General features: G+C 34.0%; 2 protein-coding genes and 2 long non-coding RNA genes across 5 annotated transcripts in view; 1 reads left to right on the top strand and 3 right to left on the bottom strand.

Annotated features, from left to right (window-relative positions):
• Positions 1-7,305, bottom strand: part of LOC119638149 (ras-like protein family member 10B) — an 11,057-nt gene extending 3,752 nt beyond the window's left edge. The window contains 3 exon segments of the mRNA XM_038034810.1: positions 533-646; positions 2,927-3,049; positions 6,784-7,305. Of these exon segments, the coding sequence (XP_037890738.1) occupies positions 533-646; positions 2,927-3,049; positions 6,784-7,038 (492 nt within the window). The 5' untranslated portion in view covers positions 7,039-7,305.
• A 32,032-nt stretch (positions 7,306-39,337) lies between these two features.
• On the bottom strand, positions 39,338-44,303 carry LOC119638151. The gene is made up of 2 exons (XR_005247383.1): positions 44,226-44,303; positions 39,338-39,412 (listed from the first exon to the last, which is right to left on the bottom strand). It is a non-coding gene; the product is annotated as an uncharacterized LOC119638151 (long non-coding RNA).
• On the bottom strand, positions 39,869-44,013 carry LOC119638152. Its single transcript, XR_005247384.1, has 2 exons — positions 43,668-44,013; positions 39,869-39,949 (listed from the first exon to the last, which is right to left on the bottom strand). It is a non-coding gene; the product is annotated as an uncharacterized LOC119638152 (long non-coding RNA).
• Positions 44,304-55,764: 11,461 nt separating the features above from the next.
• LOC119638102 (odorant receptor coreceptor) lies at positions 55,765-70,509 on the top strand. Of its 2 annotated transcripts, XM_038034727.1 has the most exons (8): positions 55,765-55,938; positions 61,425-61,734; positions 61,849-61,985; positions 62,051-62,428; positions 62,536-62,734; positions 67,047-67,251; positions 69,908-70,063; positions 70,340-70,509. In XM_038034727.1, exons 2-8 carry the CDS (start codon positions 61,427-61,429, stop codon positions 70,388-70,390), a joined length of 1,434 nt encoding a protein of 477 aa, XP_037890655.1. In that variant the 5' UTR covers positions 55,765-55,938; positions 61,425-61,426; the 3' UTR covers positions 70,391-70,509. The 2 variants fall into 2 exon arrangements, 1 of the variants encoding a protein (XP_037890655.1); XR_005247379.1 differs by lacking the exon at positions 70,340-70,509 and having other exon boundaries at positions 67,047-69,257; positions 69,908-69,996.
• Positions 70,510-72,089: the final 1,580 nt, after the last annotated feature.

Here is a 72,089-nt window from a genome sequence, read left to right as displayed (position 1 = left end):
TCTTGTTCTAATATTTCTTATTTTTATTCTTTCTTCTGTTCTTGGCATTATTCATATTCTTGGTTTTATTCAGATTCTTATATTTGCTCTTTCTCTTATCATTATTATCATTCTTATCCTTATCTTATATTTACTCTTACTCTTGTTCTTGCTCTTATTATTATTCTTGTCTTGCGTTCAATCTTATTCTTACTTTTACATTTATGCTGTTTCTTCTCTCTCATTCATATTTTTATTCGTACTCTTATCCTTATTCGTATCTTACATTTACTCCAACGCTTACCTTTATTATTACCTAACTCTCCTTCTTTGTCTTGCTGTTTTTCTTCTTTTTTTTTTGTCTTACACTACTTCCTTTTGCACTTACTTTCACTGTTATTCTTATTTGTCTTATTCTTATTCTGACTCTTACTCTTATTATTTATATGATTATTTTTTGTCTTATTTTTCGTATTATTATTATATTCGTACTTCTATATATATATATATATCCTTATGTTTATGTATGTTCATATATGATTCTGCGAATTACCCGAAATGTTTCCAAATTTCCCATATCGAATACTAAAACGTAGGCATGGACAGTTCTCAGTCCAAGTGGATGACCGTTATTCCATTCGGCAAAATTATCTTCAGGAAACCGTTTCTGTAATTGCCATTGCCAAAAGAAAAAGAAAAATTTCATAATTGCTTGTCTTCCCGATTCTTAACTTTTCATGTTTAATTTTCTTATCACTGACATTTCTTAAACTTTTACTAGGGCAAATTTTCATAAAGGAAATTTAATTGCACTTTTCCTCTTATTTTTATAACTCTTTTCTTTTGTAAAAACATAATTGCAAACACGTCTAATACCCTGCACAGAATAACTTTGAAAAGTAATTTTCACCAACAAAATGTAAAGCAAGGATGATGCAAAGGTGACATGATAAGTGAAGAGAAAGTATAGTCTTTTTTTTCGCGAATTTTTTTTACACGACTTGATATGTGAGAAATAATGTTTATATGCAAATTTTGATTAACTGTTAGACAACCAACTTAAACTTGTTTAAAAATTATTCGAAGGATTTTGTAAAATATTTTTCTTTTTTCTATCTTACACCCTTTGCGGTACAAGGTGTACTAACTTAGTGTGGTCGAATGTAACAGGCTGAAGCGCTTAAGATAGACCCACCTTTTATTATACCGATCGATTCAGAATTATAATCTGAATTGATCTAAGCCTATTTGTCCGTCTGTCCCTCTGATGTCTGTCTGTCCATGTAAATTTGTGTTCAAACGACGAACAGCGACGTGTTTTAATTGGATCGGTCGACTTTTTCGACCACTCTCCAGAGAAGACCCTATTCTAAAAAGTCGTTATATGGAAAAAAAATTGTAATTTTCAAAATATCTCCGCAAAATTGACTAAATTGTAAGTAATACTTCGGCATTCAAACTTGGTATGAAAACTTTGGACGGCTGTGGCAATTTTTGAATCCCCTCTCATATAACGAAAACGGAAGTTCATACGACAAAATGGTATAATTTTCAATATAACATAAAAAAATGAACTGTTGAAATTTGGCCCATCTCGGTCTATTTTTAAATCCGACCCTATGCAAAGACTAAACATGTACTGCATTAGATTGCGTTTTGGACTCTCTTCCCGATAAATACGCACTTGAAAAATATGTCTTTATATAGAAACAAGTTATAATTTTTGTTTTCTATAATAAAAATAAGAAATGTGTTAGACAATGCGGTGTAGGGTATTTAAGGTTGACATTACCCGACTATAATGTTCTTACTCGTTGTTTTTTTATCTAAAACAAGCGTATTGCGCGAACAAACACGCAGACTTGAGTTTACAAATATTTTTTTTGCTCTATGGCGTGTCATCGTAAATTTTTAATTATAAAGATTATCGCAAGTGGATTAAAACGAACTTTGGCTTAGTTTAAGTGTAAGATAAGAAGTTAGAGAAATTTTCACTTTACGCTGAGAATTTTATAAAAGTGACACAACATTGTCTTGAACTTTCAACGCTTCGTTCGCATTCATTCGTTTATCGATTTGTTTTAACTTTCATCTAATAAAATCAGTTCTTGTAGACAAATATGACAAATTCCAAAATCATGTCCTGACTAGCTAGTTAGGGATTTTCTAAGTGAACTTATCAACCGTAAACTAATAAACGCAGTTAAGCAAGAAAGTAAAAAAGTTTAATTATCACTGTAAATTTTATAAGCTCAACAAACAAAGTTCCAAAGTACTTTATAAATTGCGGGCGTGTGACAGAAACTTATTTACTTAGACCTTTAAAATAGTAGGAGAAAATATTTCTATAGAGAATTTTAGTTCAACACGTTTTCATTGAATTTTTATTTATTCTAATGATACTTGTGGATGGATCAGATCCATCCAGTTTAAGAGAAATTTTGAAATTTTAGATATTTTCTTCGATTTTTAGATTGTCAGAACAAACACCTGGACATAGTCTTGAGTTGTATCTCTGCCTTCAATCATCATTGCAAGTTTAATAATTGTTTTGCCTGGGGCAGATCACACCCATTTGCGTTCTTGAAATGTGAACGTCTTCCGAAACTGTACATCTACCGTTCACGCCTTGTACGTCAGTTTTACGATTTGAATTTTCGACGAACAGATAGGCATGTAAACAGGTGTTCGCACAGACAGATACGCAATCGGGGGCAGAAAGCTAAGTTAACTTAAATTGGTTTACAGTGTACGTAGTTGCTGATTTTGGGCACCTTACATGTTACAAATAAAAGGAGAAATCTTGCAGACTTCCATCTTCGATTTGTGAATAAAAAAATGCAGAATTTTTCTCTTGTTGAATTGATATCAATACAAATATGTTTCATTACATTTGGCTTAATTTTGGAAAAAGAATTCTGAGCATGAAATGTTTTCAACTACTTACCTGCGGTGGCACATCGACAACCATCAGCTCCCGTATGCAAGTATCGCATACCAAACAGCTTTTATACACCTTACGTTTTGTTGTTGTTTGATGTGTTCTCGGAAAGTCATGATAGAAGAATTGCTAAAATTAAATGAAAATTAAAGGTTTGCTTCTTTTTTTTTTTTTAACATCGTTATTAGACATATCACATTACAGCGGTTGGATGATAAGTGCCAGTAGCGAGAAAGATTTCAACTACACGTCCCATTGGGCAATATTAGGTAATATCCAGAATGTATTTCAAGCCCATATCGATCGATTCAAAGTCATGAGCTGAAACGATTTAAGCTTATATGTCTATCTGTCCCTTTAATGTCTATCATTGTATTTGCATCTTCAACCTACCCGTCGTGACACCGACGTGGTATAAGGAGGAATGCTACTGAGAATGAATTAGATAGGATCGATTCTACGATTACTTCCAAGAAATATTTGAATGAAGCCTTACTGAGAAGACAAAAATTTTGGAATACTAAAGAAATAGACAAGGTTTGCATCAGATGGGAATCTCTTTTGCTCTCAAATTGATCTTTATATGGCAAGTATGTTGTATTTTTAGAATTTTGTGAAAAGATTTTAAACCAGAATAGATATTTGACGTACAAACTTGTTGTGGTATGTGTGGGCCTCGTGAAATTAAGTGAATTGTAATATCAAGCGAAGAGGTGTAGGATATTTGAGGGTCGGCTCTATCGGACAAGAGTACTTTTGCTTGTGCAAGTTTGCAAGTAAATAAAACTTTTATCCGAAGATGTACAGTTTTGCAAATAGTTTACGGCAAGGAAAGCTTATAGTAAAATAGTGACCTGTAAGCGACGGCTCGTGGAGGACAATAAAGTGTTCCCTGCTTTCTGAAAAGCTTGACGAGTCAAAAAGAGACCTACAACGGAGATCAGGAAAGTCTTAACAGTCTATTTGATGCTTACAGAAAAAAAGGGAATTGATGATCGTCGGCGATTTCCTTGACAATCCATTAAATGTCAATGAAACGTAGCTTTTTTAAGAATCACCACTGGGTGAAATTCGTATCAAAATGATTGCCTGGCAGATTATGATTGCTGTTTTCTGCAATAAAGAAGGGATCGTGTGTCAAAAATACTAGATGAACCTTCTTGATACTGTGCGGTTTGTATAACGGGCAAAAGCGAGCTTCAAAAACCCTAAAAAGTATGTAAATTCTTGGCCAGTTTCAAATTTGTCCCTCTGTTCGTCCGTCCATCTGTTCGTGTGTGCAACTGCGAGGTAGTTTTGGTTAACACGCTCCCTTTCGCAAATATGAAGATATCGCCTATAAACCAGCAAAAGAATTTGAAAATTATCCACAGTGTTCAAAGAATACTCTCACAATGCCCACACGCGTATGCATTTTATATTTGCTACTCATAAAGTAAAGCACATAAATCATATAAACTCCCACTTTTATTCCGAAAGTAATAGAAAACAGTCACGCCCATCCAATACTAAAGAGTGTGACAACTTAGACCTTTTCCAATTTTTGTAGTCTTTTTTTTTGGGACAACAGTGCTGGGTATAAAAGATTCGCAAAAAGGTCGCAACCGAATGTAATTTTCTTACTTGTTCCCCTTTCAGATGTGCTTATACAAATGTTCAGGCCCGTTGCGGCCTGAAAACCTTTTCAGAATGACCAATTATGACGATATTTTAAAATCTGAAGAACTGCCAGCTAACTGCGATCGATGTCGTTGAGGTCTTCGTTGTATTAAATAGATTAGATAATAAAAAAGCTATTGAATATTTGAGCTAATTATCCTAAATAATTTAAAAGAAATTTTCTAATGTAAATTTGCCTTCCTTTAGAATCAGAGATTCCTAGTTCGATAACAAATCACAGATTGGCTTGACCTTAGTTGTTCTTCTGGTTGAAATGAGCATAAATAATAACAAACCTACTTAGCTTCTAAACCGTCAAAATAACATAAGAATAATTTTTGCATGTTTTTCCATTAACTTGTCATACAAGTTTTGCAAAAAAATAATTTCTCATCGTGTCAGTATATTAGTCAGCTAACAGCACTCTTTTGAAATTGTCCAGAAAAAAATTTAGAATAAGAAAAAAATTTAAGATAAGAATTTATTGGAAGAACCTTTCTGCTCTTTCACTATATCCACAGTCTTTTGATTTTCATATGACATTTTTTTCCGTTTTCAAGTACAAACACTATACCGTTTTTCCAGCTTCTTTATCTATAATCTCACCTGATCGTCACACCAGTTTTAAAGGTGGCATTATCTGACACACATGCTTGGACACGCATATGCACACACATATATATGAACGTATATATAATGTGTCTATTCATTGTGCATATATTTGCATTTGCATCCAGACGACATAAAGCACATTTTAAAGGTCGTAAGACCTTTCCTCTTCTCATTTGTCCCCCAGCTGTGAGAGGCAAAATTGTTGCTCTTATGATACGCCTAAGAGACGAGAAAACACTAAGGAATCAACATATTTTGTGTCACTTATGACTAAGGCCCCTTATTAGCTTACAGTGTTTCAAAAAATTCTGGGCAGATGGAAATAAACACATTTTGTAAGCAACAAGTAACGAAAGCAAATGCACTACGTACTAGCCGCTAAAGTGATACATCCTATAAATTTTCGGATTTATTTTATAGCTGAATAATCTGTAAAATATTTACATTCTTGATCAGGGTAGCATCTCAAATCAATTTAGTTATGTTCTAACAATAAACGATTTTTCAATATTGACAACAAAGTCGAAAATTCGCGGCTCCAAGTCAAGCATTAGGAACGCTATGCTGTATATCGAAATTATCATTTAAAGATTTTACCGACATCATGCAATAAAAGAAAAACACGTCAAAAAATTATAGTCAGGCTAGGCCGACTATTAAATGCCATACGCCGTATTATCTAACACAATTCCTATTTTTGCTATAGAACACAAAAATTATATCCTTTTTTTATATGAACTTCTTATTATGGAACGCTATACTAAAACTCAAACCTCTTTAATCTAAAAAATATAAATTTTCCTGAAAATCCTTATATAGGGTAGGATCTAGAAATTAGGCCAAGATGATTCCAATTTGATTTTGTCTTAAACTACTACTATGATCTGATTTTCATCATCAAGATTTGAAAATTAGACCTGTTTGTCATATGGGTGGGTTAAAAAATTGTCCCTGCCGCCCAAAAATTTTTATACCAACTTAGAATGTTAAAATACTGCTCCTTAGCCACTTTTGTCGAGAAAATTTGATAATTGCAATTTTTTCAGAGTAAGCCGTCGAACCATTTTCAATACCGTTCATCCTTGGGTCAAAACAAGTCACTGTACTGAATTTTGCTTGAACACAAACTTACATGGACAGAATTCAGACGGACTGACAAGCTTAGAACAACTCAAATTATGATTCTGTATCGATCGGTATAATAAAAAGTGGGTCTATCCTTCCTTGCGCGTGTTACATATGTCCGCACTAACTTAATATGCCCCATAGCACGAGTAGTGTAGGATATAACGATCGTAAAGCGTCAAAAGGATTAAAATGCTATACAAACTCTATCGACAAAATTGTTTCGGATATATCGAACTGAAAGGTCTTACAACACTAGTTAACAGCTGACGAAGAATGGGGTCTTACAAAAAGGTACTTTTCTCCGTGCCCCAAGAAAAGTATAAAGAATAACGGGCCGATGAAAGATAACACTTTTCGTGATTATTTTGCAATGATTTTTGATAATAAAGTTAATTGGCGGCTTAAGATCCACAGTTTCCTTAAAAATCAACCCTTCAACGGTGTTTAATTGTTATTGTTCTTACCTGTAAAATACTGGTTTTTCCGACGCCAGAAGCCCCCAAAAATGCCGCTTTAAGGGGGCCCTGTAGCCATGGGGGCTCTGCACCACCCTCCAGAGTGATACGCTATGCTGAAATGCACTTATTCTGTATATGGATTTCCATTGCAATTGAGATCTTGGTCGACTTAGTAGAATTATCACCGACATAGTCAACGCTGCGTGTACTGCCTATTAAGAGCTTGTTTGAATTTGTCGGCGATATCGTGCTCCACATCATATATATATATATATATATATATATATGTATAAAAACAATGACGGCTTTAAAAGCAGCTTTCACTTTTAATTGGATTTATTGTGGCGTAGTTAACACCCTTTGTATTTTCGTAATTATTTTCAAATTTGTTTGCTATGATTATCTGTTCAGGATTTGTGTTTTTGGTTGTGTTCGCCTGCTATAGAAAAAAGGTTTTTGCTTTCATGTCTTCTTCTGTTAATTGTTTTTGAATATTTTGTTATTGCTTTTAGATGTTGATTGTTTTCGTTTTTTCCGTTTGTTTTTTTTTTTTTTTTTTGTTTTTCGTTTATTTTGTTTTTTTTTTTTTTTTTTTTTGTTCTGTTTTGCTTTTGTTTTTCTTTGGGAAAATAATGCAAAATAACGCAATAAATAAGGTCAGTTTTCTTTATGTATGTGGGAATGTGTGTGGCTGTGTTTATTTTTATTTTTTTTGTTATTATTTAAATAATGGTTTATGTATTCAGTATGCAGTTGATCGTTGTTACTGTTGTAGCATTTATATAAGGCTAAGCGACAACGTTGGCCTAAAAATAAAATTCAAAATAAATGCTTTAATAAAATTTAAGTAAAAATCTTCAATGTTTTTTGTACTAATTCCTATGTTTTTAGAAGAATCGAAGCAATCATTGTTGTCTGTTCGTTAGGGCGAAGACCATAGAAAGTATGTTGTTTAAACAATTTTAGTATTGACCTTTTATTCCTACCATCGAAGGGTGAGGGGTTTATTCATTTTGTGAAAATTCATGTCCGTCTGTCCGTCTGACCGTCTGAGTAACGTCTTTTGCAAACATTCTCCTGGCCGCAAAAATGAAGCTATCGACATTAAATTTGGCAGAGGGATTGGAAGTTCTTGCACGCAGGTTAATATTTAAAATGAGCCAAAACGATCGAAGTACACCCCCGCCCGCAACGACACGTAAACTGAGAATATCTCTATTTTTCAAAAGGAATGGAAAATTTGGTTAATTGCTTGTTACTCATAAACTATAGCAATTTCAATTTTTATTCTTGAAATAGAAAAGAAACGACCGCGTCCATCCAATATTATTCGACTATGAAAATTTAACTCATTCCGTTAATTTTAAGAATCACGATTATGGGTATAAACGATTCGGTCACTGCCGAATTTTCTTACTTGTTTTGTATTCACATTGTTTTCAAACATTATTTCATTATTTCAACTCCAATGTAGAATGAAAAATGTTAATGAAGCTGAAAATTATATGAAACTTTTAAGAGAGGAGACTAAAAATGGCTTCGTCGTAACTTAAAAATGAAAAGAAATAATTGTCTACCAGAATACTTACATTTATTTCATTAAAAGGCCACTAGAAGTAACACCAACAACTAATGGCACAATCACTATTATTATATATACATATATATATATATATATATATATATATATATACAGAATTTCTTTACGGTAGAGTAGAGAAAAGTAGTTTGCCAACAAGTATATGTGTGTGCATGCATGCATGCATGTATTTATGTGAAGAAAGCGTCGCAGCATATATATATATCTACACCGACCAACATGGCGGCAAGAAAATAAAGTTTTGATTTTACAAATTCACTTTTACCCAAAGCCTTTTACACTAAAATTTTATGATTTATAAGCATAGAAAATAGGAAATGCTGCGAAATGTAAGTAAACAACAATTAATTTGCTTGCTTGGCAGCGAAAGTTAAAAAAAAGAGGAAGAAGAGAATGCCATTTTAATTGAAAAAAGTGTAAAAATATTGTTGCCCTTAAGCCGACAGCCAAGTCATCATTTCTTAAGATAATATTTTTACTTCTGGACTAATCAGTTAATCGATATAAATGATTTGTGTGTAGACCCACCTTTTGTTATACTCGTCTTTCATCTTTTGTTGTTAGAGTCATTTTCTGATTCGAGTTAACCCTATCTATCCGTGTATTGATAGTCAAAGTATTTTTATCTTCTACTTTCAGTTCACAATTTCCAAGAGATTTTCATGAAATTTGGTATACCAACGTGCATTGATCAAACCTATTTAAAATGATTCGGGGTGGATCACTTTTACGACTACTCCCCATATAACGCTTTAAATCGTTAGAAAAAAATTATTGTGTAAAATTTCGCGGATAGACATCAAACGGACGTATGGACGCACGGACAGAGAAGCTCGGACCGACGCAGAAATTGATTTTGAATTGATCGTGAATCTAAGCGCTTCTAGTTGTTACATGCATCCTTACAAACTTAGTGTGCCCTGTACCTCAAATAGAGGATAGAATATAGAAATCGATTATAGGTCGGTTTATGTAAATAGAAATCACTACAAAAAGATCTTTGAATTTTGTATACTTTCCAATCATTTGATATTGAAAAGTTGGAGAATGTAAAACTAACCCACCGCGTCGTTCCAGTGTTAAGGATTTGAAATATATTTTGCCTTTAAAGAACGTGTGATATACAAAGTGGTTCACGTTGGAAGAATTCTTCTTCTTTTTATTTTAAGAAATATTACCAATAAAGAATAAAAAAATAAATACATATTTTGGTGTGTAACAGTTTCGTCCTGAAGATAAAAAATAATTCTGGTGTGTTAACGGACAAACAATTAAAAGGAAAGAAAAAAATTCTAATTGCATCCGACCATTATTGTAAAGTTTTTTGTATCAGATTTTTACTCTTTTCATTTGACTCTGACTGTTTATTTACTCACCTCCTTCCGCTTGCAAAGAAAAACTTTTTATCAATAATCTCGGTGGATTCGAAGCGGAAAAACTTTTGGTAGATTAACATAAAAAATGAAGAAGAAAATTATTAACAAAATTAAAGCGGAAAAGTAAGAAAGAAGGGTAATTGTCATAAGATTATTAAATATACCGCACTATTTGGGACGTAATTTTTAATGATTGATTTCCGCTTTAGGTAATAACATAGCGCTTTTTTCTACCCCTAAGTGATAAAAATAATAACAAGTAAGAGAATTAAGATCGTTCGGGAGGAAATCTTTTATACCCATCATCGTTTTCCCCCCAAAAAAAAGACAAAAGAAGTGAAACAATAAAATTCTCATGCTCTATAATATGGAGTGGGCTTAGCTGATTTCTTCTATTTTCGAAATAAAACCTTTTTTTGGACAGGCATGTGGGGTTTTAGGCGTGCCCTTTGAAAAGTTTAAGTCACTTCCAACATCATTTTCAAAATTTTTAGGTGATATCTACATTTTTATTCATGGGAGAATGTTTACCATAAGTGCTACACCGATGCGCAAACAGGAAGATTGACAGACGAACAGGCAGACATGTTTAGGTGCATCCAAGATTTAAGACTGGCCAAGACTTTATATAATTGATAGGGTTTTTCAAGCTTGTTTCTGCTTGTTATAAAGGCATTGAAAATATGATTTAATTTTGACACAGGTAGGCGGGGTCAATTTTTTTTCCTTTTTGTACACAAATGCTACAGAATCATTCGGAGAATATGCTTTCAAATTTTTGTACATATATTTGCTATAGTTTATGAGTAATGAGCAATAAACACATTTTTCATTCCCTTTGAAAAACATAGGTGCTCTCAGTTTACGTGGTGCTGTTGGCATGTTATTCGACCGATTTGGGTCATTTTCGATATCAGCCCGCATGCAAGAACTTCCAATCCCTCTGCCAAATTTAAAGCCGATAGCTTTATTTTTGCGGCCAGGAGAATGTTTTCAAAACACTTTACGTAGACGATCAGACGGACAGACGGACATGCTTAAATCAATTTAGAATTTCATATTTATCAAGAATCATACTTTGTGGGGTCTCTGATGCTTCCTTCTGGACCTTGCAAACGTTTCAACAACACGAATATACCCCTCATCTTTGGTGATGGATATAAAAAAGGAAAGGTTCAAGACGAAGCTGTAATTGAAAGTACAACTGACAGAATTAAAAGTAATTTTCAATGTAATTTTCAATATAATAAAACCCTTTGGATTGTTAAGGGCTCTTTCCTTAGGAGCGATTATAAGTTTTTGCTTCAAATATATTTGTTTGGATACTTCCATATGTTAAAATATTCAGCCACTCACGTTTGGTGAATGACTTGGAATCAGCAAAAAGTACAAGATCGCTTGGAAGTGCTTCTCGTTTGTTCACGAGAGAACTGGTTTCCCATCACCGTGTCGCTACACAGGCCGCCGCGCCTAGTTAGTTAATACGCATCGATTTTTATCTTTAGAGCTACATCCAAGTCCAGCTCTAGGCTGGCAGCCTGTAAACTTTACAAGATTTGGAAATGACCATTCGCCAGGCTATCGCAGATATAACGCAACAAATTTGGATGGATTGATTAACATTTGGAGCGGGCGTGTGCATCAGTGTGTTCAAAGTCGCGGTGGCCATTCGAACTATATTTTGCTCAGACCATAACTGCAGTGCTTCTAAATAAAACACAATTTAGTTTGATTCGTTGAATTGTTTTTATTTTTTTCAGTTTTCAAAAACTACCTTTCTACCCTTTATTATCTACAGCACTTGTAGTACAGGGTATATTAAACTAGGGTGGACGTATGTAATACCTAGAATAGTTCAGGACTCATAATTCATTATACCGATCTATTCAGAATCATTTTCTAAATCGTTATAAGTCTCCCCATCCTTCTCACGTTAGTGCAGACCTATTTAACACCCACAAGGGCTTCAGATAGACCTCACTTTTATTATACCAATCGATTAAAAATCATTTTCTAAATCGATCTGTCCGTCTGTCCAGGTGATATCTTTCAGTTCAAAAGTAGTAAGTTCATCTAAAGGCAGGGTATAATTTTTGTAGTCTACGGCGCAAAAAAGGATTGTGTTAGACAATGTGATGTATGGTATTTAATAGTCGGCTTATCCCAACTATAATGTTTCCACTTCGTTTAGTTTAATTTGCTTATTAATAGTAATAATTATTAATGACAATTTGATTATAGAATAATAATCATTACTTTAATAATTAATTACAATTCCATTATAGAATAATAATCATTACTATAATTAATAATTAATTGGCGAATAAGGTAATAAAATCTCTTTCGCCACAATCGTGAACAAGAGTAAAGATAGAGATATAAAAAGCATAACATAACAATATCGTACAATCGTATCGTACAATATAGGAAATAAAGCCAATATCCAGATATGATTAGAAATAACAAGAGGTCTTTATAGTTAGATTAAATACACTTTGGTTCACAATCATTTTGATACCGAGTTATAATGAGTTGCTTGACTTTAAAGCGTTAGTAAAGAATAGCACTGGTGTTGTTTAGCACTTACGATTAGGTCGTCATCCGCGCAGACTTCGCAAACTGTGATCATCTCAGGTAAATACATTGGCGTTTTGGTCCGCGTAACCTCCAGATTTCTAATATAAAAATGTATCGGAAGATGGGAACCCCATATCTGACGCACCTAGCGCACTTATTTATAGAAACTTGCAATTTCTTATTAAAAACATAGTCAAATTTACGAAACACATACGTTCCGTATAATATGACCGGCTCATCACGACATATAATTAATCTTAATTTAGCGAAAATTGGAACACGGGGCATGGGGAGCCATAGTTTTTCTTGAAACATTTTGAAGGAAGACTTGATACTAAAACCAAGACTCGTGACCCCATTAACAAACTCAATATCTTCGTCGAACATTTTAATACTTGGTAAGGAACAGTTTTTTAGTTTTGCTTGAAATTAACTTTAAATCGTTAAACCAGAGAGTAATACGCTCTAAGCCGTTATTCATTCGCAGGACGAAATCATCAATCAAAGAGGCAGCAAGGAGTAAATTATGAGCATATGAATCGAGGCAACAAGCAACTAAGAATTTCTTATAAAGGTACTCAATAAGAAAAATCGTTAGGACCCGCATATTGGTACTGATTTTCCAAAAAAGATTTATTTAAATTAATCGCAGACGAAATGAAACCATAATAAAATTCAATCCTTTGCAATGATAAGTTATAGGCAACAGGGCCTTGAAATGATCAATGGGAACAAGAATGGTAAAGTTCCCCTTATCTTACTTCGTATGAACGTCGTCCAGAACTTTGAACGCTGCTGTATTGCAACTGTGCCCAAACTTAAAACCCAAGTGATTAGCATGCGCATAAGAGATTTTTTTTGATCGCCCACATCAACTCACATGTACCTAGTCGCCTGAGTAGCCAATTAGGTGGGAATCGCGACTAGCAAGTCAGTGTTCGCATGATCAAATAACGATTGCGATAGAGTTTACTTTGATGGTAGCTGTAGCGACTGCTTAGTCGGCAAAGGCATAACTTTTACTGTTTACATACACATCGACTAGAGGCTGCAATCGTCACTTTCCTATCTTTTTCTCTTCCCTCACTTTTGTTTTGTCATCGGCATGTTAAACGTATAGAAGGCATGCCCTGAGCGATTGCTCATATTTAACGCAAAAAGCTTTTTCCTTCCTATTTTTTTTTCCTTCCTTCATTTTTTTTTTATCGTCAGCATATTTAAGGCATACCCTGAGTGATTACTCATTTAAACTCGTTCGGGATCGAATCTTTTACACCCATCACAGTTATTCTAAAAAGGACAAAAGAAGTAAAAGAACAAAATTTTCATCCTCCATAATATGGAGTGGACGCAGCTGATTTTTTCTATTTTTAAAATAAAAGCTTTTGTCTTATAAGCTTTTGTTCGTTGTAGATGTGTCCTTAAAAAAGTTTAAGTCACTTCCAAAATTAATTTGCAAATTTTTAGGCGATATGTTAATTTTCGCTTACGTGAGAACGTTTACGCGCAAAAACTACACAATTGCCCACACAGACAGATGGACATACGAACAAACGGACATGCTCAGATGCATTTCAAATTTGAAACTGGCCAAGAATTTATATACTATGTAGGGTTTTTAAAGTTCGTTTTTACACGTTGTAAAAGCATTGAAGAAAAAATTAAATTTTATTACCCTATAATATGGGTTAGGCGTGGTCAATTTTTTTTTCATTTTTATGCACAAATACTACAGCATCGCCCATAGTATATGTGATCAAATTTTGTATATTTATTAATGATGTGAAGTTAGCCCACTGTATCTAGCCCAAATTTTTGTCTTTGCTAACTTCACACATGGGATAGCGCCCCTGCTAAGGTAACTGATAATTGAACGCTACAAAATGATTAGAAAAACTAAGCAAAACTAGAAATGTAAGCATAAATGAAATAAGAAATTATACAGAAATGTTATAACAAATTAAAAAAAAAAAATTTCTTCTTGTATTTACCATACAGCGCATGTATAGCGTTGGCGAAAAGTTGCAATACATAAAGTGTGTATAAAAGATTTGACATGTACAGTTTTTTGATATGCCTTAAAGAACGCTAAAACATATCAGAAAAACCTAACTTCATTACTCTGGCATGGGTCCATCACCCCGAAATTCGCCAAAAACCAACTCTCTCCTTATAATCAAAACACTAAATTGATTATAACAAATTTTTACGAAATATGATATGTACAGTTTTTTGATATGCCTTAAAGAACGCTAAAACATATCAGAAAAACCTAACTTCATTACCTTGGTCCCGGTCCATCATCATTTCCGTCATCATTTCCATATTTATGGCTATCTTCACTTCACTTATTTACTATAGTTTATCAGTAAAGAGCGAAAAACCAATTTTTTTATTTCTTTTGAAAAATAGAGGAGTTCTCAGTTTACGTGGTGCTACGGATGGGTCCTTTGACCAAATTGACTCATTTTCAATACCAACTTGTGCGCAAGAGCTTCCACTGTTTTTGCCAAATTTGACGTCGATAGCTTCATTTTTGCGACCAGGAGAATGTTTAACTCAGACAAGTATCAAGATATACATATTGATCAAGAATATACATGTTTTCTGGGGTCTCCGATGCTGAATGAATATACCCCTCCTCTTTCGGTGATAGGTATAACAATAAGAAACTTTTTCCTAATTAATAATGGAAAAGGGCTTTCAGAGGCATTTGTGCCACGATGTGTTTAGCGTCCAAAGTCATGGAGAGTGCTACGATTAAACTTAAAACTGATATACTCCTTCTCCTGGGATTCTAAATCTTATACCCGTATTTATAAGGATCAGGTTTTTGATTTTCTCGATGATTTTAAATTCAATTTCATTTTATGTTATCTTAAATGAGTCTCAAGAAATTTTTGCAATCATTTCCCTTATCCTAATCGCTAAAGATCGTCATAGTAGAGTGACTAAGCATACACTATAGCTACCACCTAAGGAACTATACTAAATTGAGGTTTGAGTCCGGAAACATTGATTTCGTTACTAATCCCGATTCTTCTTTACCCGGCTACTTATGCGGATAGAAAGACTATATCAAAGTGAGCGGGCAAAATTTGTATTCGCAAGATACAGCGCGTGCTGATGATCTTCCCTTTTTTAAGGCGAAAATCGTGATTTCATGAGAGACATTTTAGGTCAACTGAAAGCATAAAAGAAAATTCTACTTAAGAACTGACGGCAACATCTTAATCCGTGGACGTAAAATGGCGATTAAAGAAGAGGGCACAATATTTTCTTTTCCTCTCTTTTTTTAGCTTTCGCAGAGGACGTCAATACTTGAAAAAAGAAAAGAAAAAAGAAAAATCTCTTGAGACTAAATTTTCAATACGTTGTAACTGTCTTTGTTCAGAATGAAAAGTTTTAACTCCTTCTAATTTTATCTTCGTTTAAGTTTTCTTACCAAAACTGATGATATATCAAAAATTTAATTTGATAAAAAACTTTTCATAGAACAGTGTAATGATCCAAACAAAGAAAAAAAAAAAAAAAAAAAAAAAAGAAAAGAATATTGTCTGTGCGTTCGCTCTGTTGTTTGTTGTACTATAAGATGAAGAGAAGTGATTTAATTGTTTTTGTTTTTTTTTTGTTTGTTTGTTTGTTTGTTTGTTTGTTGGCAACCAAGCCAAATCAACTTACGTACATAAATATGCACTTCAACGATCAAACAAAGAATGCGGTAACAAGGCAACGCTTGAATTATTTCTAAAGACTTATTGTCAGTTTTTCATATACTATATCTCTTTTATCCATACCGCCTACTCTAGCTGATATGCATACTAATTTCTTCATTTCATTCATAACACGTAAGAAAGTTCGCGCGTAATATACTAACTCACAAATTTACATCTATGATATATAAAGTGCGCCCATATGCCTAGACCCATTAAGAATTGAATTTAATCAACGTTTAATTTGTGAGTTCGTTTTCTCATCCATTGCAATGTTCTTCTAAGTCCGAATTTTTTAAAGTCGAAAAAGAAGTTAACATTTCAGATATTTGAGTCAACAGCTCGAGTCAAATTTGGATTTCAAAACCTATATCTATAAGTTTGCCATTGCCACGCAATATTTTTGTGAGAAGAATGTTCAAGAAAACCAAAAACTTTTGCGAATCCATTATTAATTATTCACGACCCTTCGGAAATATCGGGCATTTTTTTTTTTTTGTAAATAATTTGAAATAACAAAGAAAAACCTATAAAAGAAATAGCTTGCATTTGCGCCCGTAACTCGAGTAAAGATTAAAATTGTGGAATGTATTTATACTTGACTGGGATTGAAATAATTCATGATAGTTTAAAGGCTGGTGTTTTTTTATTTGTTAAAATCAAAACTGAAGAAAGAAAGTATAGTAGAATTTTTATGTCATTTACATTTAATTACGAGCGGTTCTTTTGAAGAGAGATTATTATTATTAACCCTCGCACACGCCTACAATTATTTTGAAAATAAATATGAATTTTTCCATCAATCACACTACCATTGAGTAAATATCCTATGCCTTTCTTAGTATACTTAATACTATTTTTACACGATAGATACCTTTCCACAAAATTCGTGTAAAAAAAGATAAATGAAAAAATTGTATATTGATTCCAGATTTAATAAAGCGTTTGAAAGGTACAATAAACAATGCAAAAAAATCCTCGTTAGAATTCACTTAAGAATTTATTTCGCGTTTAATTGATTATTTATATTATAAAAAATAACTAAAGTAAATTGAGTAAAAAACACATTACATCTTTTCTCTAGACATAACTCGGGAAAACCCATTCATGCACGCTCATAATCGACATAATCTAACTGATTAGTCAAAACTATAACGCGAACTTACAATGCATATTTATGAAGAAAGGGAGAATGAAAAAATATTCCTAGAAATATAAAAAAACAAAACACAAGAATCGTAAAAAATTTCATAGAATATTGATAATCGTGTTAAAATAAAACTGTTCGCGTAAAAAGTTAATTTGTTTCTTTTTAACTCAAATTTTGTGTAAAACAAATGGTGTAAAAAATTCGTGTAAAAAAAATCGTGTACCTACAAATACGTAATACTAGTTCCATTCTAAGTTAACTTAGTCCTATTTATCTACTTGCTTTGAGTTTTGAAATTTGAACGTTACATGTGCGAGTTACCTGGTAATATGACTTAAGTCTCAAAATGGTCACAACTTCTTTAAAGCCATGCCTATATTAGATAAAAAGCTATTAGTCATGGTTCACAACAGCTATCAAATCATGCTAGGGTCAAGCTTATTTACAACATACAAAATACGTATCGTATAGCCTTTGAGAGACATTATCCAATTTCCAGTAAGAATATCGTATTTCTCAGAGACACTTTTTCAACTGCCACATTCTTCTTTTGTGACTTATTTCATGTTTAATATTCATAAGCAATCGCTGCGTATCCAAAATCCTATGCAAAGTCTTCCTTTTTTTCAATTGCTTTTCCATCTATTTATATCGTGCTTACTTGAATACATTTTTTTAAAAAGTCTATATATATATATATATATATATATAGAAATACGTGTATACATGTGTTTATGTTACATTTTTGATATATTGCCAAGAGATGGGAAAAAGGAAAAAGAAAAAGTAATCAATTTTCTATGAATACGGCAAAATTAAATTCTTGTCGATGCGAAAATTTAATAAACCGCAATATGATTGAAAAAGAATTTCTTTTTTTTTGTTTTGAAATGGAAAGCAATTAATCTGATAGCAAATGGTATCAAGAGTTCGTAAGAAATATGCAATCTTGGGCGAAAGTTTTAGAGAACCTTATAAAGCAGTTGCAACTTATAAAGTATACGAACAAAAAAAACTTATCTATCAAATAATATTTCATGCCGGATATTCAAAAGTTAATTGAAAACAATAGATAGCACATTTTGACGATTTTGACGCGTGACTACCGAGCGCCGGGAAAAGAAATTAAATCGAGAGGGTTCCAAGAGCCGCAAAGAAATTTCTGCTGAATTTTCTGCAGTTCTATCGCAAGAATGGAATGCCGTGCAGTTTTCGAAGGCGGAAAAGATGGCTCGCAGAAGCTGGCTTAAAAGGCTGTAAAGCGTTATTGTGGACCGCTTCTAACCATTAGATAGCCTAAAACATTTCGCTTAATACAGTTATCCATACGACTTCTTAAGATAGGGTGTTATATGAAAAATGGCCGCAAAATTGTCCAATCCGAACCATTTTAATAGCGTTCGCCCTTGGGTTAAAACATGTCGTATATACCAAATCAAATTTTTTCAACACGTCCCAAATATTAAGACTCCTAGGCTGAGCACAAGAAACGAAGACAGACGGATGGACAAACATACTTTAAGTATAATCAGAAAGGGATTTTAAAGAATTGGAATAAAAAAATTGGATCTAATTCGGATCTTTCTGGATGCTGGCTACGTCCACCCAAACTGATTAAACGATTGTACTACAAGTAGTGTAGGGAATAAAAATATTTATACAAATTGTAAAGTTAGTGGAACCTAGAAACTAATGTATTATATATTGTACACAACTGTACCTACAGGAAAAAAAAAGAAGATATCTTATATGGATCAGAAACGTGTTCCTCACTTGGGTTCTATAAATAGATTAAGCGTTGGTTAAATTTTCATCAAGTGCGAGGGATATACATCACCGAAGTTGTATCGCGTTGCAGCTTATACATCTGAGCACAATAAGCAGTCGCGACGTCAACACAAAAATATTTTATCTAACAACCGATATGTCGAGTTGTATTCGTAATAGGGAGCAATCGTCACTTTTTCTTTTTCATCGTATCCTAATCGGGGATAAAAATTGCATTTAGTTTAAAAATTTCAGGCGCAAAAATTCGTAGGCTTATGCAGGAGCATCAGCGACAGTTATCGCACGATTGAATCGTTTTGGGTGAAAGTGCTGGTGAATAGACGCTGCTGAATCGGTTAATATCAAACCCTACTAACAACAATTAATCGACTTGAAAGGTTCGCTATTCAAATGACATGAGATCATTCGTCTATATGACATCCGTTAATCCATCCATAAAGCGAAACCTGTTCGCAATGAGTTGGCAGAACTCAATTGGAAAGTGCTAGACCATACGTTGGTTAATAAGACAACAAAGACGTGGTGAGCAGTGCTCCATCCTTTACGAAATTGTGCGAAAATGGTTCGATGACTCTCAACAAACCAATAGTTTCTTTTCGCAAAGCATTCAAATCTTATCAGACATGTGAAAAAAATATTAGATCGAGTCGGAAGTAATTTCGGTTTTTTTGTTATCAGACACTTATTTTGTTTTCATTGAATAACAAAATTATATTAATTTATTTTATTGATTGTGAGGTGTTCAATCTTTTCGCTATATCTCTTGTTGATTCGCGTGGATTTTGCCCAAATGTTGTCTTTGAAAGATTGTTGTCAAAGTCAGACGGACGTCTAGCCTTTTAAGGTCGCATCTCCAGACCGGAATTTTGCAAGCCAATTTCCAACTTCCAGATCTGTTATCAGTCTTTCACCGTATAAATTGCGCTATTGCCTTGTTCGAATTTCCGAACACGCACTCTTGGACTTTCCATTTCAGAGGTTAAGAGGTTAAACCGTGGAATGTAACCTGTACCGTGTAAAACAGTTGGCAGAGGTCTAACTGAATTCTCATCCATATAGCGAAAACAAAAACTCGTTTATTTCGGTGACTTATAGTGGTTAAACACTATGCGAACCATGGAATCTACCAACCTGCACCGGAAGTTACTTATGATTCCACATAATATATAGTAATGGATGACAACTGCCGTTTCATATAAGCAGATTACTTGTAAACAAATAGTAGAGCTAGCGTCTAAATTGATGTCGGGAATGTCGGGAACGACAAGGACGACAAGAATGAGGTAACGTAGCAGTTACCTTTTTTCAGTTTTCACAGCGTTAGTGTGAGAATTGTATTTGTGGGTTTGACTGCGGCAACGGCAATGAAGAGGAAAGCAGGTTTAAAGGAAAATAAAATTAGAAGTAAAAATGGACCGCCGAATACACTGGAGAACTATTGTAACCGAGAGACGATGTAAGGAAATAAATACGTAAAATACTAAATAGACATTAAAATGTTAAAACATAAGAACTATGCGATCCGCTTGTGAGTTGAATTATTCCTATTGAATACATTTTAGGAAAAAACAAATATTTTCTTGGCAGCCATTCATCCAAACAGCAATTTAAAGGGGAATGTTTATAAAATTCATCTTTCGAAAACATAAGCACCGAAAGAAGACGGAGGTAAATTCATTTTATGAAAACGTTTGCAACACCTAGAAGGTAGCATCAGAGACCGCACAAAATTAATATATATTCTTGATTAGCATCAAATTCTACATCGATTTAAGTATGTCCGTCTCTACGTTTGGCTGTCTGGCTGCGTGTCCGTTTGTGTAATGTCTGATGAAGCTATCAACTTCCAAGTTAGTAAAAACATTGAAAGTTTTTGCATGCACGTTAATGTTGAAAGTGGGCCAAATTGGTCGAAAGACACGCCCACAGCACCATGCAAACTGAGAACACCTCTGTTTTTCAAAAGAATTCAAAAATTTGTTTTTCTTTTTTAAACTCATAAACTGTAGTAATTAAATGTACAAAACTTGATCGCATATACAATGGGCGATGCTATAGCAATTGAGCATAAGAATGAAAAAAAAAAATTGACCACGCCTAACCAATATTATAGGGTAATAGAATTTAATTTTTTCTTCAATGCTTTTACAACGTGTAAAAACGAACTTCAAAAACCCCACATAGTATATAAATTCTAGGCCAGTTTCAAATTTGAAATGCACATGAACATGTCTGTCTGTTTGGCTATCCATCTGTCTGTGTGCCCAATTGTATAGTATTTGCGGTAAACATTCTCACGTTAACAAAAATGAAAATATCGCCTAAAAATGTGCAAAAAAGCTTGAAAGTGCCTTAAACTTTGACTTTTCCGAGAACACATCTACAACGAGCACACGCCTGTACGAGAAAAACTTTTTTTTTTGAATATAGAAGAGATCAGCCAATTTTTCTCCTTATTATAGAGCATGAAAATGGGGTTCTTGTACTTTTTTTTTCTTTGTCTTTTTTAGGATACCGGTGATGGATGTAAAAGATTCGCTCACGACCGAATATCATTTTCTTAGTTGTTTTGCTTGATTTGTACTTTTGTTAAAAACGAGTTCTTAACTTTAAAATAATCTTTTTCCTGCAAATACACCAGAGCATGGAAATTTGGCGAATGCTTGCAACGCGGTTTAAACCGCACAAAGTCCGTAAATTTTGAAAACTTTTGTATAAGCCGCGTAAACAAACAAACGCGCTCCGCAACTTTTACTTTGAAACATATTTCTTTTCAATTTTTGTGTTTTATACTCACCACCGAAGGATGAGCGGTATATTCATTTTGTAAAAACATTTGCATTACCCAGAAGAAGGCTTGAGAGAATAGATAAATAATAAATAGATATATCCTTGACCAGCATAAATTTTTTAATCCATGTAACTATGCCCGGCTGTCTGTCTGCTGGTCTGTGTAATCCCAGTAAGTAAACATTCCTAGCCCTGGTCGGCTTCAAATTTTGGCCGAAACTGTCTGACACACAGGCTTGTATTGAAAGTGGTCCCAATCGGACAAAGGATACGTCCTCATCAAAAACGATATCTCTTTTCATAAACAAAAAATATTTAAATTTTTTTGCTCCTTATATAGTAACATAAAAATTTGCACTTGTATTCTATAATTGGTCATCCAGTACATACGTAAAAGTGAATAAAATCCACTGTGCCCCACCAAAGTTGCACAGTCTCGAAATTTGGTCCTTTTGTGAAAACATTTGTTAGACCATTAAAAAATGGATTTTAAATGCTTTTAGGTACGCTTGTTGGTCCCTTCTGTTTATTTGCCGTTTCGATCAAAACTATGGAAAGTTGCTTGCAGCACTGATCAATGGCCGTATCGGCTACAGTATAATGTAAACTGACGAGATCTCGGTACTGTTACTCCGTTTCCATAAAGTAAGACCTTTTTTCTTATGTCCTTTTTTAAATCTGTTTATTATTCTAAATGTATTTCGTCGAATTCAATGTTTGATCCGGCAGAAGTAACATCACGGTAATCGGAAGAAAATTGTTAAGAACAATTTGATGTTTAGGTGACTTTAGCGTGGCTTTTGATCGGTCTTGGTTTACCTTTTACACAGTATTCACTCGATTCATCGATTGTTCGCATCGTTTCATACCCCGTAATAATGCACTTTACACAGAAACACTGATGACATTTATGATATGAAATTTGCCATAGATGTCTGTCACAGTATTACACAGTTTAGAAAAGACATATTTCTAATATCCGATACAGCGACGCAATTGGCCAATATTGGTCTTAGTTTTCGATCACAATACTAAACTGCAGCAATAAATATTTGCGCATTTTATTGCAGTGTAAAGAAGATTTGACCACAGCCCTTTGCTGTTTGCAGATACTTTTGACAATGAACTTGTATTTGGGTATTTTAATAGTTTTCGCTTCTTCTATAAGAAATCATTCGTTCAATGATGAAAAATGCCAAAATATTTCAAAAAATTATGCTTTATAAGCCGAAAGTCATCATTAGGCGAACGGTTGCTTAGGAGACATGCATTTCACTTTTTCTATTTCCCTTAATATAATCGTTTCCTGACATTAGGTCGCGTATAGGCACAGTGTCCGTCAGCAATAAGTGGTCAGAGGTAAATAAAATGTGACCGACGGACGTGAACAGTGAGCAACGATTTTTGAAAAAAATTTTTAAGTGCGGAAATAAATGATCCCGGTATGGGGTTCTTGAAGTGAAGTGCAACATCATAAGTAAGTTACATCCATATATAGAGATTTGTTCTTCTTCCCTTATAACCTAAAGATATTCTTAAAGAAGAACGACTTTTTCAGTCATAATTCAAGTAAAAGTCAAAAAATCTTAAACCAAATTTCACAACGAATCCTATAGAAATTTGTTATCAATACTTCACAAGTTAGGAACATCATTGCATCGTCATGATCATGGCGGGCTATTTTGCCGGAAATGGAATAAATGTATTAAGAAATTTTTTCAAAAAAAAAAAGAAAAACAAAAAAAAATTCTTGTTACATTTTGATCAAACTATTCATTCATTTACGACCCAAAGTAAAGAGTGTCCACTAACGTCAATAGTTCTTCTTAGAATCTTTGGGCATGAAAAAAACTTAATGTCAAAATTTCATTACATTAAGTTCAAGAGGTTCTAAAGGTCGGCCTTGCCCGAGTATAATCATTTTACTTATTGAAAATCAAATAAATTAACTTTTAGTTAAGAGTGTTTTGCTTGCTATGCTTTCCGTTTAAATTAAAAGACTAAAAATGACCATTAACATTTATAATGCAACAACAATACATAGTGAGTATTTTTAAATTACTTTAAATAAATTTCAATAACTTTTTAATTAATTTGCATGAGAATCAAACCAATCAAAAGAAATTTCCCATTAGAGTAAAAAAAAAAAAGAAAATGTATATGAAAAAAGAACCGTTATATGAAATGAATTAAATTAAACATTTTTTTTTTTTTTTAATTAAATGAGATTCTATTGCAGTGAACTAAAAGGCGGAAAATAGTTTTTATCTAGATCGTTTTCATATGACTATATAAATACATATTTGACAATATATATGGCTGTATACATACATGCGACTATACATATGTGATTATAAATAAAAGCGGCTCGGATAGAAATTATTTTCCACATTTTAGTTCACTGCAATAAAGGCGGGGGGATAAAAAATTTTTTTTATTTATATTATTTACTTTATACTTTTTAGCCCCTCACATCACGTCGTGGCCGTATATAATTTAGAATTTACATATTTAGGTTCTTGTATTCGGCTCGTCAAGCCCATTTCTTTAATAATCAGAAGGAAGAGATTATTAAGGAAATGATAGTCTGTCCCATTTTAAATGTGAAATGGGCTTTTCACTTTGCGCTGTCATCTGGAGGTGTTGGAAAATGGAGGTGTTCGCGAAATTTCGGCAAGATAAGCTGTGTGGTAGTGCCCGAAATGTCGATTAGAAATTTATATGTCAGAAACACAAGTTAAATGAAAGCTTATAATAATTCAATGTATACATATATACATTTTATATATATATATAATATATAATATTTTATAATACAATATATAAATATAATATATATATATATATGTATATATATATATACATTCAGCAGCGAAGATTTGCGCTGTGCAAGTCACCCAAAAAAAGAAAAAGACATCAAAGAGTCATGTCAATCAGCTTGTTTTAGTGCTTCCCTTTCTTCCATTCATCTCGGCTTTAGGCCATTCTCTGTGCATTCGTTTATTCCGCCTTGTATGTTAACCCAAAAACTTGGATAAAAACAACTAAGAACGTTTGATTCGGACAAAGCCACTTAAATTTTTTCACTTAGCACAGTTGTTCACTCATTTTGATAATAATACACCAATACTTACACATTATATCTATGTGAAGTTTTACTTCCCATTAAAGCTGAAAACGTCGCATGACGTGATCTTAATTTTGTAAACTTTCTAAAAATGTTATTATATGTCCAATTCCTCACAAAGTTTTGCGTTATGTTTGGTAGGGCCTAAAGAATAGACTTAGGTGATGCAAATTTTTTACCGTTCATTTTTTTGGTTAATTTATTGGATCAATTTTCATTATAAAATATTAATAAATTGAAGTTTTTTCTTAAGTGCTCACGATTCATAAGATATCTTGTAAGAAGCGGGGTCCATGTGATTCAAATTTGATCCATTCAACTTTTATGTGAAATTACTATCATGAACAAATTCTCATCGTTAACAACGTTAACAATTACGCATTTTTGGCTTAGAAAGGTTTACATTTCCTGAGAATCATTACATGTGATGGTATCAAAAAAATAGACCTACGTGATGCAAAATCGATAAGATTGACTTATTTATCAATTTACTATTATGAACCAATTTTCAATATTTAATATTGAAAATTATTTACTTTTACCATATAAAACTTTAGCTATCGTAGAAACGGCTATACCGGAGGTGATTCCAAAAGATTGTCCCAATCGAACTAAATTTTTCGTACCAATTGGGAATATTGAAAATTGTAATATTTTCCAAGTAATCAATTCAAAATAATGCTTTATACGAGGAGTAATCGGAAAAGTCGTCTAACCCATTTCGTCCTTGGATCAAAGCATCACAGTGCACCAAATTTCATCAAAATATCTCAAAAGTTGCAGCCTGTAAGTTGAACGTAAAAGCTGGACAAACGGACGAAGAAACTTAAGTATAATAAAAATTGGATGTATTTTAACTTCTTCTGGGTCTCGTATAAACTTAATAAACTCCTTACAATAATTGGCATAAGCTACAGTTAGACGTCATTCTATCCTGTCAAGGAAGAATTTCAAAAATATTTGGGTTGAAGCTTGATTTCAAATACTTCCCAAGTTGAACCTGGAAGTTCCCTACACCTAGCAAATCCCCGATAAGAAATGCTTTATCTTAATCGGTTGTTCTTCAGGAAAGCATGATAGTCTGGTAAGGACGACAATCCGACACCTGTTTGCAACGAATTTTTCCATATGCGGCATTTTACGTCGAATGATAATGATTATGCTCCGATAGAGTTTGTACATCGATCGAACCATATGAGTTAACTAAAATTTAATCAAACTATTTCACAATCTCTGAGCTCAAGATGAAGTATATGAACAGACATCTCACAGACATATGGGCAGATTGTCGAATAGAGAAGCTTAAAACACAAAGTGTTTCTGATTATTGTGTCCATTTTAGTTCGTTTTATTCTGCTAGACTATTGCTTAAATTCGCACAAACTTTACGTACATCCCATACATTAACCTGTAACTCAAGTTGATAGATACGAAGATTTGCCAGACGAAGTATTCTCCGTGTATTTGCATATGCTTAAATACTCCAAGTGTGTGCATATGTATGTATATATGTGCCACTTTTACTTTCCGCATGTTATGCTAAGGGACTGAAGAAGCATATTATCATTAATAATGCTGTCGTTTATGATAAGATTTATGTATATATATATATATATATATATATAAATATGCGCCTGTCAACGTAACATCTTACGTGAAAGATACACCAGAGATATTTCCTGTATCAATACCAATATCAATACAATATCTTCAATCGCTTGATGCTGTCGACTGGCCAGTGTATATATATATATATATATACATATATATTATATACATATATATAAATATACATACACATATATATTATGAGAGTTTATATCAAATTACTACTACGGACCAATTCTGCTTAAGATGTTTAAAAAATTAGACTATTTTATCATATAAAAGTTTGCTTTGTGTGAAGGCGACTTATATAGTCGAAAGACGGCTGAAATTTCCGCAGGCATTAAATATACGGAAATAAGATCCAAATTAATTATGAATGGATGTTCATCCCTGGATCAAGAAATTTCGGTATAGCAAACTTCGTTAAAATATCTTAAAATTTGCGAGCTATACATAGGCAAACATCAGGCAGACAGGTCGATAGACAAGCTTCGATCGATTTAGAAGATGATTGTGATACGATCGGTTTAAGAAAAGTTATATTTAAAGCTCTTCTGGATGTTACATAAATCGGCACAATCATAATATAACCTCGACGGCAATTGATTGAGGGTATAACAAGCAAAGGGTTTGATTAATTTCCAGAGAAATTTCCTTTCACGATTCTTTTTTGTTTTTTTTTTTTTTTTAGGTCAATAATAAAACAATCTTAACTTAATGCGATTTAATGACTATAATGAAGTATTTCCACACTCGCAAAGAATCACAATCAACTCAGCTTATATGCTACGTATGAGTGTTATTAAGTGAAAAGTACTCATACGCATTGTCGAACATTTCTGGTACGTAATTGTGATCTTACACGTGCATGCAATCGCTTGAGTTTAACATGAAAAAAAAAAAAAAAAAATTATATCTAGTTTCATATAAAAGCTTAAATAAATAGTGAAGTTATATAAAAATAAAAAGCAACTGGTTTTAAAAAATGAATTTAATGCGAAAAGTTTCGACCGTTATGCCAACAAAGTAAATAGCAAACATTAGCAGGCAACATATGAAACGTGTTTTTTAAACATTAAGATGTTTTTTTAACATGCAAGAGAAACGTTTAGAAAAGTAAAAAAAAGAGCGAAAAAACAGAAGCACAAACACATATTAATCTTGAACACACACACACACACACACACATCACACTGAATGATGTATAAAAATAACTAAATTGTGTGTTTTTCCATTAAACATCAGCCAACGCAAGAACGACAGAGTGTAATGTAATGTTTAAGATTGTGTGCATGTATGTTCATTCGTTTGTATACATAAGCAGAAATTAAACAAACCACTAGTGTATCCTTGGGCTAATTGGCATATAAATAAATAAATGCACAGTAGATGGATTCAAACATTATACCATAGAAAGTTGAAGGTACTGCCTTCACGGCATTTTTAGATCTTCCTATGAACGACGAAATGCTCTAAGAAGTGTGTGTTTACTTAAAAATAAAATATATATTACATTTTTCTATCATAGAGATTTGATTGAATTATTAATGCTAGGAAAAATGGCCGAGTCAAGTCGAAGCGCATCTGACTGCCTAAATCTGGATGGTATAAATATACTATGGTGCTAAAGGAAAAAAAAAAAAAACAACTAAAGTTAAACAACGTAGTAGCTTAAAAGACGACATACCCATATATGAATTTCCTTCGAATGGTCGTAATTACAAAAATTACTATCAGTAAAAAATGTATGATCGAGTAAACTAATAACGCTTTAGTTGAAATTTATTTTTCAAAAATATTTTGACCAAACTTTATATACTGACTTGCTTTCCTCCAAAGACGAATACTCATTGAAAACGGATTGGATAAAAACTTTTTATGAATCACTGCCCAAAGAATTGAAAAACTCGTGTATAAGAAAAACAAATTTCCCGACAAAAGCATTCGTTTTTCAGCATAGTAAATTTGGATTGAATCGTCGACTTTTTTGAGTCTTCTATCATTTAACGTTTCCTATGAAAATCTCTATTGATAGAAAAGAGTTGGAATTTTTAATACTTTGTAGTGATAATTTGACAAAAAATCAATTACAACAACCTTAAGCTACGTATGCGTATTTTTGAATCCTACCCAATATAAAGTTATGCATGCATTAGATATGGTATTTTAATTGCTATGATAATAGATATGGTATGGTATGGTAACAGAGTACCGACAGAATTTGTGAATTAATATTTTGCGCTGCAGTGTAAAATTTCCCATTTCCTATCATCTTACTATATAACTATATGTCTTAGCAAAAAATAATAAAAAAAATAGTTATATTAGTCATTTTGATCTCCTTATTATATGTAACGACAAAAGTGGCAAGTTCACCTCGATCCCGCACTTAGCTTGTCGTAATTTTTTTCATTTCAAGTTTGTTAAATACTGCGTTATCATTAAAGCTGACTTCGAATATGATTGGGATAAAGATCGACAGAATCAATCTATCAAAGAAAGTTTATATGCAAATCGCCATTTCTTCAATATCATTCTTCTCATTTAAGTCACAGAAGCGGCAACCTCAGACTCATTATTTCGATTCGTTCGAAAAAAAAAAATTAAAATAATAAATGACATCAATACGAAGGAAGGGCTTTAGACTGTCTTTGTGCGCTCCATGTTATGTCGGCACTGACGCGTAGACGTGTGGATAAAAGTGAGGACCATCAGGTCAGTGTTCGCGGATTTAAATCTCAACGCAGGTCGCAATTACAGTCTTGTGCTCCGTCAGTAAAAGCGTAACGCTTATCGATTGTGCATGTATCCACTAGGGTATCCCTATCTCTTTCTACTTTCCCAATTCAATCATCGTGTTGCTCACCTAAGTGTTTAGGCAAATTACAAAAACAATAAGTAAATAAATAAATAAAGTCTTGATTCCTATGATTCCTTGATTCTAATTGAAAATAGAAACCGCAAAGCCTGTTCGATTGTTAGTCACATCTTGGGTAAATTAAAGGAACTTTTATTATTATAATTAATAGGTGCTTGAATGTATTTTGATCATTTTTTATTGAGAAAAATTGGTAAAATATATATTAATCAAGATATTTTCTATTTTTCTGGCAACACGACTGTACCATGTCGGCAGAGCGATGTTGGATTCGAAGCGATACAATCATCGACACATTTTCGCACTTCTTCAGCATTTTGAAACCATGCAAGCCAGCCAAGCCTTGTTGTATCGATTTGAAAAAGGGGCAACCAAAAGGCGCTAAATATGATGAGAATGCTGAATACGGCAGAATTGCCCATTCCGCCTGCCATGATGTATCTTTGACAACTGTTGCAACGTGTGGCCGATCGTCGCCATGCAAGAAGTTGTTTTTGCGTTTGCTAACCGTTATTGCTGGTCTTTTTTGCAACAATGCATGGTTTAATTTGTTTAACTGACGTCGGAAGACATCTGTGCAGTAACAGTTTCATTCGGGTCTAGCAGCTGGTAAGACGCTACACCTTGCTAACCCATCCGTATCTGCAGGCATATGCTATGGCCGTGAATATTTCGCTTCGGTGTCGATGTCTATGACTCTCCTGGGTAAACATATGACATGAAAATTTCAATATTCATTATATCTCAACAACAACAAGTGAGCAAAAAGACTTTGACTTACTTAAATGTATGGGGATAAGTGGGAAGGAATGGACAACAACATCTAATAGTTAGTATTTGTTATGATAAATGCATACCGGAAATAGTGAACTGACTTTCTATTGTATCATTTTTAGGACTCCAACCCACATATGGATTGTCAGAAAGCTAACAGAAAGTGCAAAATTATTCATGTTCTATTATTTTTGATGTCTTTCAACAGTAATCTGATGTAAAGACTAACTATATCAGATTTGAACCACGCCCTCACTTTCCCTACACATATTTTCATAAAGCCACGTTTGCTTCAAGATTATAACCGTAGCAGACGAGCGGCCAGAACGGGCACCAAAGTTGTACGCTTTCAGCGTAGATTAAGTCCGTAGCTGGTAGGTCCGGAAATAAGAAATACCGGGTGTGGTAGGATTATCTCAATCCACCATTAGCAACGATAGGTTTCCAAAAGCGTGATTAAATTGCCGGTGGAATTATTAAGCAGAGACAGATCAATACCGTTTTTATCATATTCGACTTGAATATGCACAGGCTCTTGCCCGGTCAAACTAATTCTACGAGTTTTTAGGTAAGTTTTCCGTGGGATTTGTGGGAACTTGAATTATTATTGAAAATGACAAATTGACGAAGGCGTTTGAACCAAAAACTGCGCGATTCTTATTTTATTTGATGACATTGATATAAGGATTTGATCAGAAAAACCGTATAGATTATTCTAAAGAAAAGAAAACTAAGGCAATTGTATAGAAGCCGTAAAGATTTGTCAGTTTAAATTTTCTCCTGCTTCATAGAAAAACATTAGCATCGAAAAGTGTGAAACTGCAAGGCTTAGCTTGGATTGCACACTATGCGATTGTATAGGGTACTGACGGAAATCGAATATATTGTATTGCATAAGGTAGCACAGCGTACCTTATTGGTTAAAGGTATAAGGAGACTCAATGTATACATACATACTAAAGAACTATAGACCGTACAAGCCGTAAAGAAAGACACTTTGTGTTCGTTACCAGTGTTACAGCAAAAGATATGCAAAAAAAGATATGAAATAAACCGACAAAGCAACTCCAGCCATTGACTCGCACAATTAAAATCTCTCCAACAGACTTTGCCAAACTGATGAATATATATACTTTTGCCGATCTCTAATGTTTGCTTGCCTTAGTAATATTTAGCAAATCAAGTAAGCTAAGCAATCTCATAAGTATAATGTAATGAAGCGAGTGCGATATTTTTATTCCAAAATTTATTTTTTGCTTTTTTATTTTTTGCTTTAATCCGTTAAAACGATGATCATCATGGACCAATCTAATGTGCAAACATTTTTGTATATGTTTGCATAGAGCCAAACACTGCTAGTTAGTAAATACACGCTAGACTATGTGTTTTCATATTAATGAAGTCTGTGGTTAATTTAAACGAAATACCGAAAAAGAATTCTATTTGAATATTTTCACAAAGAGGACATTTTTTAAACGCATATAAAATTCTGATATTCTTTTGACTAGTGATGGCTGGTTAATCGTTTCTATATACACATATATATGTACATGTATATATATCTATATATATATATATATATATGCGCATATGTACATGTATATATATATATATGCGCATATGTACATGTATATATGTCTATATATATATATATATGCACATGAATACACATAGGTATACGTACATAGGTATACGTGTATACGTAAACATGTACGTATATAGGTATATGTGTATAGGCATATATATATACATGTATATATATGCACATGTATACGTACACACATGTATATACATGCGCTGGTTAGTTAATATATGCTGTGGACTGAGTTTAGCTGGGCTTTTATACACATATACATATATATTTTATGTTGCATGAGCGTATTAAGACTTTTTTAAAATTTTTTAAATTTTACGTAACAACATTGCATTAATTCGCGATTGTACAGTTTTCTTCAGCTAACAAATAAATGCTTATACTATACCATCATATGCCATCTAAAGTGTGCTTTATTCAGCTTAAAACTTTTAGCAATGATAATTTCCAATCTCGGATAAATTTTTATACCCACATACAAAATATATATATTCTTGATCAGCATAAGATACTCAAACGATTGAAGCATATTCACCTGTTCGTCTGCCTCTCCGTCTGTATAATATGTGGTTTAAACATTCTTCTGGCTGCAAAACTGAAGCTGTCGAATTTCAAATTTGGGTGAAATATTGGCTAAGGTCGAAGGGTACGCCTGCAGTGCAACGAAAACTGAGATCAGCTCTGCTTTTCAAAAAGAATAAAAAATTGGTTTTTTGCTCACTACTCATAATCTCTCACAGACATATAAATCTACAAAAAATTGAACGTTTATTCTATTGACTATGTACTCGTGCAAAAACGGAAAAAATTGACCACGCCTATCAAATATTACAGTGTATGAAAATTAGATTTTTTTTTTCACAACTAAATTCTTCGCCGGTTTCATATACGGAATGCACTTAGGCATGTCCGTCTCTCCGTGTGCGCACTTGCGCAGTAGTTGTGGTGAACATTCTTTCGTTCGCAAAAATGGAAATATCGCCTACATTTTGACCTAAACCGGTCAAAGAACACGGCTGCAACGCCCACGTGCCTTTTCAAGGAAAACTAAAAACCGTGGCAACGTATCGTTTGTTTGTCAGACCATAGGGCCGACATCACCGTTTCTCTACTTACGCAAACTTCTGTGGCCCGTACTTGAGACCGTCGATATATAAAAATATGTGATTCGAACAGGATCACGGTATATGCCACGCTCGATTTGTTGAGTGAGAAGTTTGTGGACTCGATTATTTCAAGACGTGAATTGGTGAATTGGCATCTATTGTCCTGTGACATAAACCCAAGGATATATTTCTTTGGTAATACATTGAATCGCAGGTTTACGCTGTAAAAAACCTACAAACTTTGGAACATTTGAAGGTTAGCCTTCGTGAGGTTATCGCAAGAATAAATAACGCAACTAGCATTGGACAGAGTGAGTAATAATTGAAGCATGATCTTGTACAGATATATAATATATTCAAGGCCGCTATGGAGATTTGAACGATATGTGGCTCATTACGATATGTGGTTCACTTTTATATGTATAGTTGTTTACTATTTTAAATGAAGGACGAATTACTTATGTGAGGCATGCCTGCGTAATTCTTCATTTATTGGTTGTTCTGTTGACTGGATAAAGTTGAAAGCTACCATTAGTGAAATTACGTTCAACGCCAGATATTTTAAGTAATTAGAACACATCCGTTTGGGTGCATGTCACCTACATACGAAAGCTATGCTTTATCCAACCTCTAGTGAACTGTATCTGTTTACCAGTGTAGTGTAATCGCATCCTTCAATCCAAGTGAATATTTTTAAGTTAGAGCAATAACGCAATATAATCTTAACATTTTAATGGTAATTTGAATATCTTTGTTTATAGTAAATAATGCGTTCGATTTTTCTAATTAATTGTAGAAATATTTTCACGCCTCATTTGATATGACTATAAAGTATTATAAAAACGAAAAGTTTGTTTGCATTCCCACGGATGGAAATGCAAAAGTTTTTCATTTTTCTCACAAATTCCTTCGTTAGTTAATTATTTAATTGCTTTCACTTTGTATTTTTCCAACGAAGCAAGTCGTTAAGAAATTACTAGAAAAGCAATGCAATCACTTTCTCGATTGCATTGTTTAAACAAAAAAAATAAAATAAATAAAAAAATAAAAAAAATAAAAAAACAAGCAAGAAAACTAAATTCGGTCGGAAGCGAATATTTTATACTCATCAGCGTTAACCCAAAAAAAGATAAACGAAGTAGAGGAACAAAATTTTCATCCTCTATAATATGAAGTGATGGTTGTTTCTATTTCCAAAATAAAAGTTTTTATCATATAGACATGTGGGCGTTATAGGTGTGCCCTGTGAAAAGTTTACGTCAATTCCAAACTGTTTTGCAAATTTTTAGACAATATCTTCCCGACGGGAGAAACCACAAATGCTACAAAGTTGCGCAAACGGACAGATGGGCAGACGAACAGACCGACAAGTTTAGGTGCATTCAAGATTTGACACTTGCCGAGAATTTGTATAGTTTATGTGGTTTTTGAAACTTGTTTCTTGGCGTTATAAAGGTATTGAAAAAACAATTTAATTTGGATATACTATAATATTGGGTAGGCATGGTCAATTTTTTTCAATTTTTGCACACAAATGCTACAACATGTGTTCAAATTTTTGTACGTTCATTGGCTACAGTTAATGAGTAATGAACAAGAAACCCATTTTTCATTCCTTTTGAAGGACAGAGTTGTTCTCAGTTTATGTAGTGCTATGGGTGTGTCTTTCAATTGATTTGATCCATTTTGAATATCAATCTGCGTGCAAGAATTTCCAATGTTTTCGCAAAAATTGAAGTCGACAGGTTCATTTTGACAGCAAGGACAACAGATAGCCGGACAGACGGAGAGAAGAAGATACTTAAATTAATTCCGAATTTGATGCCGATGAAGAACACATACACTTGAAGGAATCTCTGAAGATTTCTTCCGGACGCTACAAACGTCCAGACAGACGAATATTTGGTGATAAAAAGAAATAATAATAAATTTGCATTGTATACCATTGAATTTAATTATAATATTTTGCCTTATGCTGTAGATAGAAACTAAATTAACAAGAAGTACACAAAATATACATTCGCTTGCAGCCGAATCTTTTGAATCGCCTCTCATATAACCGTTCCTAAGGGAATTAAAGCTTTGTATGATAAAAAAGAATAATTTCCAATATTTCAGCTTGTAATAGTAAATTGACAAAGCAATCTACCTTATCAAATTTGCACCACATACGTCTATTTCTTGGATACCACCGCATGTAAAGCTTCTCATGGAATTTAAACCTTTGGATGTCAAAAAAAAATTTTTTTTATTAATTTTTTTACGATGGAAAATTGTGTACGATAGTAATTGAATAAAAAAATTAATTGGACTTAATTTAAACCAAATAGATCTATTTCTTACTTCCTCTCCATACAAGATATCTCCTGAATAGTAAGTCTTTTGGACAAAGGGTTAATTTTTAAGATTTCATGATGAAAATTAATGCAAAGAAGCATTTCAGCAAACAAATTGACTGTAGTGAGTTTGGATCACATAGGTCAATGTTTTTTGGACCCCAACGGCGCTATCACGAAACGCGAACACTTATATAAAAGAAAAATCCACACTTCCGATATGCGGACTTTTATGACAAAACGAACGAATAACTATACTCGGCGAAGGGGATATGCAATAGTCGGCTTTGTCCTATTATAATGCTCTTACTTCTTTTTCGGATATATTTACAATGGAAATTTGTATGCATGCTATGTTATTGATATTCAATAGGTTGCAGAGGCCGTAGAATATGAGGCGTATAATGAATGAAAGGGTAATTCGTATAGAGTTTTTAGTTATAAAATTATTTGCTTTGAATCAAATCTAATTTCTTCCTATTTTTTTTGTTTTTTTTATTTTTCTGCAAAATAAACTTTTTCCCCATTTAATAAAGAATATGTTGAAAAAAAGCTTATGTAACTGAAGAAATCTTTTTCAATATTTTTCTTCTTTCTACTTATCTTACAATTCAATTGCAGTACAAATGAATGAGAGATTTTGTCTGCGAGCAATGAATTCACACAGTATTTTTCCTTATGCATCTACAAGCCTCTTTATATACAAGTAGAAATATTTGCATATGCAAGAACTGGGGTAATAAAATTGGAACTTTTTTTTTTTTTTTTAAAATTGCTCATATAGGGAAGCTTTGCGTTGTTATGAGCAAACGTAAGTCACGATGGAAATAACGTACATATGTGATGTACTTTTAATTCTAATAACCATATATCCGAACGATAATTAGATTGAATTAAGCAGCGATTCATAAAAGGAATATTAAAGCAATCACTTGCCATGTTGTCTTTAATCAGGAATGCAGTAAATATAATAAATGGTTTTTTTTTCATCATAAGAGCAATTTTTTTTTTAAAACTTAACTAAGGCTACTTGTAACCGTGACTTCAAAATGTTAATAAAATATTTACATTGTATGTTATACAATAGCGTTATTAGAATTAATCAGTTTACGGATGCTCCTAAAAGATACCATAATTTATGCATCTATTATTGAGAAAGCAAGTACACTCAACTATGGTTTTACACGGTCTTTTTTTATGAGATTTTGAAATAACACGGTTCACCAAACGAATTTTTTGTTTTACCACGAATTTAAGAAAATATATAAAAATTTTTTTAATTCTAATTTCGACCATGTCTCATAGAAACTTATGTGTACAGCAACAAAACATTCAATTGAGGCACACCTGGGTGTCTGTGAGAAGTCAATCGGTTTATGCCCACACAAACGTTAGTAACGTTGCTCTACTACTACTTGGCCGTTAATAACGAACGAAATTCTTCATTTCAATCATTACGCTAGACATATCTAATATATTCAGGGATGATAGCATTTTTGATCGAATGCACGTTTGTTGATTAGTTGGGAAATTGATTTCTATTCCTAATTTCCATTTCTTATTTGACGTAACATAGATATCATTACTACCTTCTTTGTATAGTTTAATAGAAAAATATTTTGAGTTTCTTCATTTCATACGATTTTTTAAACTTGGCGAAAATATCCCCCAAATTTTCCATATGTTGCATATTGTTTTGCACTGATTTCTTAGGATCAAGCATCAACCGTGTAAAAAAAGTTGGGTGTACACTGTGTTTATTAGATATTGCACAAAGCATACTGTTTTTAAACCTATTTAAAGCTTGTTGTCCGTCCATCCGTCTCATCGTATTTTTCTATATATTTGGAAATTTGACGGGCCACAAATTTGGTACACCGCCAAGAGTCATACGTATATATATTTTTAAATCTATTTAATATTTTCCGTCCGCCCTTCCGTGTTCTTTCATGCTGTTGGAAAGATCACAATGGACCGGTTATATCCACTAAAGAGAAGTACGTTTACTTTCAGTGGAAATTTGAACGATTTCCACCTAAAAACGCGCGCAGATAGTTCGAAAAACTTATTCAAAAATAGCCTCTAAAAGGTGTGAATTTGAAAGCTGATACAAATATTATCGAGAGATAACTCCAAGACTAATCTGGAAATAGTCTCAATCGACATTTCGATACGCTTAAATTTAACGAACTATTTTGTAATTCCGATGAAGTTTTCGATCCACGTTGCGGCTGTTAGACGTCCGGATCGAAGCTTGCGTCATTGGGCCATTGTCAAGAACAACGTGACAACACTCAGCCTTGACACTTAAACTGAGGCAATTGATCTCATATCGTCTTCGTCAAGTTAAAGAATCAGGGATGGCGTTTAAATCGAGACAAACTGTTCAAGGCTTTTCTAAAAACCAAAAAATTAGGAAATAAACTGAGATATCCTTTTCGCAAAATTAAGAAGTCAGGAAATGAGACAATTAACACCATATCTTACATGTAGAGTGAAGCAGGCCGCAGGATCAGCGCCTACAACCAGAGTTGGCCTAGTCGAATGTTAGTCGTAAAGTGTAAATATGATGAATGGCTTCCAAGCTGAGAGAAGTAAAGTATCCAAGAATAGTGCATACAATGACGCAACCCACTCTTATACTCTTCCCCACGCCAAGAAGTCACGAATTGCTTGAAAACTGGGACGATTGACCCCATTTCCTCTCCTTAATATTAAGCAAATAATATCCTGTCCTTAAAGATTGTTGTTCAGCGTGTTCGTGACACTACTATTAGTTTAAGCTAAATTTTTTTTTCTCACTGAATTTAACAATAAAAAAAATAAGTTGATTAATGATTTTATTTTAAAGAACATATCGTAAATCGATTCGTCGGAAACGATTCAAGGAATTATTCGCGAATGCTTGACCATGTTGATGAAGACACAAATCAAAAGATTAAGAATAAAAACTAAGAAGTATTCAAAGAAGTCACGCCATCATCAGTTCTCAAGGGCTACGCACATGATAAGAAACGTTAATAAAACTAATGATCTTTATAAAATTGTTTAAAAGGGTGAAGCTGTCCTCTAACAACTATTTTAATCCTTCGTGCAATGGCAAAATAAAGAAACTGAGACTTCTAGCTTGTAAAATAAGTTTTTGAAATTTTCCTCGAGGAACGAACATATCTCTTAAGTGCGTTCATAATGTTGTAGCTGTAGGCTTGCAACTTCAATTTCGTTCCTCCTCATGCAAGAGATTTTAATCAAAACTCAGTTATTGTTTTCGAACCCATGTCCTTTTCAACTTTTATCTGCGTGCACTTGGCCTACCGTAGCTATACGTAAATTTATTAAAAGGGCTGAAGCTGTGCAAACAGTATCAAATAGGGGCAATGAAGACCAATATACAAATAAATTGTGAAAAACTCATTTTTTATACTCTACAGTACTTGTGATGTTGGATATATTAACTTTGTGCTCGTACGTATGTGTGTAACATACAGAAGGACTTAAGAGATAGACACACATTTCATTATATCGATCAAGTAACAATCATTTCCTAAAATGAATTAAACTTTTTTGTTTGCCTTTCTGGCTCTCTGCCCGTCTGTCTGTCCGATATCTGTTCATGTAGTTTTGCGTTTAAGTGAATTGTGCCGCACCAATACAATTGTACAATCACCTCCAGAAAATAAGACTCAATTGATTGGTATAATGAAAGCTGAGTCTATCACTTAACTCTTTAGTGATGCTGCGTGCACCCCCACAAAGTTAATATATTGTGCACCGCAAGTGAATAGTTCAGAACATAACTGGGGATACTTGTTTCCATAAAGTGCTTTTCCAAATTACTTTCTATTTTTATTTAAATAAGAATTTGTGTAAACGTTTTACTTATAAAAATATATATATATATATATATATATTTTTTTTTTTTTTTTAATCTTATTGTTAGTGTTAGTTATTATTAAATCTGTGAGAAAAATTTACTTAGAGTTTTTATTGCTGTTGATCAACATGGCAGTTAATTGTTATTGTTGTTGTTCTCTCCGCCTTCATCGTTATTTCCATTGTGTTTGTTTTTGCTCTTCAGTGAATTAAAATTCACTGGATTTTCTGTAGCTTACTTTTAGGCATTAACTTAACTGTTGCTATTTATTTTAAGTTGTGTAAACGTGCTGCGCTCTTGTTTAAACGCCATGCGGCGACGTTGTTTAATGTATTCAACATAATCTTTTTGAAATAAAATGTTTATTAAGCGACGCAATTTAAACAAAATTTTAAATTAGATAATAAAAACAATAAAAAAAATAAAAAAAATTAAAACACAACATTTACACTTATTTCTTAGTTCTTAGTTCATGGGCAGGATATTCAATAGTCAAACGCTTTATATGAGAATTTTTTTTTTTTTGTGGAATGGATGCAAACCAGTTCACATCATCATTCGGTGTATTGCGATCAACATTTCTTCACTGTTCATGTAATGCGATAGTGTCTGCATACCGTGAAATTTTGCGTTTTTTTATTATTACTTTCATCAGCTCACTCATTCACCCTTTGTATTACACTGTTTACCATTATTAAGCACTAAGGGTATAAGCACTTGGGTATAATAAAAAAAAAGTCGAATGTTATTTAAAAATCATATTCTTTGAAAATGTTTATTAATAATTTGCTTTTTTCTTGTTTTTTTTTTTTTTTTTTAATTTAATATCAAGTTATTTTTTCAGAGTTAGTTCATTAAAGTTTGAAGACTTTAACTGAATTCTGAACAGAAAAAAAAAAAGAAAATTGAAAAATTTATTAAGCCATTTTACCGTTGCACTCATTCAACATCCATTATATGCATTAGTAAACCGCATAATTAACTATCTTTTTAAGCTATCTATTTATAGAGAAAGTATTTTGCTTTGAGGAGATGAATTTTTTTATACAAAAACTTTTCACTTTTCATTGAAATTTAATTTGAAATCACTTAGAATGATCTTCAAACGTCAAATGATATTAAACAATATATTCTGCATTTCTAACTTACTGTATATACGCTCTATACATATATACATGACGGGTGAGATTCTCTTAATCCTTAACATTGTTTAGCGATATAAATGAAATAAAATTAATTACAGTACACATGGCTTGTTGCTGAGCATATTTGTTTGCGTGCGTTTGTCTATGTATTTGTGCAGAGTATAGATAGATGTAACAAGGTGAATTGCAACTAAGGTTAACATAAGGTGACATACTTTTGTACATTTTGTTGGATTATATCGCGTACTCATTACAAGTGCTTACATGACGTTGTACTAGAAATAGCAAAAACCACAGTAATGACAGTATTACGTTCGCATAGTCTATGCTCGCAACTAAATGAATGTTTTCAAATTTCAAGCAATTGACAATTAACCTTATAGTTCATAACGAATTTTTCATACCCGCCATCACTAAATATACTGAAATTTTTTTTCTTTTTAATGTAGAGAATGAAGAATAGTGAATAGGTTAAATTCTCAATTGTTTATACCCCATACCATATTTGATGCAAAAATACATTAAGTTTTTTATGGATGTGTGCAACATCAAGAAGGACTTGAGATAGACTCAGAATCACTTTCTAAATCGATCTAAACTTGTCTGTCCTTCTGTCCATCTTATCTTCTCTTGGATGCAATGCAACAAATCTGTACAAATGCAACCTTAAGTGTTTTAACAATAAATTTCTACATAAGCTGTCAATCAGTTAACGACTTTTTAGTTTTCTTTAACCGCATTCTATAGAAATGGATATTTTTTTGTTTAACTTGACTAAATATTTAAGTGTATAAGTAACGTAATGCTTGAAACGCAAAGATATTGAAGACTATAATGTTGAAATAAATTGTTTGAGTTTTATGTATCTTTTAAGAATGTGTATACATTTAGGTTAGGGGTTACAAATGCCATTAGTTGTTTAATATATGTAAGTAATAATCGATACAAAGCGAGAGGTAGAATTACACATGATTTCTTGTTGTCTTTTATTTAGATTAGTTGCTACGCGAGGATGAATGGAGGGCATTAGTGTTGTGTGTTAATGCTTTTCAACGCCATAAATGTGGGTAAGAACATTATTAAACTTATATGTCTCGGGGTCCATTCAGCTGTTTACAACTTTGCGTGTCTACTTGTGGATTTTGTCGATTTGCTTACGCAACTATTTGTTCTTGCATATGCTTTTATACCCATCATCGAAGGATGGGTGGGCATATTCGGTTTAGCAAAACGTTTGCAACGCTTCGAAGCGAGTATTAGATAGTTAACAAACTTTTGATTATTCTTGATTAGCATCAAATTCTAAATCGGCTTAAGCATGTTCGTTTGTCTGTCTGTGTAATGTCTGTTGTAAATGTTCTCCTGGCGACAAAAACGAAACTTTCGACTTCAAATTTGACAAAAACGCTTAAAATGCTTACCCGTTGGTTGATATTGAAAATGGACCAAATTGGTCGAGGGAGACGCTCACAGCAACAAATAAACTGAGATTACCTCCATTTTTCAAAAGGAAATGAAAAACTGTTTTTTTCTCATAAAGATATGGGCTACAATTGGCAAAAGAACTTGGCATTGACTTGAGATTTTCAAAGGACACGCCTACAACAAAAACTTGTATATTAAAAATAGAAGAAATCAACTGCGTCCTCTCCACATTATAGATGATTAGAATTTTGTTCTGTTACTTCCTTTGCATTTTTCTTCAAATTTTCTTACGTGATTTCTTCTTTTTATTATTTATTTACATGCCTATCGTTCCGCCTACTTAACCTCTGCGTTTTCTGCTAATCTATCTATTTAGGCTTTTTCTTTTTTTATATCTACGAAAGATTCTGTTCCTTCTTCCTTCTATGACCTTCGATCGTCCTAATAATTGGAAAGTTGTTCCAACGGTATCTACTTTTCCTTTCTCTACATTTTTGCCTGTCCTGGTTTTGTTCTCTTTGATCCCCTTTTTCGTTGTGCTGGCAGTTCATCTGTCTTGTATTTTTTAATTCCTTAATAATGCTTACTTTTTTTCTGCCTTTCTATTTTTTTAATTGGTAAACTGCCACTGCTCTCTTCCTTCTCCCCACCTCCCTCTTTGGCTGTTCATCGGTCTTCCCGTTTTTTATCCAGTCGCTTTTATAACTTTTTCTCGTCATTCGCCCTCATCACTGTCTGCACCGTGTTTCTTATTCCTTGAGTCTTCACATACGTCCATCGTTGCTTACTCTTCTGATGTTTGGTTGATGGGTGGAGTAATCGAATAACTATTCTTCTCATGATCTATTTCTTCAACTATTTCTCTTTGCTTTTCTCTATGCTCTGCCCGTTCATGTGTCTGCTACTTTTTTTTTTTTTTTTTGATCAGTTCCCTACGAACATCGATCTGTGCCCTTCTCTCTCCTAACTAATTTCCTGCTCGTTTTCTCTAACGTCTGTTCATTTCCTCGCTTCGCCTAATTTTCCATCGCTGTTTTGCGGATTTTTCCATGACTCAATGTGGCAGTCAGCTGTCTGACCGCCCGTCATTTTTGGCTTTCCATTATTTCACCCATATAAAGGTGCCTGCGTCAGTCTCTTTGTCACGTCGTCCGTTGATTGCGCCCTTCTTTTCATATATCTATGCGGTTTCTTGTTGAAATTTCCAACAAGGCAAAGATTGAGGTTAAAAGGCGAAATAAAGAAAATTCGACGAAGCGTTTGATCGTTCGCTTTTTTTATATACTTCAACTTGTCTGTTCACCAGCTGGTCTGTCTAAGCGTACCTGTCAGTTTGCGTCACTTTGATTTTTGTCCATCCGTCCGTCTAGGTAATCATCTATTTTTTTTTTTGTGCCGCTCCTATCACTACGAGTCTTTTGTATAAATTGTAAAAGAGAGCAACGCGAATCATTATGAAAAGTACAAGCTTGAATAGAATGAACAGAAGAATTTGATTCGATTCGGCGAATGTCTCTGAATTGATTATGAATAAAAGTCCCATATATCTTAAGTCACTTTTTTGTTACACATACGCATAAATTTAATATGCCTTGTACTACCAAGCGGCGTACCAAGAGTACCGAAAAGAAAAATTCGATCTATAATAGATAGCATTACATAAAAATATAATTTATAGGCAGGCATTGCAATGGGAGGTCGAACGTTTTAATAACGTAAAAGAACGTGGAATAAAATTTTAATTACTTCTAAATAGGATTTCATTTATTTATTTATTAATTTTTTTGTTTAATAATATCGATTAATTGACCTAATCTAAGCGATTTCGTTGTAATTAAAAAAAAAAAAAAAAAAAGGAAAAAAACAAACAAACAAAATTGTACAAATCAACGAATGCTGTTTATGATAATTACAAAGTATGTAGTGAGAAATAAAAAAAAGTCCAATGATAAATATCATAATGTTGCAAAATTGTTGTTCTAATTAATAGTTCTTGTTTATGTACAATACTGGGTATTAACACGCATACATTGAAAGATTTTTTTTATGTCTTCATTTACACCAACAAACAATTCTTTTTCAAATTCAAAAAATTTCAATGCTCGGTAGTTGTGTCTGCATACATGTTAAGCAGTTTTTTACATGCATGTGATATTGTCTGCTAATATCATAATCCGCTTTCTTTCTTATCATCATTGTTAATGCTTTCCTTTTTCCCTCTAATATTTTCCATTCACGTTACAAAGCACTTAAATGTATTTTTTCATGGCTTATGTAACTATTTGCCATATAACTCTTGATTCGTTCATGTTTCTTTATTAATTTCAGTTACATTTTATCTACTTGTTGTTTTTTTGCAAAAAACTTGATACATATATGTACATATACATATATATATATATATTTATTTTTTATTTTTTTTTTTGAACTCTTTTCAATTAATATCTTTTTAATATTTTTCCTTTATTTTTTGGCAAGGATATAAAAAAAAAAAGTAAATAAATCTACTGTCTATTTGAATAGTCAGTGAGTGGGGTGTCAGCTTGCCGCACTAGCTAACACATCAACACTTTGATTAGTTTCTTACATTATTATTAAATACGTTTGCATGCCCGGGATGCTGCCGCCACTCTGGACCATATTTGACTGAGCTCAAATTTAATAATTATTTGCGGTATTCATCGGGTTGCTAGTCAATTATGAGGGGAAATTGATTATGTGTTTAATTTTAGCTTTACGGGAAACATTTTCGAAAAACAGAGTTACAAGCATCCAGCGAGAGAGACATGGGATATATATAGAGAGAGAGAGAGACAGAGAGAAAGAGAATGACAAAAAGTTACCATACCTTTTAAAAATTTATACTTTTGTTATAATTTACTTGCAGTTTGTCGTTTCACTCTTACTATCATTGACTTGAAATTTTTCGCTTAATACCTCAGGTCACTTGCGATACACTAGTATATTAAGTTTGCGCGGATGCATGTATCGTCCCTAAGTACTGAAAATAGACTCACCTTTTACTTTATATTGTAAATGTAAGTTTGTTCGTCCATCTAACCATCCGTCCATCTCGTTTTCTTGTATTCAACTTATAGGTCGCAAGTTATGAGATATTTTGTTGAAATTCGATACATTGGCGTGCTTTGACCCAAGGGCAAATGCTATGGAAAATGCTTTGGATCGGGCCACTTTTACCTTCAATTTTCAACAACTAGCAACTTAGTTTGAAAAGTCATTCTATGAATAACCGTAGTGTGATGTTTATGTTGGTCCAAGTCCCACTATAGTGTTTTCATTTTCTATTTATTCCTGCATCTATTAATTAATCAGTTATATATATATATATATATATATATATTTTTTTTTTTGATTTTTTATACTATTTATTTAATGACTTTAACAATTGATATATAAATTAAGCGCGGATCTGGTAACGCTTTAATATATATTTTTTTCAAACTAGCTGGCATGCGCAATATATTTCGAAAAAAGTGAAACGAAAAAAATTCATACCGTAAACAGTTAAATGCTCAAGCTGTCATCTTTAGTTATGCGAAAACATTGTTGCACATTGAATTTATGTAAATGGCTAGAGGCTTTAACATTGTTCGATATTCGTCCAAAAACACACACACCGAGACGTACAAACACACTTAGATACGCAAGTTCACCTACTATCGCGTGTACCGCTTTTTACGGAAATCATTGACCTGTTTATATGCGTATTTTTGTAGTTTAGACTTTGTAAATAATAATTGTCATCCTTTCAAGTCTTCTATCAACAAAAATAACGTATGAAAATACTATTCTGCTATCGGCTGTAAATCAAAATTACAGCAGCAATCAATTATTTCCCCGATACTGAGGCATCATAACTTTGAACCATTAATTGTAATTAACTTCTAATTTTCGAGAATTTATAGGCAAAGCAATAAGCTAAGTTTATGCTTTCCATATTAAGCTGCAGGAAATTTCTTGCGAGTTATTGAGATGCACTAAACACTGTTACATTCCGCTTAGTTTGTTAATTAACTCACATGCCTGCCGTAATTTTGCAAATATTTATTCCACATTAACTCGCTCATATGCCTTGCAAGGTAATAAGAAACAAGTAAGAACATTATAGTCGGTCAAGACCGACCATTGAATACCCTAACTAAATTCTTATTTTTATTATAGAACACAATAATTATATCTTGTTTCTATATAAAGTCACATTTCTCGTCTGCATATTTATTGGGAAGGGTGCCCAAAATGCAACCTAATCTAATACAAGTTAAATCCTTACATAAGCCAGGATCCAATAATGGCTTAATTTTCATCGCCACGTATTAAAACTCTGCCTTTTTTGCTCTAAAAAGAAGCCATTTTCCCGAAGATCCTCATTAGCGTAGGATCCAAAAAAATAGGCAGAGATGGTCCAAATTTCGTACAGTTAAAAGATATGATTTTCATTGAAAATTACATCTTTTTATCGTATGAACTTTTTGCCCCAGCCGGTCCGAAGTTTTCATACCAATTGAAAACGCTGAAGTATTACTACTTAGCCACTTTTGCCAAGAAAATTTTAAAATTGCGATATTTCCCCATATAACGACTTTTCAGAATAGGGCGTCGAATAGTGGTCGACAAAGTACAATTATTCGAAACATTTAGGTCTGCAGCTTGAACACAAAAACACGTGGAAAACCTGCTTTTATCAAATAGCCTTGAACCGAGCACACAATGAAAGGATGCCTATGGAGAGACACCACTATCGACAACTACACAATTTTATAAAGTACACTATAAGTCCCGATAACAAAGTGACTGGTTTTGTTTTACACGAATCCGTCTTGTACAAGCCTTTTAGGTTACGTAAACATATGGACTGTTCACGGCCTAAATTAATTGATTTACTTGTTATATTTAAGATAAATTTCTTTAATAAATAGACTACACGGGACAACAACTTTTGCGTACCATTAACTAATAAATGCTTTTTCTTTAAAGATAGAAAACGAAAGAAATAAAATAACTCCGAATAACTTTTTCATTCTTTTACCGAGTAGTACGAATCCTCTTGTAGCGTACTATATGAACATGGCCGCAATTTTTTCTGTCTTTTACGTACGCGTATTATAGGGCAGTCTACTGTATTGCATCTGCATGCTTCGTGAAGGGTCCATACGCGAATATTATAGAAAATTTTCTAGGATAAGACAATGCAAGCACTTTGGGTGACTACAGTTATCCATGAAAAACTTGGTTTGTCGTACCATTCCCTCGTCTCTCCTCTTTACTTTCAAATTTTAATCTGATTTATTGAAACATAAACGATAGCTTTTCTTGATTTGACCAGCTCTCTTAATTCGATATCTCTTTACTGAGACCAGGTTCCTAGGCTTCCTTTCCGGTCTTAAATCTGTCGTCATCATTGGGATTTTTTTTTTTTTATATCACCAATCACGGCCAGAAAGAAGACGAAGTAAAGAAAATGAAAGATGCAGGGACGTGGGCGGTCTGGGTCGGTGTGGCCCACTCCGTAAGGGTTATGGCTTTACCGAAGGAACACTCACTACAGCCAAAGTAAACCCTACCTACCCTGAGATTCGAACCCGCAGATACGGATTTGTTAATTGCGATTCATATCGACTCGGTCACTCTGGCCGACTATTTTCATGCACTCATAACTGGAATTGGAATTTGTTGTTTGCCCCTGGTCCACACCCACTACATATATAATAATGATATTTTTTAATTTCCAAAAAAATCCTAAAATTATCCTAATAACAAATGTCATCATCATCATCATCATTAACTTGTGGAAGAAATTTTTTTTTCATTATGCACGTATCGAAGTGTCGATGGGTGATAAAAATCATCTGGAATCATTTAATACGTTTCAACGATTTGTTGCATTTAAGCAAGATTCTAGATTCGTACGATACCGTAATGTACTAATATCTGTATGTCGCAATCGCTGACACTAGCAAATATTTGTTTATTTTAAGTCCGCAAAGTCCTTTTAGATGTTAAAAGCTGTTTATGCATTTGTGTTTACTTTTGTCCTCTTACAATATAGTATAGCATTAGATTGCGGCCATTCAAGGTAGAAAAGAGAAAGAAAGAAATAAGAGAAAAAGTGAAGAAGAATGAATGTGTACAGGGAATGTGAACAATGTGAATTTCCATTTAAATTTTTAGTCACAATGACCAGCATGCAGTACATTTGCATATCGAAAGCATTCATACTACAGTTTAACAATCATTTTATGAATGATTTTCTCCCCCATTTCCAGACATATTTGCATATGAAAAGGCTGAGTTCCTTTTCCTTTTTTCATTCTTTTTTTTTTTTTTTTTTGTTTATTTTTGTTTGCGTTAATATTTAGGTCTTTTAGATTTTATGCTTGCACGCTCTGCTTTACTTGACATCTATTTCCATTTGGAGTAAAAAGGGGAAAATTAAAATTTGTAGAATTAAATTTAGTTAGAAATGAGAAATTTTAAAATGCATTACTTACTACTTACTCTTCATATGATTCACTTCCTATTAGCAATGCGAAAAGATAATTTGATGAAAAATATCACAGACTATTAATATTCAGTCGTATCGTAGAAACTTGAAGACTCAATGCAATTTGCAAATTGCTGTGATACACTCAATGCAAAAATGATAAATCGAAATGGATGCGATTAAAATTCGTAGCTTTCTAGTGTTTAGTGATTTAAAATTTATTTCGTAAATAAGCAAGTAAGAACACTATAGCGAGTCACCGTCCAGCATTAACTAAACGTCACACAGGAAGTGGTCCGATTTGAAATATTTTCAATAGCCAGAACAAGTCAGTATATCAAATTTCTCGAAAATATCTTAAAAATGATGGCCTGCAAGTTGACCGCAACAACACAAGAGTGATCAGAGGGACAGAAATGCTTAGATCAAGTCAACAAGTGAAAGATCAAGTCTTTCTGGATGTTGTGTACACGCATATATACGCACACAACCGCACACACTTAATGCTCTTTTTGTACTACTTGACAAAGTTCGCGTCACTAGATCGTGAACAGCACAGATTTAATTTATAATTTTTAGAAGCAGTACTTACTCATTTTTACAACAACATTCTTGACTTAAATATGCTTTTCGACTGACCCGATACACTTACCACTGTCTTCGACTGTCTCAAATATTGTCCTTATATACTCTCTTACAAGCAAGTTATCGTGTTTGCGACATTTTTAATCCGTTAATCCGTATTTTCCGCTAAATTTTTGCCAATCGCTGTTAATTTTTTTCGTCAGTGACCAGCTGCATGACGCGCCATGAATGTGCACTTGATTTTTACACCCTACAACACTTGTGGTACAGGTTAAATGAAGTTAGCGCGGCCGTATGTAACATGCAGAAGGGCTTAAGGTACACCTACCTTTTATTATACCGATCGATTCCGAATCGTGATTAAATTGATCTAAGCTTATCCGTTCGTCTGATGTTTGTCCATGTAAACTTGTGTTCAAGCTACAGATCGCAATTTTTTAGATATTTCGATGAAATTTGGTACACTGCTGTTTTGACCAAGGGAGAACACAATTGAAAATGGTTCGCATCAGCCCACTTTCTCGATTGCTCTCTATTCCGAAAAGTGGTTGCGTGTGGATAAATTGCAATTTTCAAAATTTGTCGACAAAATTGGATAAATTGGTATGAAAACTTTCGACCGGCTGGGATAATATTGAGCCCCCTCGCATAAAAAGAAAACTAAAGTTCATCCGACAAAATCTGATCAAAATTATAACATAATAGTAATTTAACATAAAAAAAATTAACTGTACCAAATTTGGGCCATCTCGACCTATTTTGGATCCCACCCTAATAAGGATTTTCACGAAATTTGTAGAGCAGAAGAGTTTTAACACGTGGTGATGGAAATTGCCACATAAAAGTAATTTCATTCCAAAATGAACTGTAAAAATTTCGACGATCTACGCCTATTTTTTGATCCGGTTCTACGTAAAGATTAAACTTGTACTACATTAGGTTGCGTTTTGGGCCCACTTCCCCACAAATATAAGCATGAAACATTTGCCTTTATATAAAAAGAAGACATAGTTTTTGTGTGCTATAATAAAAATTAAAATTGCGTTAGAGAAAGCTGTGTAGGGTATTTAATGGCCGGCCTTACCCGACTGTAATGTTTTTACTTCTTTTCCTTTCTTTAATTTTGTTGCTGCGAAAAACGACTAAACGGCATTTTCGCAACATTACCATTGTAAAAAAACTACATTTTCGTACTCCATAATACTGGGTGGGCGTGGATGATTTTTTCTGTTTTCTACCCTTTAAAAACCAAAATCGGAGGCAGTCACGAACTTTCCAGTGTAATATCCCTAAAGAATTGATCGAATCACCGCTCGGCATTAGAGCGTGCGTATGATCATTAGTTAATAAAGACGCGTATCATTCAACTGCTCCTTACAACTCTACAGGGAACATCGGACCAGATATGAAACACGTGAATGTAGTGATTCTATTTTCTTGAAAAGAGTCTCGTTTTCATAAGAAAAAGCGAACAACAAGGAATTATTTCTACCAGTTATATACTGTTGCCGCACGCTTGAGTGAGTGAAATTTTCATTCAACGATCATGGTTTACTGATGGCTAAATGATGACAACACCTTTCCTTCTCGACTTTCGGATGTCAAGTTAGTGGTCTCTGGTTCAAAGCACAGTGCAGTCAAGTGTCTAGTCTGCAAAGGCATAACGCTTATCGGTTGGGCACATACTCATTAGTATGCGGCTACTGTCTCCCTGCATCTTTGTCGTTCCTTACTTCTTTCCGGATCGTCACCGTGTTACATGATTAGGAGACATCCTCTAAGTGGTTGATCATATTCCTAAAAAAAAAAAAAAAAAAAAAACAACTCTAATATGTCCGACTGAGAAGATAGAGATTGAGTAGGGAAGTTTTACATAATCAGAACTTCCTCGCTAGAGAAACATCCCATCACAACTAAGCCTTTCGACGATTTTCGCTTAAAAAAGGTTACCAAAATGAAATTCATATTCACAGCACATATATTTGTGAACATAATCAAATTTGAAGGCAATTCAGGTACCGTCCACCTGCTGACGTGTCCGCCTGTCCGTCCATAGAGAACATTTTCCCGGTCACAGTAATTGAAATTCGAATTTGAAGAAAATGTCGAAAACGCTTGCTCGCAAGTTGTAGCAAAATCGACGTGAGGGCGTGTTTCGTGTACAGCATAATCTAAGAACATCTATTGCGAACTTTTACCTTTAGGCTTATACTATAACAACTACTATCGATAGAAGCTACGTGTACTTTAAGTTTTCTATTTTTTAAGATAAATATGTTGGATATAAAAGATTCTATCACTGCTGACTACAACTGTCTCGCTTGCTTTTCGTAAATCTAATTGGTTTCAATTTCTTTCTTTAATTGCTCATTTCTTCTTTCTTTCATTGCATATCTTAATTCAACTCAAGCTCATTCATTCATTTCATTTCATAAATTTTCAACATAAATATAAAGTGAAGTAGCATTAGAAGTTACTTTAACGGTGTAATTATCATATAAAAAAATCTTTTCATAGTTGAACTACGAAAATGTATTGTTTCGGATAATCATCATTTACTGCAACAACTTGAGTAATAAAAATAAAATAAATACTTCATCAACTGGATTACATGAAGTATATTGGATTTAAATCGAATCTCGGATTATTATTAAGGCATAAAATTTTCAAGAATGTAATAAGTTAATAAACAACAAGTAAGAACATTATGGCCGGGAAAGGTCGACCATTAAATATTCTACACCACATCGTATAACACAATTCTTATTTTTATTATAGAACACAAAAATTATATCTTGTTTCTATATCAAGTGACTTGTGGAAAATTAAAATCCTCTAACGCTATGACCATATCATTAGGTTTACACTTTTCGGTCACATCACAAATGAGGGCAGCATATTTCTTATAAATGGTGATATCCGCATTTGGGGGAATGTAGGAGCATGTTACGTTTACGAAGCAAGTAACTGTTTATTGGCAATTTTTGCCGAAATGGCAAAAAATTCAACATCAGGAGGAGCAGGGAATTCAATTGAATAGGACGTGACCGAAGCAGATGTGGTAATTGAAACACCACCACCAGTGCAAATCAATTGATTCGTTCTAAAAACCTGGAAAATTTTTTGACGAAATTAACCAGATTTCAGTGAGAGCTAAACAGTACAAGTCCGCATTCACTGAATTTGGGAAAGTAAAGCGAATTTTTGACTTTAGGGCGCTAACATTTTAGTAAATTAAAGTAAAAGAACGAGTTACCGAATTAGTATTACGAGGTCTACCCCGAAGAATGAATTCCCTTATTAAGTATTCAACTGGCCACAATGGTTTATTTATAAAAATCTCCATGCTTTCAATCCGAACTTACGGTTTAAAAGACGAGATAGCTTTCTGTGAAAATGGAGCCAACTTAGAAATACTAATACGCCTTAAATTAACGAACGGAACTTCTGCAGTAAGAAAACTTTTTCATTTTGCCACGAATATTGCCTTTCTGTGGAGTACTGCCGTCAAGTAGACATCATCGTTATTAGGAACGATACGGTTCACAGAGGGAGAAATTTGAGTTGGGGAGAAGAGAGAGAAAGTGACTACAAATACTTTTGCCGCTCGTGCGACTTGCCGAGCAATGTGAGCAGCGGGCACACCCGCACAGCTAAAGGGGGGAGGCGGATTTGTGATTTTTCTTAATATTCTTTGGAGATGTAGACAGAGAAATCTGAGTGGGCAGGAGATACCCTTGCCATTACTAAGGCGTGTGGCGGCCAAGTAGTATATTTTTACATGTTAAGCCTCTCTTGTTGTATCTGGTAGAGGAAATCGCTAAAAGTTGTATCGGACTTTTCCAAGCACATGCATCCAATCTCCCTGCTCTAAAGAGATCATCTGGGCGAATTTTTAAAAATACTACTACTAAGTAAAAGACATTTTATCGAAAGTATAATATAATCCGTTGATAGGTAGGTATACATTTCTCCCATCTCTTTAACACTTTGTGAATTCGCTTCTAGAAGAATCATTCGTCTAATAAAGCGAGCTACTTTTCTTCCTATTTACGCGTTGCCTAGCAAAATGCTTAAGCGATCGATGCAAACAAATAGTAATATGATGGAGGCGGGTGTGAAAATTGCTTACAGTTAAACACTGTTGTGCTTAATTTGTAAAGTTTCGCTTTGTTTAAGGGAATTTTGTGACGATATGATAAGTTTTTATATCCGATTTTGAGGCAGCCAAAAACGATTTGCAACAATCCAGGCAGGAAACACTGCTTTTTAGAAAACCCAAATCAAAGTATATTCGTACAATTTGGTCCACAAAAAAATATATGCATAGTTACGTACACGAGAGGAGAGATTGTCGCAGCTAGAAGAACGAAAATCAAACCATGCCGTAATGTGAAATGTTTTATTGGGTTGAATCAGGTCTGATGTACAACGTGATAAGTCTTTTGATAAGTATTTTTATTGAACACTGTATACAGATGTATACATATGCATATGTACACGCCATGTTGACTTGTTATAATGGTTTCACTGGGAAAAGGCGGCGTAAGGCTATGGAGGGCGATAAATGTCTAATCTCGAAAAGATATATGGCAGAGCACAATAAGGGAACAACGTGGCGGACGACTACCTCTACAATATATTCTCCAATAGATTTCATTCTAATTTCATTTTAAGGTTTCTTTAAATGATCTGTGATGTCATTTATGCTATCCTTTGATGTGACGAAATGTGGCGGCATTGAACAAGCGCTAATGAAATTGCCTTGCAAAGAAAGGAAGCATTTTAAAACTGGTTAAATAAGGTTTTCATGTAAGAATTCCGGATACTTTTTACACGGAATATAAATGATATTGCATAGCATATTCATTTTTAATTCCGATTCGTTTCTTTATGATGTTTTTATATAAATTTAAAAGTTATTGAATTTTATGTTAAATTGCCTTCAATTTCTAAGATTTTATATCGTTTTATAATAACAGGTAGGATAATTATATTCGATTGCGACCGAATCTATTATACCTATCACAGTTATCCTATGGAAGATGCAAAAAAAAAAAAAAAAAAAAAAATGAAAAGTAGAAAATATAAATTCGATGGGAGTGGCTGATTTTTTCTATATTTGGAAAATAATTTTGTAGAACTTTACATAGTCTTACTTTGTAGTTTGTGGGCAAGGAGCAAAAGCTTATGACCAATGAAAGCGAAGAGGTTCTCACTTTTGGTTGTATAGACGTTTGCAAATTTGTGAGCGATATTTTCTTTTTTGAAAAAGCGTACTGGAGATACCATATAGTTGGACAGCCGGACAAATTAACAAGCGGATATTTTTACGTGCATTCCGAGCGTAAAAGTGAACGAGAATTTCTATATATTATGGGGTTTTCAATGTTTCCTTCTCCGCGATATAAAAGTACAGAAAAAAAAAATCAAATTTTGATGCATTAAAGTACTGAGTACACGTGTTTTATTATTCCCCACTACCAGCACTACAGCATCGCCCATATAATATACGTTAAAATTGTTGTAGATTTTGCTGCATTAGTTTATGAGTAGTGAGCAAATAAACAATTATTTATTACGCTTGAAATATAGAGATGGTGCTATGGGTGTGTCCTTCTACCGATTTGGTCCATTTGCAATACCAATCTGCATGCAAGAACTTTCAATGCTCCTGCCAAATTTGAAGTCCAGAGCTGCATTTTTGCGAACAGAAGAATGTTTATAACAGACTTCAAACAGACGGACAGACGGACACGCTTAAAACGATTTCGAATTTGATGCTGACCGTTGAGTTTCTGAAGCTTCCTTCTGAGCGTTGCAAACGTTTTGCCAACATGCATATGTCCCTCATCCTTCGGTGATGAAAACAACAAAATTCCAATATTTTCCTTTGAATATTTAAGAAAAATAAAAAAAAATGGCTATGATATATTTATGGATATTATAATGGGATGCTAAGAAATGAAAGGAAACTCAATTTTATTTTCCATTAATTTGCATAAGCTCTTAAATTATGATTTTATCAGCTTCAATGACTACCTAACAAGGTATATGTTATTAGTATTTTCTCATTTCGACTTCAATCGCATGCAATCCATTGAAAAGTAGGAGAGAGAGAGAGAGAGAGAGAGAGAGAGAGAAAAAAGGTGAAAGCACATACATATTTACTTGGGATTTAATACAATACCTTTTGATGTGGTAAACACTTGTAGTTGGCTTGAGGTCGACTTATATTCCCTTGAATATATATTATACTAAAATACCTGATTGGTTTGAAAACGCTATTGAATTTAGATTCACATATTATATTGTAGGCAAGAAATTTACGCCAAAGTTTATGAAACGTATAATAACGACGAATAGGAAGTAATTGTGGGAATTTTCGGACTTTCTAACAATTGTTTTAGTTCAACTGCGGAAATCCTAAGCAATAATGTATTCATATTTAATAGAATAGATGGATAGTTGTTGATGGCGGTCGTTAATTGTGTATATGTTTTTTTTTTTTTTAACGCATATGTGTTTGTTTGTGCGCAATGCATTAAATATTAGAATAATTATTATTTTCAAGTTTCAATATCAACATCGGTCAAAGTCGGGCCCGCATATATGTTATGCGTTAGTAACGTTTCGTATGATATTGATTTTAAAAATCATTCTAAACCACGTCATATGTTGCAATTGATTTTCAATTAATGAGAACGGGCGCCAGTATTTGAATTTTCGAAATTCTTAATTTAAATACGCACAAGTAAGCCCATCTATGCGCGGTGTATGCATAAGTATGTGTTTGTGTGTGTGTATGTGTATGTGTGTTTGTGTGAGCGTGAGAATATATTCAAACATTCTTTAAGAACACCTTTCGGTTATACACACATTTCAAATAAAAGTCATTTAGTGTTAGGACTTAAAGAACTAAATAACATCGTTCCGTAACGAAATTTTCCAATTAATTTCTAAAAAATTTGTTTAATTTATTCATTTTGTTTTTATTTATTTTTATTCATTTTTGTTAAATTCTTTCAAAAAGAGAGAATCGCAACAAAATTTGAATTTTTGAACATTAAAATATTATATAAAGAAAACGAAATATACAAAAAATGTTTAAGCAAAGTTAAGAGAACAACGAAGTCATAAAAAAAAAAAGAAGAAAATTAAATAAAAGAAAATAAAGAAATTTAGTGAACGAGGGAAAAGTAAATAAGTAAAGGTATACTAAAGTTAAATGAATCGTGATATTAACAAAAAAAAAAATTTTGTAAAATAAATCTTGCTTCAAAGGTATACACATGTGAAAGCTATTCTCACTTGCAGCACAATGCTGGCTACGGCTGGCTAAATGATTTACGTCAATCTCATATACATTCGCGCCAAATCCTACATCGATGTTTTTTACATCTTACACCAGTTGTGGTAAAGGGTATATTAAGTGACTAAGTATGTATGGGCGTATGTAACAAGTAGAAGGGCTTAACGTAGACCCACCGTTTATTATATCAATCGATTCAGAATCATAATCTTTAACTGATCTAAGACTGTCTGTCCGCCCGTCCGCCCGTCCGTCTTATGTCTGTGAATTTGAGTTTGTGGTCAAGTTACAAGACGCAATTTTTGGGATATTTTGGACGAACACGGAAGAACACCATTGAAAAGGGTTCGGATCGATTCGTTTTCTCGACCGGTCCACACTTTTGACAAAATTGCAATTTTCAAAATTTCTCAGGGAAAGGGGATAAGCACTAGTGTTTCGGCATTGTAAATTAGCATGAAAACTTTGGACCGACTGCGGTAATTTTTCAATCCCCTTTCAGACAAAGATAACTGGAGTTTATATGGCAAAAACGTGTAATTTTCAATATTTATTGATGAAAATTCACCCGTAGCAGTAATTTCATACACAACTAAGAGCTGTGTTAGACAATGTGATGTAAGGTATTGAATGGTCGTCATTGCCACAATATAATGTTGCTATTTGTTTTTTAACTGGTAACTTATAAACGAAAGTTTAATTTACTGAGAGTACAAATTAATGCTGGACATGGTGCATTAGGCTTTGTTCCAATGATATGTCAAAAGTCATGACATCGTGAGTTTTCAGTATGAAGGAATTCGATTCCATACAGTGCAGTATTAATCGGGTAATTAATTACCCGGTGCTTCGATTTTTGGGCTCTTTTGTGGATAGCTACAAAAGACGAGACCTTTTTCGAGATGCAATTCGCAAATTGCTGAGAAATGGCAAAAATAGTATCTAGCGATGGACCGTACTTACTCTGTTCATTCATTTTCATGTTTACCAATTTTCTCTCAGAAGATATTAATGAAATTTATGTAAATCAATATCATCATATCCGTCTCAATAGCCGTGCGTGTAAGAATCGCGACTGTCTATATAAACAGTTAGTGCTCAGCCAACACTTATCAATTGGACGTACACTCACTGCGCTTAAGTCCACTGCATCCACTGCATTTCTTTCTCTTTCCTCTCTTCTTTGTGACAATCATCGTCTTACACGAGTCAAGTGAAATCCGCTGATTTGTTGCTCATATTAAACAAAAAAAATCTACTGAAGTAACGATAGTCCAGTGATCTTCCCAATATAGATCGGGACCAGGATAAATCAAACGTCAAGGTACCATAATTGTCAGAGATTTCACAAAAGAAGGTTCATTCTACAAAAAAGTAAAAATTGGTCTTATCTTAAAAAACTGTTTCCTCTACCCTTATATGTTACCGATTTGTATAATATATAAACTTGTTTTGCTTCGTGCTTTCTTGAAGCCTTTCCATTCTAATCGGACAGATGTAGCTTAGAATGCGTCATGTTCTTCACTATTACATGTCAGAGTTTTTTAATTAATCATTTTGATAGCGTAACTTCTTCCGGTTCACCACTTTTTGCCCTAATTAGCACCTACAACTTTTCTAGGCTTTTTGACCAGTATGGCTCTTCACGAGATTGAATACTTTATCGCAACGTTTCATCCCGTGGATTCCGTGATGATCACTTATTTATTGTCTACCTATTTTGTAAATACATTTAAAAAGTATGAATTAAAGGCTGCCGGATAACTTAGATCATATGCTTGCCTGTCACGAAGTCTCTACCGCTCTTGGGGTTTGAACCCGTGATCATTGAGTTGTTAGACGCAATCCTTTGTCTACTCGGCCACCCGTACGTACCGAACAGTGATCGTTTTGCTGGGCATAAACTTGCAAGTTGCTACGCTGACAAAAATTGTTATTAGGAAAACCACCACAGATTTTGCCGACGTCCCTGGCTTTTCCTTACTTTATTTTTATACCCGTCACTGAAGCATGTCGGCTATATTCATTTATTCAAAACGTTTGCAACACCCAGAGGGAAGCACTAGAAACTTCACAAAGTATAAAAATTCTTGATCAGCATCAAATTGTGAATCGATTTAAGCATGTCCGTCTGTTCATCTGCCCAACTGTCCGCCTGCACAACTGTGTGACGTCCGTTGTCAACATGCTCCTGGCCGCAAAAATGCAGCTATTGACTTAAAATTTGGCAGAAACAATGGAAGTTCTTGCACAAACGAAGTACACGCCCTCAGCACCATGAAAACTGAGAACACATCTGTTTTTCAGTAGAGATAAAAAATTGGTTTTTGGCTCATTGTTCATAAACTATAACGGATCAAATTTATAAAAACTTGAAAACACATTCTATGGACGATGCTGTAGCACCTGAACAAAAGTGGAAAAAGTGGGCCACGCCTACCCAATATGATAATGTGACACAAAATCAGCTTCAAAAACCCCATAAAATATATAAATTCTTGCCCAGTTTCTAATTTGGAATGCAGCTAAACCCGTCCGTCTGTTGCCCCTATCTGTCTGCGCAACTCTAATATTATTTGTGGTAAACATTCTCCCGTTAGCGAAAGTGACAGTATCGCCAACAAATTTACAAAACAATTTGGAAATGACTTAAACTTTTCCAGGGGCACGCATAAGAAATCAGCTGCGTCAGCAGCTCGATATCATAGAGCATGAAAGTTTAGTTCTTTGACTTTTTTTCTTTTTTTTAAGGTAAAGATGATGGGTATAAAAGATTCGGTCACAATCAAACATAATTCTTTCTTACTACTTTTATATAATATGTAATATATGTGTTGAAGAAAAATATTTGTGGCATTTTTTCATCAAGAAGCAAAAGCAATTTCTATGTATTTTAGATTAATTTTATTACACAACATAAATGTCAATATTGATCGCTATACATTTGGCCGTTTTTGACGTGAAACCATTATGGCATTACTGTAGGATTTCTAGGATATCTGAGGGAAAACTGAGACACGTAATTTTTCCAAACTTCTTTTAAAAGTGATTTCATACCATTAAGAGAATTGTGCAAAAAGTGTAAAAGTGCAAATGGGAGGGACATGTCTTGGGTTACAGGATGAATTCATGAAATCGGCGCAGTTAAGCTCTTTTATAAATATAAGTTTCTGCGGAGTAATAGAGTGCTGGAAGACAATGCTTTTCTATATCGACCTTTTCTGGAACTTAATTTACCTTGGATGCGCCCTTTAATCACATCTTTGTTAGCAGTAGAGAGTAGAATAATTCGGGTGGCCAAGTTAAAGCCACACGATTCCGTTTACGTTACTTTACGTCGCCCCTAGCTTTGGTATCATTCGTATAGCTTTGTCGACCTTGAACTTCGGCCTATTTTGCAAATTATTTTTATACGTTACTCGCGTTTCTTCGCCCGTTACCTCAATGGCTCAATTTCACTTGTTTTCTAAAAGGACCCGTAGATGGATATTCACTTTATTAGATATCATACAGTAAGTTTATAAAAGATTCAAAATTCTCTTTACTTGTTCTTCTTCTTTCTGAATTCAACTTTATGCAAGCATGCTTTTGGTAAATGTTTAGTTTAGCAATGAAATCTTAAGTTCAGATGGGTCCCGAGTCCTTACTTGCATGAAGCATTTCATCCACCTGATCAATGACTGGCCGCCCAGACCATTACACGCCTTCGACAAGAAAACTTCTAGAACGAAATTTGCATTTGCGCGCTATTTCTGACAAGCACCAAATTATCCTAAATGATTGGCCGTTAAAATGGTAAGTAAGAACGTTACAGTTGGACAAGGCTGAACATTGGATACCCTGCACCACTTCACCTAGTAAAGTTGTTCACTCGTGTTAGTAAAAAATACCACATTATTTTTATGTCAAGGCGTTCATGAAAGCACGCGTATTGGCGAGTGCCCAAAACATCGCGTGACATGATCAAAATTTATCAAATTTAATTTACTTCAACAATATTTTATTATTTTTTCGTTGCCGTCCTAAAAAACTAGAAATCAAACTTTCTCTTCACACAAGGGCTTGCTTAAGGTCAAAAAAAAAAGACTTGTATTATTCAAACTCCGCACCGTCAATTTTTTTGCTCAATCGCTACTATCGGCTGATTTGCATCATGAACTATTAAAAATTAAATCCTTTCCTGAAATCCATATAAGGGGTAGGGTTCACGAACAAGACCCACACGGTTCAAATTTGATGCACGTAATTTTTACGTCCAATTGTTGTCATGAATAAACTTTCATCATAAAACATCAACAATTAGGCCTTGTTGACATATCCTAAGAATCCTTATGCAGTAATAACCTAAAAATAGACTCACTTGGTGCAAATTTGATAAGGTTGGTTTCTTTGCCAATTTACGCATATGAACCAATTCTTACCATGAAATAACTAAAATTAGGTCCCATTCGTATGGATGGTTGGATTAGAGTGATTCAATTGCCCCATCCAACTTTTCACAACAATTTAAAATACCGACATGCTATTATCTGGCAATTTTTGTCGCGACATTTAAAATATCGCAATTTTTTTCCATATAACTATTTTTGAAAATAGGCCGTCATATGAGGAGTGATCGAAAAAGTGCATCGATGCAAACTATTTTTAATGGCGTTCGTAACAACTTTCGTCAGAATATCTCAAAAATTGTGATCTGTAGTATGAACACAAAATTGCATGAACAGAGATCACACGTACATGCAGACAGACAAGCTTAGATCGATTCTTAGATCGAAAACTATGACCTGCAGCTGGAACACAAAAATGCATAGATAGACGGTCAGGCGAACAGAGAGAAATGATTCTGATAGATCGGCATAATAAAAAGTGATCCTATCTTAAACTCTACTAGGTATTATATATGTCCCTGCAAGCTTAAAATACCCTGATCCATAAGTATCCTGCATGGATTGGATTCTGCTACGCAACACTGTCCCTTCACATGATGAGCTACGCTTTTATGTTTATTTCTATTACGAAAGAAAGCATTTTTACGAAAGTCGTCCAAAGAGACGAATTGCTTGCATAGTGAATCTCAAATGTTATTAGAACGTAGAAAAAAAGTAGAGAAAGTAAGTTTGGACAATGTTTTGCTGATGACACTTTTTTCCCTTTTTTTTTTTTTTAAACAAGAAATCCCTTAAAATGAAGGGGAAACTTTATTGTCAAATTATCTCAATTGAATATCTGACGTACCGGAAGAATATTATCGAGAAAACTAAAAAGAGAATATGCGTATATCCTTGAATGGCAAGCTATTATCATATATATATAAACAACACTATATATATATATATATAAGAAATTTTAAAACTCTCTTTTTTAACAAACTTTACAATATATTTCAGCAATGGCTACCGATTTACAGCCAGGAAAATATGTTGGACTTGTTGCCGACCTTATGCCCAACATCAAATTGATGAAATTTTCGGGTTTATTTATGCATGCGTTCACTAGCGGGTCGGCACTTGGGAAAAAAATCTATTCATCCATACATCTCGCTTTAATTGTATTACAATTTTTATCGATATTGGTCAATATGGCCTTGAATGCGGATGAAGTCAATGAATTATCTGGTAATACTATTACAGTTCTCTTCTTTACACACAGCATTACAAAGTTTATTTACTTGGCCTGCAGTCAGAAAAATTTTTATCGGTAAATATGTTGGTGTCGGTTGGGGGAAGTCAAGCGAACTAATTATATAAATTTTGCTTTTGTTGTTGTCTTTTTTTTTTTTTTTTATTCTTTGGCTTTCTTTGGATATTATAGAACTATTAGTATATGGAATCAAGTCAATACGCATCCTTTGTTCGCTGAATCCGATGCACGTTATCATTCAATTGCTTTAGCGAAAATGCGTAAATTATTCTTCTTAGTAATGCTTACTACAGTTGCATCAGCTGTAGGTATGTAAATGTAAACGAAATGCCCGCCTACATAAATAAAAATCGAATTATAATGAATTTTGCAGCGTGGGTTACTCTAACATTTTTTGGTGAAAGTGTTAAATTTGCTGTTGATAAGGAGAATAATTCCACCATAACTGTGGAGATACCCCGTTTACCAATTAAATCTTTTTACCCTTGGGATGCCAGCAGCGGAATATCGTATATCATATCCTTTATCTATCAAGCGTACTTTATACTGTTCGCTCTATCTCATGCAAATTTATGCGATATATTATTCTGTTCATGGTTAATATTCGCTTGTGAGCAATTGCAACATCTAAAGAGTATTATGAAACCATTAATGGAATTATCCGCCTCATTGGATACGTTTCGTCCCGATTCTGGAGCTCTATTTCGTTCATTGTCAGCACATTCCAAGGCCGAATTGATTGAAAATGAAGGTGAATTCTTAGTAAATGCATTTTAATTGTTTAACATCTATAAGAGTATAAATGCATGCTTGCATATATGTGTATGTGTACGTATGTATGTATGTTTCTCGTCGTAGAAAAAGAACCACCTTCAAGCAACGGTTTAGATTTGTCGGGCATTTATAGCAGCAAAGCGGATTGGGGCGCTCAGTTTCGTGCCCCCTCGACCCTACAAACGTTTAACAATAACAATCCGAATGGTTTAACTAAAAAACAAGAAATGATGGTACGCAGCGCCATTAAATATTGGGTGGAACGGCACAAACATGTTGTAAGGTAAGTAGAAAACGGTAAAAACCAAATTCACAATAAAATGTTCAAATAGCTAAAGAAAAAATCCCTATTTCTTTTTATATCATCAGGAGCATATACGAAGATAGTAAATTTTTATAAAATTTCTTGCCATACGAAACTGTAAAATGTAGACTTCATAGGGTGGATTTTTATACTCTACACCAGTTCAGGTATATTAAGTTAGTGTGCGCCTTTGTAACACGCAGAAGCGCTTAACATAGACCCACATTTTATTATATCGATTGTTTCAGAATTATAATCTCAATTGAGTTAAGTCTGTCCATCCATCTGTCCGATGTCTGCCCATGTAAATTTGCGTTCATGCTAAAGCTCGCAACTTTTGAGATATTTTGAGGACAATCGGTGACGTGCTTCGACCCAAGAACAAACACTATTAAAAATGGTCCGGATCGGTCCACTTTTTCGACCACTATGGTATGAAAACTTTGAAGTTCACACGACAGGGAGGTATAATTTTAAATGCTTCATGGTGAAAACTACAATTAACTGTACCAACTCGGCGAATTTTTTGGATCCTATCCTCATAAGGATTTTCACGAATATTGATCCTTTGTAGAGCAGAAAAGTCGAAGTGTTAATATGTACTAATGAAAATTGATCCATAAGTGTAATTTCATAATAAAAACACAAAATTTTGAACAAAATTTTGAACATCTACAAAATTTTGAACATCTACACCTATTTTTGGACACTGCCATATGTAAGGATTAAATTTGTACTACATTAGTTGACATTCTGGGCGCGGTTCGTGCCGCACATGGCAAATATGTCTTTATATCGCAACAAAATATATTATTATTATTATTATTCATTTAGCCACAAAATAAATAGTCTTGAAGCACTAGCACTAGCATTTAAGCCTATCGCGTTTATTGAAAACTCTACCGCCTTGACATTTGAACTTAAGATAGCTGAATAGCTGAGACTTTTTGTCTGCTCGACCCCTCAGGCAAATGAGAAACAACATAAAATTTTTGTTTTCTATAATCAAAATAGGAATTGCGTTTAACCCTGTGGTGTAGGGTATTCAAGAATCGCCCTTGCCCGACTATAATTTTCTTACTTGTTTATTGAACTTCTTTTGCAAAACTTTATGATTTGCATGCTTTCTTTTTTTTTTAATATTTCATGAAATAAAAAGCAATTCAAAGTTTCTTATATACATTGTTTAGATTATTTACCAGAATTTTTAAAATTTTGCATTTCTTCTTGTCAAAAGTTGAATGAAAACAAACTCAAAGCTCATAGTCGATTCCGACTAACCGTTAAAGACCATATACTTGAAAACAACTTAGCAGAGTTTTCTCAATTTACACAATTGAAGCTCGTCTATCTGTCTTGCTAATGTTTGTCTCTCTTGCATGAAATTTGGTCTGCGAATTTCTTATGCAAAAACCATTAGGAAGTTACAGAGAGAACAGACTTTTTGTCGCAAAGAAATGTTCGCAAGTGTTATAAACAGTTCAAAGAAGACCGGGAACGGAGTGGAGACAAGAAACGTCCCGGGCCACCATCAACCTTGACCAATAAAAGTCACGTCAAAGAAATCAAAGATTCGATACTTGAAAACCGACACCTTGGCGCCACCGATGTCATTTCAAACGGCTCAGTCACCAGCATCTTAAAAAATATTGTGGGCCTGACAAGTGTCAAATCTTGGGCATTAGTTCTTTGAAACCACCCTGTTCACTAGCTTTAGCTCAACGTGACTTCCGGCTCTTTTCTAAACCCAAAAGATCACGCGGGCGATAACGTTTTGGTGCTATTGAAGCGATAAAAGCGGAATCGCAAAAAACTTTGAAAACAATTCCGAATCGAACTATTTCGGGCAAAAAAACATTGGTATAAGTGTACAGTATCTGAGGGGGATTAGTTGAAAGCGACGGTATAGATTTGGAATAATGGATATAATAGATCTAATTCGTCTTCATTTTTGATCACAGAGTACATTGTAATGTTTTAGCCCAATGACGAACCCTCGCTTCTTCTTAGCTCCAGTAGTTTATGTCTCATACCAAAAGATTTTATGGATCTTTTTGCATGCCATTGTCCTGCACATTGCTTCCAGCGGCAATCCGATTTCTTATGTGCGGTGCAGAACTTAGCATGATCCCTCGGGTTCCCTGTTGGCTATACAGACAGCTCTTTCGTTATCCTCGACACTCGAATAGTCGGGCACCTACATTGTGCCTGCCTAGCTCATTGAGTTTTTCAAGACACTCCAACACAAGCCTAGAACTTATCATTCGCCCCTTTAAGACTGTTTGACTGTCGGCATAGATGCAGATCCGCTCTCTTCTGCACTGTGTTCTTAAGCATTCAGAGACACATTCGGAGATTGCGTAAACTTCTGCTTGAAATATGGAGGAACTATATCTACATCGATATGACCTTTTAAAAACTCGGGCCACAAACCCCAACCTCAATTTTTCCGTTTTCCAATTTTGAACCATCGGTGTACCAATTTCTTGTCTCCACCCCGTGTTCAAACACTTGCCCGTCCCAACCCGATGTTGATGAACACCGTTGCAGTCAGATTTCTTTGGTCAGGAAAACTGATAATTTATGGTTTCTGGCCCTAAACCTAGTAAAATTACTCACTCGTTTTCTCATTAACACACCAGAAATTACATATTATTTTCATGCAAAGACATGCATTTATGAAAGCCCGCCTATTGGCGGATGCCCAAAGTGTCATATACTGTGATCAAAATTGAACAAACTTAATTTACTTCCTCAAAAATTTTCAAAAGTTTACGTTTTTCTTCAGAGAAAATTAACAATTGGACTTTCTTTCCTTGTAAGGTCTTGTTTTTCGTGATAACTCCTTTATATGTTAGAGCCTAAAAAATGGACCCATGTGATCGAAACATGCTGTCGTTAAGTTCTTACTAATATGAATTAATTTTCATCATAAAATATTAAAAATGAAATCTTGTTCTAAAGGTCTTGCTTTTCCTAAGCAGTCTTATATGGAGTGGTATTCAAGAAATAGATTTATGTGGTTGAAATCTGGTTCGCGTAAAATTACTATAATGAAAAAATTCTCATTATAAAATATTGTCATATAAACCCTTCTTTTTATTAGAAACCTTATATAGTTTGGAATCCAAAAAGTCGATGTATTTGGTCCAAATTCGGTAAAGTTCATTTGGTACTTACGTGTTAACTACATCGCGGCAAAATATTATTATTAAAATATTATTATTAGAAGCCAAGAAAACTTTTTTTAAAAGATTAAAAGTTCATTTTTATGCCGAATTATGGTTATGAACGAATTTCCGGCAAGAAGTATTGAAAATTACACCTTTTTACCGTAGATAGGCTCAGTTTCCGTGGGAACGTTTGTACGACAATGGGCTTGCCCCGAAGGCCTCCCCTTATTACTAGATGGTTTTTGTCATAAGTTTCTAAAAATTACAATACATTTTCTCGTAACGACTTATCAAAATAAGGCGTTATATAAGACGTGGCTGAAAAGGTGGTCCGATACGAACCATTTTCAATAGCATTCGTCACGTCAATGTATCAAATTTTATCAAAATATCTTGAAAATGGCGACAGACAGGCCGAACACAATAATACATGGACATACGGACAGGCAGACAGCCTTAAATCGATTTAGAAAATGATTCTTATTATGTATGAAGAAATCTCAGACAAGCTTTGTTCTCTAAAATTTTCATTAAGAAAAATATTTTCTAATATATTGCAAAACCACTTATATAATAAGCGATGACATTTAACTTGTAAAGAGCTCAAAATATTTCAGTTTATATGGTTGTATGAAGAACCTACGGTAGACCAGTCAACTCAGGATCAATTTTCGATTTGAGTTAAGCCCTGCTTACTTCTGGTGATAAAATTTGGTACACTGAGACAAATATTATTGAGCCAGACCAGTTTTCCCCAATACTTCCCACGTGACGTCTTATTTTGTAAAATAATTAACTGAATAATTAAGGGGTGGTGTAGAGTATTGAGCGATGAGTCGTGGCTTACTGTAGTTTTTTTTTGCCTGGTGGTTCACATTAATACAATAATAATAACAATTTTAATTGCAAGATAAATTTAAATAAATAAATTAAAAAAAACTTTTTTAGAAGTTTTTATCGGAAAATTAAAAAAAAAGATTTCAGTTGCGGAAAAAAATTAAAATCTTTTTTCAAAATAAACTTTTTAAAACAGTTTTAAACTTTTTTTTTTTTAATAATTCTTTAACGCAATTGCTTTGCCGCATTCAACGGCTTATGTGTTTTTAATTTTTTTTTAGATTAGTAGCAGCCATAGGTGACACTTATGGCGTCGCATTATTATTGCATATGTTGACGGCAACTATAAAATTGACGCTATTGGCATACCAAGCGACCAAAATTACGGGCGTTAATGTTTATGCACTCGGTGTCGTCGGTTATTTGGGTTATTCGTTGGCACAAGTGTTTCATTTCTGTATATTTGGCAATCGTCTGATTGAGGAGGTAACGTAGATATATACATGTATGCACTACTTACTTATTAGGTACTTGCATGTATTTTGATCATTTACTCACTTGAAAAAGGTATTTATTGAGCAAAACTGATACATTATATATTAAGTCAAATATTTTCCGTCCGGCAACGTGGAGATATTGTGTCAAAAGAACGATACTGGTTTGGCAATGATTCAATCATCGACCTCTTTTCACACTTCTTCAGGATTTCGAAACCGCATGCCAGCCGAGCCATGCTTCATCACAGCATTATGTATGTATGGGTAAATATATATGTATTCAAGCGTCCACTAAGGCAGAATATGAACCAACAACAACAAGTTAGAAACAGAAAAAGTGACTTACCGGCCATGATGGTGTAATAATTCTGTTAAACAAAACACAACCGTGCGTACTTCACGAGTGGTAATAAGATGTCGCTACGTCTGGTGGGTACGTTGGGTGCAGTAACAATGTATCCTTAACATCTCTTACAACGTGTGGCGGACGTCGCCATGCAAGCGGGTGGCTTTGTGTTTGCTAACCACAACTTCTGCTCAATCGAACGTTGAATTTTTTCAATTGATATCGGTAGACATCCGCAGTAACAATTTCGTTCGTTATTAGCAGCTCGTAACACACTGCAGCTTGCTGATTCAATCGTATGCACAGGAAAACCATATGGCCATGAATATTCCGTTGCGTTGTCGCTGGGGATGGCGATCCTGGATTAACCGTATTTTTTTTCGCTTGGGATTAGCCCGGTGGATCCATTTTTCATTCCCAGTCATAGAGCGCCTTTTGCTTCTTTGCTTGGCAAGCAATGAAACCGTGATATTCGGAATGGCATTTTCCGTTAAATGGTATGGTAGTCATATTCTCCCTTCTTCGATCTGTCCAATTGCTTGAAAATCTCTAGAAACATTTAATTAAGCAAATGCAAAGCTATTCGAAAGCTCCTTGAAAGTTTAAGCTCGTTAAGCGACGAAACGACAATGGGATATGATGGAGGAGCACCACCAGAAGCTTCTAAAACTGTTTGACGGGCTTGACAGTAAATTTGTTCAAATCAAACAACAAAAGTTATGAGTGTCGAAAGTGCTCTTATAAGCATTCCATGATTAGTATCTGTATATATTGAACAAATCAACAATACTAAATGGAAAATTGAAGAAGACAAAACTATGAAGAGAAAAGTTAAAATCGAATTTAACCTTTGTGCACATTCCTACTTTGCATTACTTTATCATTTTCACCAATAGATGTTACTTGTCATACAAATACATGCAAACAATTAATACAATACATTGGTGCATAACTATCAGGCGTTCTTAAACGATTTTATCAGGTATCAGTGCTTATGAACACTATTTGTTAAGGAAAAGTAAACATAAAAATTCAACAGTAATAATATTTAAATGACTAATCCGGAGCGTAGATTCAATAATTGAAGTAAATGGTGGCTTTCCATTTGCTTGGAAGGCGGCCGATTACACGGGTAGAGAATTAACGGTTCCTGAGGGCAATCCATCGATTGACATCGGCGGCTAAATTATTGCGCCTGGTCGCCGAAATCCGAGAGCCGAACTCTTCCTGAGTTATTTAAAACGGGCAAACCATTGCCTGCGAGGACTTTCACTGATTGTGCCCTCACCGAAAACTTCCTTGAGATCGCAAAGTGACTGCGCTACTTCCCTGGAAGACGGTCGATTACATGGGCAAAGAATTCACCCTTATTAGAAGCAATCCAAGCTTTGACGTCCGCCACTAAGTTATTGCGACTGGTTCTCGAAATTCGATGATCGACCTAGTCCTGGCTTATCTTCCAAGCTAGTGTCGCCAGATTTGGAATGGGCAAACCATTCCCTGCATCGACTTTCGCTGATTGTGTCCTCACCGAAAAATTCGTTGAAATCGTGAAGTGACTGCGCTGCTTTCCATCCTTTTCCAAAGTGATACAAGATAATATGAGGAATATGAGTACGATTATCGACAGGCATTTTTATAACCTAAAAGTAATAATAAATTTATAAAATATTGTAAATTTTTGTTAAAATATCTCACGTCAAAGAAACGCCTGATAATTATGCATCAACGCAATATTACATATGCACGATTGCTTCGAAAATATTTTGAAAAGTTAAAAGAAAATTTCGACATATAACACACATTGATGTTTACACTTGCATCTAAGCTAAGATTTAGTTAGGGTAAAATTCTGCATTGACGTCAATATGAACACTTAACAAATTGCATATCTGTGGTCACAGTAGAGTAACAACTAGTTGTTCTGAAAGTTAGTTGAATGGAAAAAGAAGAAAAGTTCTTTTTAATCTGCATTCATTCAACGATACACATAAGTTTCTGATTAATGTGTCATATAGCCTTGAAACATACCAAACATTTTATGACTTTGAGCAACTAATTGCTTCTCGGTTATAGCTAACAGTTTCATGGTCTTATAAATACTGAATAAACGAATGAAAATTTATGTTATACTGTGTTGAGTATCGAAGCATGTCAATTTTTTTTTTTTTTTTTTTTTTTTTTTGTTTGGTGAAGTAGTATTATATTGCTTTATTGTCTTTGGTGTTTTATGATGCTACATAATGAATGTTGTTCTATTTTTTCTTTTTTTTTTTTTATTTTCTTTCGAATTTGATAGAGTTCATCGGTTATGGAGGCGGCTTATTCATGTCATTGGTATGATGGTTCAGAAGAAGCCAAGACATTTGTACAAATCGTTTGTCAACAATGCCAAAAAGCAATGTCCATATCGGGTGCAAAATTCTTTACCGTTTCATTGGATTTGTTTGCTTCGGTATGTCTTTGATGACAAAAAAAATAAAAAATAAATAAGAGTAATAATTATTTAATTACTGAACACAACTTGATGCTTGTATTGTTGCTTGCTATTGCTCAACTGTTAACCAATGTAACACTGATGAAATGACGAGCGAACGCTCGCTTACACATGTAAACAATCTTACATTACATATTCGAGCATAAGGCATAAGCAACAGGACAGTAAAAATCCAGTTTTGTATATATAAACGTATATCAGATACATGTTTGATTGCTTTCTATATATTTATAGGTACTGGGGGCAGTGGTCACATATTTCATGGTGTTGGTGCAACTGAAATAAAGTGATTGCATCTTTTGCTATAAAATTTTCATCATCATCTTTACGTCCATCATCACTGATAACTAAAACCCAATCATGGCGAATGCAATAAAACGTGTATTTCGTTTATTTATATTTCGTATAAAAAAATAAATAAATAAATAAATAAAGTAGAGTAAATATTACATTTTTTTCCCCCTTCGATAATTTAATAGATATCACCACAGATATATATGAGTTGCTTTTAATTTCATCATTGACGATTGTAGGGATGATATGGAAAAGTTTTTTTTTTTTTGTATTATTCAAACACACATATCCAACAAAGTACATTGATATGCTAGCTTTGACGTTAGTTTTAGAACAGCCCTTAAAGGTCCCAGGCCTTAGCAGTTCTTAGAGGTCTTAAGAACTTCAAATAGTTTTTTTTATTGTCATTAAATAAATTTCTCTTCCATTCGGCTCCTCATGTACAAGTATGTAACTTCATCACATTATTTTATTTTTCTGCTTATCGATTCAGAGTCTTTTCTTTTTAAACATTCATCAGGCAAGGATGCATGCTGTTAATTTTTCTGTTTTTTAGTATGCCGAGCTAATGCTTAGGGGCTCTTAGGAAAAGTTTGCAGTGCAAGCGAAGCTGAAAATTTTAAAATACCCATTACCCGTAACGCAGAGAGCAGATACGGCCATACATAACGGTATTACTCTATAGTACTTTTTCAGTTTCAACCAATGCGTCAGGCATTGTACAACGCATTGGTGTACTTTCCCGGCTGCTATCGACCTTAAGGTCGCAGGAACATCTTTCTATCTGATCAATCGCCCGCCCATGCGCTTGCCTACTTCGCTTACTTATATCATCGAGCACCGTGGGATTAACGCCTTCACCGTAGATAACCATCTAAAACATCAAGAGACATCTGCCTCATCGCTGCAAACTCGCTGCGATGGGAACTATCGTACATGGAAAAGCCATCGAGAATATCAGAAGTCACCTGCTCGCATATTTCCTTACTAAACTACTCGGCTTAACTGATATGGAAGTCTAAAGCGTAAAGTTTGCTATGATATTGAGGAGATTAAGGAACAATCAGCCTGGTTGGGCCTCTGGCATTGCTGGCTCTCTGCTTCTACGTGGGCACTGAAAAAGTTGGATGACAGCCTAGGATATGTGGTTACTTCAAATGCAAGAATGACTAAAAATCGAATCGATCTCCGGACGCCCACTCATTATATCGCATGCACCAAGCAATGTATGTATGTTTCAATGCGGAATGGAATGTCGGCGTGGGAGCGAGGAGCACCTCGCAGTTTCCCTACGGAGATTTTTGCAGCCGTATTATCTAATATCACAGCTTTGCTATATGATCTCTAAGCATTGTATGATTGCCCTAAGCGACTGGACGTTCATGTAATCGCTCGCATAAAACTCTATGAAGTTAAGAGTTCCGTCTAATGAAGCCATAACAGCGCTAGTCTAAGGAAAATTCCAAATATATCTGCCTGTTCATTGGGCACATTCGCCACAAGTTTGTCGATCCATTTACTCACATGGTTTCTGACCCATATATTTTTCGATGCATTAACTTCCTCTGCTTTTTACCCGTTCGTGTTCTTCAATTAGTCCATTAATCGGCCCCTCGTTGCCGTTAGCCAGTTCGTCCAGCCCTTTAGTCAAGCAATTGTCCGTGCATTGCCTACTTACTTGTCCATATGC

The sequence above is a fragment of the Glossina fuscipes genome, unplaced genomic scaffold (assembly GCF_014805625.2).
Source record: "Glossina fuscipes isolate IAEA_lab_2018 unplaced genomic scaffold, Yale_Gfus_2 73, whole genome shotgun sequence".
NCBI classification, from domain to species: domain Eukaryota; kingdom Metazoa; phylum Arthropoda; class Insecta; order Diptera; family Glossinidae; genus Glossina; species Glossina fuscipes.
This window is presented reverse-complemented; position numbering and strand designations above follow the sequence as displayed.

Excerpts from the sequence above, each read along its gene's own strand:
- LOC119638102 (XM_038034727.1), top strand. The coding sequence starts at position 61,427 with ATGGCTACCGATTTACAGCCAGGAAAATATGTTGGACTTGTTGCCGAC. Across the intron at positions 61,735-61,848 it reads AGTCAGAAAAATTTTTATCG|AACTATTAGTATATGGAATC; the intron begins GTAAATATGTTG and ends TGGATATTATAG. Across the intron at positions 70,064-70,339 it reads CATTGGATTTGTTTGCTTCG|GTACTGGGGGCAGTGGTCAC; the intron begins GTATGTCTTTGA and ends ATATATTTATAG.